General features: G+C 47.5%; 1 protein-coding gene and 1 long non-coding RNA gene across 3 annotated transcripts; one reads left to right on the forward strand and one right to left on the reverse strand.

Moving 5' to 3' along the window:
• The first annotated feature begins 22732 nt into the window (after window positions 1-22732).
• LOC309836415 (liver carboxylesterase-like) lies at window positions 22733-57926 on the forward strand. 2 transcript variants are annotated; one of them, XM_082676420.1, is made up of 14 exons: window positions 22733-22883; window positions 26315-26519; window positions 37026-37170; window positions 39618-39751; window positions 41728-41881; window positions 43349-43453; window positions 45338-45442; window positions 48101-48139; window positions 48465-48605; window positions 50762-50842; window positions 51775-51922; window positions 56152-56283; window positions 57199-57271; window positions 57549-57926. In XM_082676420.1, exons 1-14 carry the CDS (start codon window positions 22832-22834, stop codon window positions 57730-57732), a joined length of 1698 nt encoding a protein of 565 aa, XP_082532546.1. In that variant the 5' UTR covers window positions 22733-22831; the 3' UTR covers window positions 57733-57926. The 2 variants fall into 2 exon arrangements, with proteins under 2 accessions (XP_082532546.1, XP_082532545.1); XM_082676419.1 differs by having other exon boundaries at window positions 22761-22883; window positions 26312-26519.
• Window positions 57927-67506: 9580 nt separating this feature from the next.
• On the reverse strand, window positions 67507-69198 carry LOC309836427. Its single transcript, XR_014298144.1, has 3 exons — window positions 69106-69198; window positions 68456-68527; window positions 67507-67745 (listed from the first exon to the last, which is right to left on the reverse strand). It is a non-coding gene; the product is annotated as an uncharacterized lncRNA (long non-coding RNA).
• Window positions 69199-71529: the final 2331 nt, after the last annotated feature.

Here is a 71529-nt window from a genome sequence, read left to right on the forward strand (position 1 = left end):
CTTAATGTTGATGGCTCTAAAGACATGTTCAGATTAATTAGATCAACAAACTTAAACATTAATACCAGGTATTAATTTAATATTGAATATTTCCCAGTTCACATGAACCTGAAATTTATTTAACTTTTCTTGTATTTAGAATTGTTTGATTTGTAAGCGCTTACTTTTCTTTAAAGCCAATGAAATAGAGCTCCTTTACAAATTAACCTCAGCAATATTATCCAAAGACAAAAACACGTACTGAGACATACACATATATCCAGACAGACAGAGATCTCATAGTTTCCACTTGAGATTTAAAATGTGTCTTTGCCTCTTTTTTTTTTTTTTGGCTTGAAGTTCTACTAATTAACCCAAGGCTGAACTCTCAAGCAAAGTGGGCTGTGTTTGTAACTCAAGGACATGATAAGAGTTAACTTCAAGCTTCCTCCTAGGCATATTTTTGTTCTCTCAGGGTCAGAATTTTGAAGAAAAGTATTTTAACAAGCTAGCCTTTTCTAACTGCATATGCAAAAAGAACTGGCTTTGCAATTTTAAGAAAAGTTTTATTTTAACCAGTTTTCTCCAGAGTCTAAAGAATACTGTGGCCATACTGTCAAAAATGATCTTTCTCGGGCTTCCCTGGTGGCGCAGTGGTTGAGAGTCCACCTGCCGATGAAGGGGACGCGGGTTCGTGCCCCGGTCTGGGAAGATCCCACATGCCGCGGAGTGGCTGGGCCCATGAGCCATGGCCGCTGAGCCTGCGCGTCCGCAGCCTGTGCTCCGCAACGGGAGAGGCCACAACAGTGAGAGGCCCGCGTACCACAAAAAAAAAAAAAAAAAAAAAGGGCACAAAGTCCTGAACATAAGGGAACCTCGGTCCATTTTCCCCATCCTGTGGCAATAAAGATCTAATTGTAGGAGACCCATTTTCAGGCCATTTTTCTTTGTCATTGGATCATAGCTACAGGTCGACCAGTCATTTAAGATTTTCCCTAAAAGTTCCCAGATGAGGGTGGAACCTTAGAGGAAGCGCTTCCCATTTTGTCTAGAGCAGTTGGTAACAGACGTTAGATGTTAGCGCGCTCAAATCAAAACATAAGCCTTCTCCTCGTCAGCTGGAAGTCACACATAAACATAAACCATAAAAGGAAACAGCAAAGGGATGCTCAAAAAGAAAAAAGAGAAACATATGGCAGAGACCTGCCCAAACGTGACTTCCGAGTCCCACTCGACCTGGATGGTTGCCCCAAAGCGGCGCCTTACATCAGAATCTCCCTTTGCAGGGAGAATTCCACATCAGGATTTACCTTTGCAGGAAAATCCCGCAAATTGGAACCGAGTTCCCCTACGTAGGGGGGGGGTACGGTCAAAGGTCCCGGAGTGCACTCCCGGAGACTCACCGTAGGTGCTGACGGGGTGTGTCGCAACCTCCGTATGCCCTCTTTCTGATCTTCCAATATTCAGTGTTTTCTCAGAGTGGAAGTCCAGACCGGCACGGGCAAGAGAAGAGAAGGTGTCCTTAAGGCAAAAGAAGCCTGGCAGCTGCTGGGTCAGCCTCTCCCGCCTTCTCTGCCGCAGCCTCGGAGTTCCGCAGCCGAGTCGGCGGGCCGGGTGTGATGGGGCACAGCCCTGGGGCAGGGAGTCCCTGGCGATCTGGACTCAGGGATATCCTCGAACCCTCCGCTCGCCTGAAGGGCTTGGAGAGAGATCCCCAAGCTTCCGATCAAGCCGAGGGGCACTGCGGAGCCGCCTGCCTGCGAGCAGATCACGGAGGAGCCCCCATTTTGTGGACGAAATCTCGGCTTCTCTGTGCACCGATGCCGAACAGAAATTCGGAGCCAGAGATTTTGGAGGAAGAGAGAGAGGGCGTGATTTTTCTGCCAGGCACAAGGGAAGACACAGCAGGCTAGCGCCTCAAGGACTGTGCCCCCCACCCTCCTTCGGGAATCGGAGAAGATTTTATATGTGGGGCTGCAGTCCGGGGGTATATGATAAGGATCAGAGTAGTGAAGGTCTTGCATTCTTCTTCTTCCCGCATTATTTCAAAACAGTCACAGCTGGCGTCAGGCAGTCGGGTAATTGGGTCCGTTTGTCTCTGCCTTATCCGCCTGCGACTTTTTTTCTGAAATGCAAATCCTACAAGGGGTGATTTACTACATGGGAGTGCAGGATGTAATTCACATAGTGTTAAAGAGTAATAGGTTAGCTTTGTGAAGTACAAATCTAGTTACAGAAACTACAGATGCTAGTAACAGAACAAAAAACAAAAAACTAGGAGTGATTAACTCTTTCAGGCCAGATTATGTTTCTTCTCTAGCCTGTTCACTGTTCCCTTTATTTTCCTTGTTCTCAGGAGAAGGGAAACTTCATTTCTATTTCTGCTGCAACAGAACCTCAAGCCAAGGAGGAAAAAAAGGCAAAGAGGCTTTTTTTTTTTTTTTTTTTTTTGCGATACGCGGGCCTCTCACCGCTGCGGCCTCTCCCGTTGCGGAGCACAGGCTCCGGACGTGCAGGCTCAGCGGCCATGGCTCACGGGCCCAGCCGCTCCACTGCATGTGGGATCTTCCCGGACCGGGGCACGAACCCGTGTCCCCTGCATCAGCAGGCGGACTCGCAACCACTGCGCCACCAGGGAAGCCCTAAAGAGGCATTTTTAACCTCAAGCAGAAACTATGAGCTCTCTGTGTCTGTCTGGATATATGGATGTCTCATTACGTGTCTTTGTCTTTGGATAATATTGCTGAGGTTAATTTGTAAATGAGCTCTATTTAATTGGCTTAAAGTAAGCACTTACAAATCAAACATTTCTAAATACAAGAGAAATTAAGCTAAATAAATTTCAAGTTCACATGATCTGAGGAATATTAAGTATTAAATTAATATCTAGTATTAAAGTCAGCTTAAGTTCATTGTTTAAGTATGTTAATTAGCAAGGCACATCTTTAGAATCATCAACATTAAGTATTGTACTTTTATTGTACTTGGGCTTACTGAGAGTCAATAAGTTCATACTATTGGGATCGCCAAAAAGTGCCTTCGGTTTTTAAGTAAAAATAAGACACATTTTTCATTTTCATCAAGAACTTTATTGAGCAACGTATTCACCCTTTTGTTCCACTACCTTCTGCCATTTTTCAGGCAACTTCATAATTCCATCTTCCTAAAACTTATCTTTTTGAGCAAAGAACTGTTCCAGGTGCCTTTTACAGTCTTCCAGGGAACTGAAATTTTTTCCATTAAGAGAATTTTGTGAAGACCGAAATAAATGGAAATCCGAAGGTGCCATGTCTGGTGCATATGGCGGGTGAATCAGAACTTCCCAGCCAAGCTGCAACAGTTTTTGCCTGGTCATAAAACAACATGCAGTCTTGCATTATCCTGATGGAAGATTTTGCGTTTTCTATTGACTAATTCCAGACGCTTTTCGTTGAGTGCTGCTTTCAGTGGGTGTAAATGGGAGCAGTACTTGTTGGAATTAATCGTTTGGTTTTCTGGAAGGAGCTCATAATAGAGGACTCCCTTTCAATCCCACCATATACGCATCACCTTCTTTGGATGAAGACCGGCCTTTGGTGTGGTTGGTGGTGATTCATTTCACTTGCCCCACAATCTCTTCCGTTCCACATTATTGTACAGTATCTACTTTTTATCACCCGTCACAATTTGTTTTAAAAACGGAACGTTTTCCTTACGTTTAAGTAGAGAATCATGTGCAGAAATACGGTCAAAAAGGTTTTTTTCGCTTAACTTATGTGGAACCCAAACCTCAAAGCAATTAACACAACCAAGATGGTGCAAATGATTTTCAGAGCTTGATTTGGATATTTTGAATACGTCAGCTGTCTCCCACATGGTATAATGTTGATTGTTCTCAATTAATGTCTCGATTTGATCGCTATCAACTTCAGCTGGTCTACCCAACCGTGGAGCATCATCCAGCGAGAAATCTCCCGCACGAAACTTCACAAACCACTTTTGACACGTTCGATCAGTCACAGCACCTTCTCCTTACACTGCACAACTCTGTTTTGCATTTCAGTTGTATTTTTACCGTTCTTGAAATGATAAACCATAATATGCCAAAAATGTTGCTTTTTTTCTTCCATCTTCAATATTAAAATGGCTATACAAAAATTCACCAATTTTGATGTCTTTTTTTAAATGCATGCTGATATGACAGCTGTCACATACAAGCTAACAAAATTGTTTCGAATGAAGTTAAAGAAAACTAAGTGCTACTGGAGACATCTTATGAAAAAAACCGAATGAACCTTTTGGCCAGCCCAGTATATCTTGCAAAATTTGTCAGCAAGAAAATTAACTTGGTATGGGATAAAAGCTTTTGGGTGAACACTTTGGGAATAATTATGTTTTAGAAATGTCTACTTAAAAATAGTTTTTCCAGGTTTCTGGTAACTTGAAATATTAGAGTTTTGCTAAATTAAATTAAATGATAACATTAAATGTCAAAATCATTTTTAAGGTAAAATACTGGAACATTGATTGCTGAACAAATCTAAGTTTACCTACTTTTGTCTTCTTACGAGAGGGAAACTAAAGATGTTTGGGTTTATTAGACATGCATCTTGCACCACATGCAAGAGAAATCATGCTATGAGGAAACTATGTTTTTGGAGGTTATGAAATAAATTCTTAAGTTTGCTAATCAAGGAATGCTGATATCACAGCCAGTTAAATTACTTGTTTCTTCGTTTTGTTAAGGTTTCTAAGAGTTTAAAAATTATTATATATAACTAAAGCTACTAAAATAATAAGGGAAACATTTCAATATGTAAAGATAGTAGGATATATATTGTCAGTGACAGAAGACATGAAGACGGGAAATATATTCATGGGGAAAAAAAAATAATTTTGTCCTAGAGCTGCTTGTTTATAGTTTTAAAAAAGGGGACAAATTAATATGGACACATAAAGTTATGGAAGGTTTACAGATAAAGAACCTTGAAAAAAGGAGGGTTTTTTAATGGTCAGGATTGATTAAGATTAGATTGAATTTAATTAAATAAATGGATTTTGTTATTAACAGTAAGGTGGTACCAAAAAAAAAAAAGAATTTGGTTTTCTCTCTGTTAAAAGAACAAAGTTTTCTTGAAATGCTGCTTTTGATAACAGATTGTGTGAATCTCTTGGCCTTTAAGTGACTTGTATTTGCTTTTGAAATCTTTTATTACTTTGGTTGAGTGAATAAGTATTGTTTCAAAATGACCTATAATTCCGTTCACCAAGTGTTTTGAAACTTTTTGATATTTTTGACAAACTTCCCAAAAGTCAAATTCTAGTTAAGGTTCTTCTGACCTCCAGCTAACTTTGAGGTGCTTCAGAGGGCCCCTGCGGCATCTCAGAAAAAAATATTAAACTAACTAGGATTATTTGGTAGATTAAATTAGAGGAGAAGCATTGTCAAATAAAAGGTAACATTAAGCCTTCTTTTTATTATGTCTATATAAGTATATTGTGGGTGTTACAGAAATTATATGAAATTCCTTAAAATCTTATATGACCTGACATAAAATGTTATCCATCATCAAATTTGAGGCTCACACCAAAGGGACTGAACCTGAGTGTTAGGGAAATGCCCTAATTGACTTTCATGCAAAGGCAACAACAGAATCTATAAAGATTATAGCACATGTAGATAAACTCCATTCTGGTTCTACAAAGAAACTTAACCCCTCATTGCCATCCTGATGTCTTTATAACATGGCAACAGTCTGCTCCTAAATCAGAGAAATTAAGATATGTAAACAATAGCTGTGAGTTAAACAGTCAGGGCTATGGGAAACCCAAGACAGACACTTGGATTGTCCCAGGTCCCTGGCAAACCCCATTTTTTATTTAATGGGTTAAAGCCTTCCCTGACTGCAAGACTGATGCCCTCACAATGAAAAAAGAAATGGTTAGAAAATGTGTTTTCCACTTGGGATATTCTTTCTACAATCATAATTTGGCTATACTTGGTAAAAATGAGAGAAAAGATTGTTTTTAGAGAGAAAAGATTGTTTTTAGAGAGAAAAGATTGTTTCAATAGGTGTTAAATTCTAGTTTTGTTAATTGAGGTCAGTATTTACTGTCTAAAACTCTCTTCCCAAATAGCTCTTTGTTACTATGTTACGTTATTGTAAAGTTTAACTGAGTTATTAAGAAGATATCCTAAGCTTGTTTCTGAAGCTGATCACTGTAATCTATCTTTGGATGAAGATCAGGTGCCCCATGATCTATAACCAAGGGGTTATGCATACTGGAAAAAGCATCATTTAAAGGACTGTCTTCAACCTAGATGAAAGACTTCTTATCAGGTATTCTCAAGTACCCCATGCACAAGGAAACTGAAGGGAAACAACTCTTAAATTCATATTTCCCAATTAAGAAGGGCCTCTGCATTGAACTGTCTACAGAAAAGACTGCTGACCCCAAATGACAACCACACAGGATAAGAAGACAACAGCAGTGGTAGGCAGCTGACCCAAGGATCTGTATCAGCCCTGAAGAACCATCCAACTAATTTAATTGAATTGTTTACCAAATGTTTGTCTTCCTATCAAAATGGAAAGTTATTGTTTTACTTCTGACCATACGTTTAACACCAATGTTCAGGATGGAAAGAAATTTCTCTAGTGAAGTTGCCTAACTATTCATGACATATATCACTGCTTGCTTTGAGTGTACTGCTAAAAGCACGTATGTTTGAATGACAATTTGGTACAATTGATTAAGTGCATAGCCTATAAAGTGTTTCCCTGTCAGCATACCTCACTATATTTGTTTGTCCTATCTGATTAGTTTTCCCCCAACGTGGAGAACTAGGCAAAGGTATAAACGAAGAGTAAGCCTAGCCCTGAGGGACATGAATGGACCTGGAGCAGGCAGGTAAACCACTCCAACAACAATGGAAAAATGCATTGATTATCAGTGCTTTCTATGGAGAGATTTGCAACTAAAAGGGAAAAATGATGGAGGAAATTTTCACATATTGAGGTATGGGAAAGTCATTCTGGCTTATACATTATTTTGAACTTTAGGCTAACCAGAACAGCCTGTTTGTGTCCTATTACATACACTTGTACATCTGCTTTAACCATTGAGAAAAAGTATACATTTAAAAATCAAAGTAGAGTAAATATGGTTCAGGCATTGAATACAGAGCTGGATGGCTGTTACGGATGTGGTTTCAGACATGTTTCTGTACGACTGAGAACCTGGCAGCCGACTGCAACCTTATGCCCTCCAAGGTGTTAATATAACAAAAGGTGACATCAGGCCAGAAAGAAAGAAAAAGCCTCTCTGCTTATCTTGCAGGATTCTAGAGCACCTTTTGGGACAAGCGAATCCTTTAAAATGAAAGTCCAGAACTTTCTCTCTTCTAATCCTCCCCAATTTTAACATTGCCCCTGTTCAGCAGGAAGTAGCCAGATGACTTTTTAGTCCTCACTGCCATAGATATGGAGGGTTATAACTGACAGTGGGGAATATGTAGCTGAATATAGAGTTAAAAATTTAACAACTGACCACCTCCTTTAACTCATGCATTAAATCAAATAATGTACACATGCTGTTTCTGTCTGCTAACTATGCTGATAAGTTCTAGCCTGTTTGGCTAGTTCTTCTTAATTTGAGTCACAGGTGTGTAGGATCAAGCAGAAGAAAAACAGAACATCTTGACCAGAGGCAGACCACTGCAATGGCCATGAATCACAGATATATCGAAAGAAACAGCACCAGCCCAGTGAGGTCTCAGTCACGTAGTCCTGTTACCCCTACCCTCAAAATTCTCCTTAAATAGACCTGCCCTCTTTCAGAGAGTAGGACAGTAGTTTTCAAGAAGTTAGTCTCCTACCCTCCTCATTTGCTGGCAAAATAATATTTCTCAAGGGAATTCCCTGGCAGTCCAGTGGTTAGGACCCTGCACTTTTACTGCAGAGAGTGCAGGTTCAATCCCTGGTCAGGGAACTAAGATCTCACAAGCCATGTGGGGCAACCAAAAAATAAATATAAATAAATAAATAAGTAAATATCTCAAGGACTCCAAAATGACACTGGCCAGCACCAGTGTGCTTGTGGTAGAATGAGCTACCAAAAATGGCTCCTGCCAGCAACTGTGTCCCCAGGGTGAGCTCCAATTGCTTCCCGCCTCTCCAGGAGACTCTTCTAGAACAGCAGAGGTGACTCAGGAGGCCCTGGAAGATCTCAGCCTCACAAGATGGAGAAGCCAGATATCAAATCATGAGGGAAGGCCAGCTGCAGTTGGCAAAACTCATTTGGACTGTGATGTGAGTGAAAAACATATGTTTGTTGAATGAAGGAATAATCAAAGAGCTAAAAGACTGGAATGTTTCTAAGTACCAAGAGCAGAAGAGTACAGGGTTTTCTGTGAAACTTTGGAAAGGATGATGGACTAGTTGACAAGAAATTTTTCTCACTCCAAACAATTGGGTTGGATCAACTGGCACTTTGGTGAAGCTATCCTGAGAAGCCACTATTCTTTTCCATTTTCTCCTGCTGCCCCCACATCTAAAGAGCACAAAGTGTTTCTAAGGCTATAGATAGCCCTGTGGGATGGTATTGTAGTTAATACTGAGTTCTGAAGGCCCTGGTTTTGCTAGTGAAATGATAGGAGCATGATGTGTGTACATTAAAAGAAGTGTTGTTATATTAAAATCTTTTCTTTCTTTCCTTTATTCTCAAAACCTTGTCCTCATTATCATTTGGCATTGGGAACAGGGACCAAAATTTTGGTTACATGCTGAGCAGAGCATTTCTGCCCACTCCAGGCTCCTGCTCCCCTTCTCTGGCCTGACAGGGCCCCTTGGCAATGGAGGAGGACAATCAAAATAGAACATGAGCACTGTGGCCACCAGGTAGCACCAGCACACACTCCTGCTGCCAAGCAAAGGCTCAGGGAAGCCCAGAGGACTAGGGGTCTTTGTTCTCTGGACCCGTCTCAGAGCCTATCTGAACCCTCAACACCTCCCTGACCAGGGGAGTGAAAAGCGGTTCTTGTTTAGATGAAAAGACCCATTGGTTTTTTTTTTTTTTTTTAATTTATTTATTTATTTTTGGGTGTGTTGGGCCTTCGTTTCTGTGTGAGGGCTTTCTCTAGTTGTGGTGAGAGGCAGCTACTCTTCATTGTGGTGCACGGGCCTCTCACTATCGCGGCCTCTCTTGTTGCGGAGCACAGGCTCCAGACACGCAGGCTCAGTAGTTGTGGCTCATGGGCGTAGTTGCTCCGCAGCATGTGGGATCCTCCCAGACCAGGGCTCGAACCCGCGTCACCTGCATTGGCAGGCAGATTCTCAACCACTGCGCCACCAGGGAAGCCCGACCCATTGGGTTTTGTATTGTTATATCTTGGGTGGCATTATTCACTCATTCATTCATTGATCAAAATCATACCCAGCCATTCCAGGAAGGAAGTGGAGAATACAAAGAAGGAATAACCCTGTCCTCGGGAACTCTCGGTCTAATGGAGAAGACAGACAGTGTGCTAATAAGGAAACATTTATTGAGCACCTATTGCATGCTTCTTTAAAGCCCTCTAGTGGCTCCCATTGCCTTCAAGGTAAATCCAAACTCCCCCTCCTCAGCCCACCCTGCCTCTCTGCTCCAGTCATCCTGTACTACCTGCAGGTGTGTCCCCAAGCACACCCAGCCCCCTGGGCCTCATACCTGTGCATTTCTCTGAAACTGACTAATTCCTGTTTGTCCCTCAAGATGTCACCTCTAAAAAAAGCCTTTCTGAACCTATCCTTGTCACTGCACTCACCACAATTTGTCAAACTGATCTTTCAGGGGACCAACAACTTTGGGGCCAGGAGGTCACAACCACTTACTTTTATTTGTATATCCAGTGCCTAGACAAGTATCTGGAACATGGTCAGCCCTCAGTGGGTGGTTGGGTTTACAGATGAATGAGACGAGGCCATTTCATGACCTGGCAGTGAAATCACACACAGAATCCCACCTAGGGAGACAGGGCTCCCCATTACCGATGACACTTGAGCTGAGTCATGAGGGAAATTCCAGGTCATGAGAGTCACAAAAGTGACAGCACAGAAGTATGAAGCAGTACAGGGAATACAAGGATTTGCAGATTTGAAGGGTCTAAGTGAAAGGGCTGCAGAGGGACATAAAATCCAGAAGACAAGGGCCCTCCTATTCTGGATAAGGTGATGGAACTTTTTCCAGAGGGTGGTGGGGAGTCGCTGAAAAGCTCTAAATTGGTGGAGTAATGTGATCAGACTTGGGTGTTATATAGTGTATCAGTGAGCAATTGCTGTGTAACAAACCACCCCCAAACTGAAAACAACAACCATATATTTGGCTCCCGAGTCTGTGGGCTACCAAGCAAGTACTGCTGATCTGGACCAGCCTCTGCTGATCTTGATTGGGCTCACGCAAGTGTCTGCATCTGTGGGTCAGCCAGAGGCTGGCTGGTCTTTGTTGCCTCCAGGTGCTGTCTCATTCTCCAGCAGTCTCAGCTGGACTTGTTCACATGGCGGTCACAGGGGCGCAAGAGAGTAAGTATTTGTATGCAAGGCCTCTTATATCCAGAGCTGAGAGCTGGCACACCATCACGTCTGCTGTGTTTTATTATCAAAGCGAGTCAAGCGGCCGGCCCAGACTCTTCATGAGTGCAGCTGCAAAATCACATGGCAAAGGACACGTACAGAGAGATGTGAAAACAACTGTGGCCATTGAGATGAATCTCTCTGGCTCTGCAGGGTGGAGAACAGCAGCAGGGAGAACTGGTTAGAGTCTTTGATTAGCCCAGGTAAGAGGCAAAAGATAGATACTCTTCAGAGAAATGCTCTGTGAGTGAAGTCTCCTTAGCACTTCCAAGGTGCCAGGTCCTGGATTAGTTCCATCTTGGAGGCTGGGGAGTCCACCTGACAAGAAGGCATTAAATCTCAGTTTGAAGAGGAGGAATAAGATATGGGAAGCTCCCACCCAAGCAGCCGCTGCATGGTTGGGGCTCTAGAGGCTGCAAGAGCCAAGGGATCAGTCCGAATGCTGTCCCTGGAAGTGTCAGCTCAGGCACAGTCACCATTATTTGGGAAAAGTGCTGGGAGTCTGGCCCTGGGGTTGTCGTCCAGCTCCATCCCTGAAGGAAGATGAGAAGCCCAGGTAAAGATTTTTAAACCATGGTCTGTGTAGGAAGGAAGGATTACTTTGCACTTAAGGACTTAGATTCTAGAGCCAAACTGGCAAGGGTCCTATCCCAGCTCTGTCACCAGCTCTGTCATGGGTGTGAGACCTGTGCTGTCACACAGTACCCACTCAGAAGCCTCCAGGCTCCGTGGTAGCTTTAGTACTCTGCTGTTGCCATCTTGAAATTCTTAATAACTTTTAAATTATTGCATGTGCAGTCCAGTTCCTTTAAACTAATCTTCACAAAAGCCTTGCTAGGTAGACATTAATATGCCCATTTTACAGATGAGGTAACTGAGGGAATGGAGGCAGCCAGTATGGACTTTCTAAAGGTAGAACTGGCATGGCCCTGCCAGGGGGTAAACAGCAGTAAGGGAATAATCTGCCCCTAATTTGGTTCTTACTCTGCTCTTACCCTCAGTTCCAGGCCTCTCACAGTGTCATAGGCCCAGGAAGAAGAGAAAACCCAGTGGAGCCTGGGCTGTCAGTGCACTGACAGCCAGAGCACCGGCTCTGGACTCAGGAGTTAGAGATAGAATTCAGAGCATGATTTTCCGGTTGACCTTGGGCATGTACATTTCCCTCTCTGAGTCTCAGTTTCCCCACCTATAAAATGGCACAGATGCATTCTGAGGTCCCTTGCCGCACCCTTGTATTAACCAGGTCTTTTATGTTCTGTATTCTGATGCCTTGACATCTGGGGCCTTGCTGATTCTGGAGGGACTGCCCCTCCCAGAGTTCGCCAATCCCTAATGATAGGAATGAACTTCCCCATCAAGCGTGCCAGAGCCTGTACCCCAACTACCTTCTCTACCAGGCCCTCCACATCTGGCCACTATCATCCTGCCCTAATCACTCCAGGCCAAGTACCTGACAACTGTGGGAACTCCCTAAGCCCCAGAGCCCATTGCAGTTGGCTAGTTTGCCAATCCCAAACCTGCTTATTCTGCTTCACCTCGACCTTGCCCCCAGCAACCAAGATAAAGGTTCTTGCGCCCAATTCCTCGTTCCTTCCTCTGCCTCCTGATGCACCCGGTGCCTCAGCTGTGGCCCACCATGGTGGTGTCACGCCCCCTCCTCTGGGGAGCTGTGAGTAACAAACTATCTTTTCAGTGGCAGTTGGCTCCTGATCCGTGGCCTTACCACACCTCAGACTGTCTATTAATACACTATATCTTAAAACAACCCCTTTATTTATGAATTACTTTATTTTTCTTTCTCCATTCCAGGCACTCTTTAGAAACAGCAACCCATTTCAACCTCGCAGTAGCCCAATGAGGTAGATACACTTGTCACCCCCATTTTAGAAATACAAAACCGAGGCACAGAAAAGGGAAGGTTCTTGCCTCAGGACACACAGCTAGTAAGTGCTGAGCTGGAATGCAAACACACGCACTATGGCTCCAGAGTCGGTATTAATATTCTGGTATGCCACTCTCCATGATTTGGCCTCATGCATACTGATAATCAAGAGGAAAATAGTAGGCACTCTCCAAAGTTCTCAACAGCAAGGCGGGAGGTCAGCTGATGTCCCTCCTGCACATGGCCCGTGCAGCTGTGTCTCATGGTGTTTACCTTCCCCTCTGTCTCCTGCCACCAGATTGGCTGGACTCAAAGCTCCAAGCCCAGAGGGTGAGCCACTGCTAGGGAACTTTGGCCCTGTATGCATCTCTGGCACCTCGTCCCAGACAAAGATTTCAAAATGTCACCCTGCTATTTGCATTTCAGCAGGACTCATGCCAAGCTGTGGAAGTGGAGAGGGAGGTCAGGACCAGAGCAAAGAGCCACAGTACAGAAGAGCAGCTCGCATGCCTACAGGTCTCTAGGAGTTTGGAGAGGCAGTACGGTCCCACCCCTCAGCTCTGCCCCCCTCCAGTCCCGCCCTCTCTAGCTCTGGCTGCAAGCTCCTACTCCCCCGAACCCCCGGCCACCTCTAAGACACACTCTCCCCGCCCCAGAGTTTCCCCTCTTTTATACTGACAGCCAGGACTAAACCCTCCAATTACAGGTGGCCGGAGACTCTTCAAACAATTTGTTTCATAAGTGTTTTTCCCTTCCTGGACTCTAACCTTAGGGTGCTGTGGGCTACCAAGGCAGACACAAGCACACAGAGGCCTTTGGACAAGGGGAGGCTGTGGTCTGGGGTCCTCAGAACAACTTGAAAACTTTCAGAGCAACTCCCAGACCCACAGCTGCCCAGCTGGGGAATTAAGGGCAAATCTTTTCATTTCCCTGGGCTTCTATTTCACAGAGTTCCATGCTCTTATTTTAGAAACATCTTAAATCTCATTCAGTCTCCCTTCTGATGCCTAAATTGACTTCACAGTATTCCTGCCAAGTGACTCAGCCTCCTGTTGCACACCTGCAGGGTCAGGGAACTCATTACCTCTCCAGGCAGGGATCTTTGGACAGAATGTTCTTACAATAAAGGGACTCCATCTCTCCATAGTCTTCGGTTCTGATTATTCATTCATCCATCCCTCCGTCTTTCCTTCCATTTATTCATTATTTCATTTATTCATTCATTCTCCTAACATTTACCAAATGCCTGGCACTCTGCTAAGTGCAATGGATACAAAGATAAATCCAAGACATGTTGCTGTAAACTGGACTGGATCCTGAAATTTTCTAGTTTCCTCAAATATCTGGCTACGACTCTCCAAACTAAAGTTTCAAGTTTTTTCCCACCTTTCTGATTTGGAATCACTAAGCACAAAGACTGTCCTTTAATCTCCTTGGAAGGGAACCCATTATAACAGGTCCTCCTGACTACCCAGATGACAGCCAAATATCAGGGACTTAAACCTTGGGTCCTCATTTCCTTTTTTTTTTTAATTAATTAATTTATTTACTTAGTTTTGGCTGCGTTGGGTCTTTGTTGTTGCACGCAGACTTTCTCTAGTTGCGGCGAGCGGGGGCTACCCTCCGTTGCAGTGCACAGGCTTCTCATTGCAATGGCTTCTCTTGTTGTGGAGCACGGGGTCTACGCACACAGGATTCAGTAGTTGTGACACATGGGCTCAGTAGTTGTGGTACATGGGCTTAGTTGCTCCACGGCATGTGGGATCTTCCTGGACCAGGGCTCAAACCCGTGTCCCCTGCATTGGCAGGCGGATTCTTAAGCACTGTGCCACCAGGGAAGTCTGGCAGGTGGATTCTTAACCACTGTGCCACGAGCGAAGTCCTTTGGGTCCTCATTTGTCAACTTAAAAGGATTCCTCTAGACGCTAGGAACTGCACACCTGCTGGAGACCTCAAAATCAAATTGACTAGGAAAAGAAGTAGCCAACATTGAGGTAGACTACTTCCTACCAAGGCATTGGATCCAGAAAGTTTCATTCCATTTCTCCTTTGCTACTTGACCATTCTTTTCCTAATTCTTACACCATGAAAATATTTTATGATTCTTTTGTCCACCTTTTGTCTTGCTCTGGCCTGGAAAGATAATGCCATTGCTCAAATGCCTCAGGACATTGCAAATAATGGTAATCCAACCACCAAATGACAGTTAGATTTGCCATGATGGTGGTGATTCTGTAGTTTTTCCTGTCACAAACTTACCCTGATTTCCAGTGCCTCAGTTTCCCTGGAACAAACTCAGTCCCCTCTGTACTGTGTCGGACAACGTGACCCTGGGGGTCCATTTCCCTGTCTCTGATTCCCTGCCTGTGATCCCAAACTGTGTACAAAAAGACGGGCACAAGGCAAGGATAACTGGAATAAATATGCCTGTGTGGTCTATCCACCCTCAAATTTTATTGACCTCCATGGCTGATGCCTTTCTAGCCCTGAGACACAGACTCAACTGGGAATTATCAGAAGGCATTCATCATTCAAGATTAGCTTCCTGTGGCAGATTACTACTCTCCCGGGGAGGAGTAAGTGCAAATGAGGCTATGATCTGAAACCTCTCCTCAACTGTTCAAAGTATTGCAGGATCTTCTGCTAACATAATGGTTGCCCAACAAAAATCCTTAGACTCTCTGGACAGGTTGTTTTTTGTTTGTTTGTTTTGTTTTTTTAACATCTTTATTGGAGTATAATTGCTTTACAATGGTGTGTTAGTTTCTGCTGTATAACAAAGTGAATCAGCTATACGTATACGTATATCCCCATATCCCCTCCCTCTTGCGTCTCCCTCCCACCCTCCCTATCCCACCCCTCCATGCAGTCACAAAGCACCGAGCTGATCTCCCTGTGCTGTGCAGCAGCTTCCCACTAGCTAACTGTTTTACATTTGGTAGTGTATGTATTGGACAGGTTGTTTCTGATAATAAAACTGCCAGTGATTATCTTTTAGCTGAACAAGTAGGTGTCTGTGCTGTGGACCACGACACTTGAGGCACCTGGATTAACACTTCTGGGGAAGCTGAACATCAGTTGAGCATGAGATCACTGAGCAAGCCACATGCCTTAAGAAAGTGACCCTTTCAATGGGGTCTTTCCTTGACTTATTTGATTTTGATTGATTTAGGTTCTTGGGGACCACGGCTTTAAAGTACACTCTAGACATTGGGAATTATCCTGCTTCTAATAATCATAGTAATCTCCCTGGTGTGTTGTAGCCCCTCAAAATCTTAGATACATATTCGTAGCTAATCTCCCTAAGACTGGAACATCAGAAAAGGAACAAAGAGAATAACCAACTAAAAAAATGTGAATCGAAAATCATGACCTCTGAATACAACAGAGATTCAGCAAAGAACATCATGACCTGTGAATACACACAGAGGATCAGCAAAAACTTCAGAGTGGCAGCTGGGAGTGGCACCAATGCCTTAAATTTTTATCACGTCTCTCAGTTAAGCTGAGACTCTGACCAAAAGCAGAAAATTGTCAAAAGAGACAACAGTCCCCAAATGGAATCACTTGCACTAAGCACACGTCACCAAACAGGTTTAATATCTGACTTAATTATAGTTCAACTTCTCCCAGGAGTAAAATGTTAAACGGGTCAATCTGGAATTGCCTGGTCAGCACCAGTGAGGTCACTGGTCTGATAGACCCCTGCCATCCCCCCCTTTAAAAATTTGTTTTTATTGTGGTAAAAGTCACATAATATAAAACATACTGTTTTAACCATATTTAACTGTACAGTTCAGTGGCACTAAGTACATTCACATTGCTGTGCAACTCTCACCGTCATCCATCTACTGCATTTTGCACCTTCCTAAACTGAAACTCTGTCCCCATTAAACATTAACTCCCCATTCCCCCTCCCCATGCCCCCAACCCCCTAGCCCCTGGCATCTACAAATGTACTTTCGTACTCCATGAATTTGACTATTCAAGGTACCTTGTATAAGTGGAACCAAACAGTATTTGCCTGCACCTACTGTATATTGGAATGCATTTTTAAGGTTAACAAACAGATTGTACCTTCTTTTTTTTTCCCCTGTGCTAAACAATAGGTTCTCATTAGTTATCTATTTTATACATAGTAGGGTATACATGCCAATCCCAATCTCCCAATTTATCCCACCCCCTTTTCACCCTTGGTGTCCTTTGTTCTCTATATCTGTGTCTCTATTTCTGCTTTGCAAATAGGTTCATCTGTATTATTTTTCTAGATTGCACATATATGCGTTAATATAGGATATTTGTTTTTCTCTTTCTGACTTACTTCACTCTGTATGACAGTCTCTAGGTCCATGCATGTCTCTGCAAATAGCACAATTTCGTTCCTTTTTATGGCTGAGTAATGTTCCATTGTATATATGTACCACATCTTTATCCATTCATCTATTGATGACCATTCCATGAACTGGTTATTGTAAATAGTGCTGCAATGAACCTTGGGGTGCATGTATCTTTTCAAATTATGGTTTTCTCCAAGTATATGCCCAGGAGTGGGATTGCTGGGTCATATGGTAATTCTATTTTAGTTTTTTAAGGAACCTCCATACTGTTCTCCATAGTGGCTGCATCAATTTACATTCCCACCAACAGTGCAAGAGGGTTCCCTTTTCTCCACCCCCTCTCCAGCATTTGCTCTTTGTAGATTTTCTGATGATGCCCATTCTAACTGGTGTGAGGTGATACCTCATTGTAGTTTTGATTTGCATTTCTCTAATAATTAGTGATGTTGAGCATCTTTTCATGTGCCTCTTGGCCATCTGTATGTCTTCTTTGGAGAAATGTCTGTTTAGGTCTTCTGCCCTTTTTTTGATTGGGTCGTTTGTCTTTTTGGTATTGAGCTTCATGAGCTGTTGTTATATTTTGGAGATTAATCCCTTGTCAGTTGCTTCATTTGCAGATATTTTCTCCCATTCTGAGGGTTGTCTTTTTGTCTTGTTTATGGTTTCCTTTGCTGTGCAAAAGCTTTTAAGTTTAATTAGGTCCCATTTGTTTATTTTTGTTTTTATTTCATTACTCTAGGAGATGGGTCAAAAAAGATCTTGCTGTGATTTATGTCAATCCGGAATTGCCTGGTCAGAACCAGTGAGGTCATTGGCCTGATAGACCCCTGCCACCCCTTAGTGTAAGGTGAGCATGCCACAAAAAATGCACTCTTATTTAGTAACTTCCTTGTCCCACCTGCTTCTGCCTGTAAGAGTCTTTCATTTTGTATAGCTCTCTGAGCATCTTTCTTTCTGCTGTATGGGATACTGCCCGATTCATTAATTATTGAATAGAGCCAATAAGATCTTTAAATTTTACTCAGTTGAATTTTTACCTTTTTAACACCTTTAATTCATGACAATTTATAATCTTCCATTTATGGAAATGGGTAAAATTTTTTTGAACAATTGCATTAAAACAAAAAGAATTAATTCATTTAAGAAAACTGCTCATAGGAACTTCCCTGGTGGCGCAGTGGTTAAGAATCCGCCTGCCAATGCAGGGCACATGGGTTCGAGCCCTGGTCCGGGAAGATCCCATATGCTGCGGAGCAACTAAGCCCATGCGCCACAACTACTGAACCTGCACTCTAGAGCTCATGAGCCACAACTACTGAGCCCATGGGCCACAACTACTGAAGCCCGCATGCCTAGAGCCCGTGTTCCGCAACAAGAGAAGCCACCGCAATGAGGAGCCCGCACACCGCAACGAAGAGTAGCCCCCGCTCGCCACAACTAGAGAAAGCCTGCGTGCAGCAACAAAGACCCAGCACAGCCAAAAATAAATTAAAAAAAAAAAAGAAAACTGCTCATAATAGTACAGACGGTATGCTGATATGGCTAAAAATGTGATGTTAGCATGAGAATAACAGATTCCAGAAACACTGTATATGTCTAGGCTGCATTGAAAAATTTCATAGAATTCCAGGTTCATAGAATGTTGATCCAAGGTGGATGGCGCATGAGGGATCACCTCAGCCATCGCCACCCCTGCCTCTCACCACTCCCTTTCCAAAAGGGACGTTCCGAAGTCACCCTGTGGGTTTTCAGACCTCTGGTCCGCCAGTGCAGCGTTCGCCACCATGAAGACTCTGCCTGATTAATCCCATGATTAATGGACAGAGTCCAGTTGAATGGTCCAGTAGAACATGGGCTCAGACTTGTCTAGTGCTTGTTCTAGTATGTGCTTTCCATGTATCTGTTGAGTGAATTGATGGAGATGGCAGGGGTCTGATTTGGAGCTTAGGGGTGTCTTCTTTCCCAAGACCTGCCCAGCTACTTAGGCATTAAGGCCAGTATAGGATTTTCCTCTTCAGACTAGTTCCATATGGGAGTTTCCCAAGTTAAAAGCTGTAATCTCTATCAAATGCCACTGAAACAAGAGCTGTATCACTTACAGCTGGTGCGACCCAGGGAGCGGGCACAGGTTAAGCAAACTGAGGTCTGGCTTGATGCCTTACCCATTTCTGCAGAGTCATCGTGAGCCAGGAGTGGGCATGCAGGCTGCAGACACTTCAAGGTCTGGGCATAGCTGCGCGTGTTTGCGGAACTGTGGGTGTCACAAGAGGGCATGTGATGGAACAGTGGGGCTGGGAGAATAATTCATCCTTACCTTTTATATTTTGCTAAGACAGCATCCGGCAGTCTTCATAGTCTAAGAGCCAGGTCTGTCTCAAGTTGCAAAGGCCAGCTGGCCAGGGCAAAAGGCAGGATGATTTTGCCTTAACAGCTCTGTGTGTGTGTGTGTGTGTATGTGTGTGTGTGTGTGCGCGCTCGCACGCATGCGTGCACGCACGTGTGTGAGTGTATGAGTGCAAAGTGATTAGAAACAGCTTTGTTTTCTGCTTAGGAAGACAGCCTGGGTTGTTCAGTGTGGATAGAGATAGGGGTGTTCTTTATTAGGGTGTTCTTTAGGACCCATGTTTCTTTCCTGGTAAAAGGGAGGAGCCCAGCCCAGGTCAATCTTTGTAGAAGCAGTCACCTCTGGGGCCTGACTCTACTGCTGTCCCAAACTCACCCCTCGCCGGCCTGCCACAGTGGCTAGAATGGGTGCAGATGAGCATCACTCTTAGAACTTGGATCTCCAAAAGCTTCATTTCAGCTACAACCTATGACGTTGGCCAAGAACCCATGAGCTTTTCTAAGATTGTCATGTGCTTTATGGTTGCCCAATTCTTCCTAATGTTAATATTGGTCTGGCCTGGACAAGGTCAGTTTTGACAAATGACAGTTGGGAAACAGTGCAAGCATGGAGAAGGCACAGCTACCTTTTCAGTCTTCTGCCCTAGAGACAACCCCTTCACATCTGCTCCCTCTCCACGGACAAGAACAAAGTTCACATCTCACGACTCCGGTTAACACAATGTTTAGAGTAAGGTCTATAACACTGTGCAGCTTTTGTTCAATTCTCAGCTCTTCCTCTTACTTGCTTTGTGACTGTGGGCCATTTCCTTGTCCTCACTGAGCACTGGGAGATCATAGTATCAATTCAGAGGTTTATTTTGAGAACTAAGTGAGATCCTGCATACAAAGCCCTCAGCACGGTCATTCTCACACTGTGAGCGCTCCGTAAATATTTGTCAAATGAATGTCTGAGTGAATAAAAGTGGAAAATACTAATAAAAACACACGCAATATTATAGCCAGGAAATGGCTGTTGCAACACAAGTTAGAGGTATAACCTTCCAAAATTTTTCCTCCCCAAAGAAAGATATTTTTTATATTATAATGGGATATTGTACATGACTAGATTTTTTATTTATTTTTAAAAATTTTTTTTATAAATTTATTTATTTATTTTTGGCTGCGTTGGGTCTTTGTTGCTGCACTGGGCTTTCTCTAGTTGAGGTGAGCGGGGCCTACTCTTCGTTGCGGTGCGTGGGCTTCTCATTGCGGTGGCTTCTCTTGTTGCGGAGCACGGGCTCTAGGCTCGCAGGCTTCAGTAGTTGTGGCGTGCAGCCTCAGTGGTTGTGGCACACGTGCCCAGTTGTTCTGCGGCATGTGGGATCTTCCCAGACCAGGGCTCGAACCCGTGTCCCCTGCATTGGCAGGCGGACTCCCAGCCGCTGTGCCACCAGGGAAGCCCTAGATTTTTAAAAATATTTATTTATTGAAAGATTATCCACACACCATAAAATTCACCTTTCTGAGGCGTCCACTTCAGTGGTTTTCAGTATATTCACAGGGTTGTGCAACCATCACCACTATGTAATCCCAGAACATTTTCATCACCTCAAAGAGAAGGCTCCATGCATTAGCAGCCGCACGTCATTCCCCCACCCCAGGCCTGCGGCAGCCACTAAACTACTTTCCGCCTCTATGGATTTGCTTAATCTGGACATTTCATACAAATAGAATCATACAATATATGTCCTTTCATGTCTGGCTTCTTACATTAGCGTAATATTTTCAAGGTTCATCCATGTTTAGCATGTACCAGTACTTCATTTCTTTTTATGGCTGAATAATATTCCATTGTAGAGATAGATATTATTTTGTTTGTCCATTCATCAGTTCCTGGATATTTGGGTTCTTTCCACTTCGGGCCGTTGTGACTAATGCAGCTATTTGTGTACAAGTTTTTGTATAGATATGTTTTCAGCTGTTGTGGGTATATACCTAGGAGTGGAATTGCTGGGAAATCTGGTAACTTTGTGTTTGATTTTTTTTCATTTTTAAATTTTTTTGGCCTCATCACGTGGCATGCAGGATCCTCAGGGATCGAACCCGCACCCCCTGCAGCGGAAGCATGGAGTCTTAATCGCTGGACCGCCAGGGAAATCCCTGTGTTTGATTTTTGAGGAATTGCCAAACTGTTTCCTAAAGCAGTCATAATTATATTATAATCTGTTTTTTTCCCCTTCACAATAGATCATGACTGCCTTTCCTTGTCAATAAATAGAGGTGTGTATGACTTCCCTGGTGGCTCAGTGGTTAAGAATCCGCCTGCCAATGCAGGGGACACGGATTCGAGCCTTGGTCAGAGAAGATCCCACATGCCACAGAGCAACTAAGCACATGCGCTACAACTACTGAGCCCGCGTGCCACCACTACTGAAGCCCCCGCACCTAGAGCCCGTGCTCTGCAACAAGAGAAGCCACCCCAGTGAGAAGCTCGCGCACCGCAAAAAAGAGCAGCCCCCGCTCGCCTCAACTAGAGAAAGCCCACGCACAGCAACAAAGACCCAACGCAGCCAAAAATAACTAACTAAATAAATAGAGGTGTGCTTCACTAGTTTGAGTGAAAGCATAGTATTTCCTTAGCCAGCTGTACCAGAATGTATTTAGAGAATGTCCTACTGTTCAACATTTAGTAATTCTATAAAACAGGCTTTGAGCATTTTCCTTGTGTCCCTAGTGAGTAAGTGGCACTTTCACAGGTGTACTCAGAGCACTTTGTATCCCTCTACTTTGGTGCTTTCAGATTGCACTGCAATCTACCTATCACCTCTCCCTGCATCTGTCTTATTTATTACATAGTGAGTTCCTCCAGGAGATGGAACATGTCTTGAATTTATCTTTGTATCCATTGCACTTAGCAGAGTGCCAGGTATTTGGTAAATGTTTGGAGAATGAATGAATAAATGAAATAATGAATAAATGGAAGGAAAGATGGAGGGATGGATGAATGAATAATTAGAACCAAAGACTATAGAGAGATGGAGTCCCTTTATTGTAAGAACATTCTGTCCAAAGATCCCTGCCTGGAGAGGTAATAGTTCCCTGACCCTGCAGGTGTGCAACAGGAGGCTGAGTCACTTGGCAGGAATACTGTGAAGTCAATTTAGGCATCAGAAGGGAGACTGAATGAGATTTAAGATGTTTCTAAAATAAGAGCATGGAACTCTGTGAAATAGAAGCCCAGGGAAATGAAAAGATTTGCCCTTAATTCCCCAGCTGGGCAGCTGTGGGTCTGGGAGTTGCTCTGAAAGTTTTCAAGTTGTTCTGAGGACCCCAGACCACAGCCTCCCCTTGTCCAAAGGCCTCTGTGTGCTTGTGTCTGCCTTGGTAGCCCACAGTACACTAAGGTTAGAGTCCAGGAAGGGAGAAACACTTATGAAACAAATCGTTGAACCGGTAGGTGGCTACCTGTAATTGGAGAGTAAAGTCCGGGCTCTTGATTTAAAAGAAGGTAAATTCTGGGTGGGCGTGGCTTACAGCCCTAAACAGCAGCCCACGGGGAAGGGTGGGAGAGCTTTTCTGTTATTTCCAGATTAGGCTACTGAGCAACTGGGGCGGGAGCCTGTGCAGAGAGCTGGGGGCGGGGACTGGGGGCGGGGACTGGAACAGCCCCTCTGAGCAGGGCCGAGACCTGCGGGCACAGGAGCTGCTGTCCTTCCACGATGTGGCTCTTCGCTCTGGTCTTGTCCTCCCTCACCATTTTCACGGCTTGGGGTGAGTCCTCCTAAATTCAAATAGCGGGGGACCTTTGGAAATCCTTGTGTGGGACAAGGGGAAGGAGTGACAGGGGCGGTTCTGCAGCAGCGCACGCTCTGTGGACTTGGACCGTCTAGCCCAGCTGGTCCCCCGCAGCAGGAGACACAGTGGACGATAAACACCCTAGACTCGGCTGCACGCCGCCACACCGGAGGAGGACAACCAGCTAACCTCCCGGTTGGACAACCAGCTAACCTCAACCTCCAGTTGAGGACTTGGGAGAGTTCCATAGCTTTTCCCCTTGATTACTAATACGGACGTGGCCAAATCCTGGAGCTTAGCTTACCAGAATATTAATACCGCCTCTGGAGGCAGAGTGTGTGGGTTTGCATCCCAGCTCAGCACTTACTAGCACTGTGAGCTTAGGCAAAGGACTTCCTTTTTCTGTGCCTCAGTTTCCCCCTCTATAAAATGGGGGTGAAAGCTGTATCCACATCATTAGGCTCTTGTGAGGTTGAAATGGGCTGTTGTTTCTGAGAGAGTGCCTGGAATGGAGAGAGTGCAAAAAAGGGATAAAGAAGTTGTTTTAAAAGACAGTGTATTGAAAAAAAAAAAAAGTGTATTGGAACTTCCTTGGCGGTCCAGTGGTTAAAGACTCTGCACTTCTACTGCAGGGGGCGCAGGTTTGATCCCTGGCCGGGGAACTAAGATCCCGCATGCCTCTCAGGGCAGCCAGAAAAAAAGAGACAGTGTATTAATAGACAATTTGGGGTATTCTAAGGCCCACAGATCAGGAACCAGCTGTCATTGAAAAGATGGTTTATGACTCAATTTCCCCAGAGGAAGGAGTACGGAACTACCATGGGGGGCCTGGAGGTGAAGCCCTGGGTGGGTCATGAGACACAGGGAAGAAGGAGGAACTGGGGTTGAGGGGCTTTATCTTGGTTGCTGGGGGGAAGGAAGAGGTGAGGCAGGATAAGCAGGTTTGGGATTGGCAAAGTAGCCAATTTCAACAGGTTCTGGGGCTTAGGGACTGCACAGTTGTCAGGTACTTGGCCTGGAGTGATTAGGGCAGGATGATAGTGGCCAGATGTGGAGGGCCTGGTAAAGAAGGTAGTTGGGGTACAGGCTCTGGCACGCTTGAAGGGGAAGTTCATTCCTATCATTAGGGATTGGCGAACTCTGGGAGGGGCAGTCCCTCCAGAATCAGCAAGGCCCCAGATGTCAAGGCATCAGAATACAGAACATAAAAGACCTGGTTAATACAAGGGTGCGGCAAGGGACCTCAGAATGCATCTGTGCCATTTTATAGATGGCGAAACTGAGACTCAGAGAGGGAAATGTACATGCCCAAGGTCAACCGGAAAATCATGCTCTGAATTCTATCTCTAACTCCTGAGTCCAGAGCCAGTGCTCTGGCTGTCAGTGCACTGACAGCCCAGGCTCCACTGGGTTTTCTCTTCTTCCTGGGCCTATGACACTGTGAGAGGCCTGGAACTGAGGGTAAGAGCAGAGTAAGAACCAAATTATGGGTAAACTGCTGTTTACCCCCTGGCAGGGCCATGCCACTTCCATCTTTAGAAAGTCCATACTGGGAACTTCCCTGGTGGCACAGTGGTTAAGAATACGCCTGCCAATGCAGGGGACACGGGTTTGAGCCCTGGTCTGGGAAGATCCCACATGCTGTGGAAATAAGCGCGTGCGCCCCAACTGCTGAGCCTGCACTCTAGAGCCCGCATGCCACAACTACTGAGCCCATACGCTGCAACTACTGAAGCCACGTGCCTTGAGCCCATGCTCTGCAACAAGAGAAGTCACCCAATGAGAAGCCCATGCACTGCAATGAAGAGTAGCCCCCGCTCACCACAACTAGAGAAAGCCCACACACAGAAACCAAGACCCAACACAGCCAAAAATAAATAAAATTTTTTAAAAAAGAAAGTCCATACTGGCTGCCTCCATTTCCTCAGTTACTTCATCTGAAAAATGGGCATGTTGATGTCTACCTAGCAAGGCTTTTGTGAAGATTAGTTTAAAGGAACTGGAATGCCCATGTAGCACATAGTAAGTGCTCAATATACAAACATTACGTATAACACAAGTAACTGCTGCTGTTACCAGTATTGCCTATACCTCTCAGCCAATCGCCCACTTTTTCACCCTTGCCATTTGGACATCTGTCCACTTCATCTCTCTTGAAGGTTATCATCGGATTTGTCCGTAAGACCAAATCTAGGTTATTCTTTTCTATTCTGGCCACATACTTTGAGAGAGAGGTTGACCTTGTGTCTATGTATAAAGGGGAACAATTGGGAGGATGAGAGGCTGGAAATCGTTTCCTGTTAGGATGCTTAAACAAACTGAAGCTGTTGAGGACGGACAAGAGAAGACTTGAGGGATGGGTATGAACATGGGTCACTAAGGCTGCCTGTCACATGAAGGTGCAGGATGTCCCAGAGCAGGTAGGACCAGGACTGATGTGGCAGCTTCAGGGAGACGCATTTCAGCTCAGTGAGAAAGAACTGTCTGCTCCACGAGAAGGGGACAGATGGACTCTGGGCCCATCTCGCTCCCTCTGGATGACCGTGCTCAGAGCCAGCAGAAGGGGCCTCTTCAAGCTGATTGTGTCACTCTCTTTTACTCCAGGACGGTTCACTGCTGCTCATTTACCCACTAAACAAAGCCCGAATCACTGGCCTGGCGTTTGAGACCCTTCCAGACATGAATCTGTCTCATCCAGGATTATGTTCCTCCCCCATTACTCTTCCTGACCCAAATGGGCCAATCGCTCTTCCTCAAGCAGGTCTTGCACTTTGCTGTCACAGAGCCTCACCTCTGCACAATCTCATCTCTGTTTATACCTTTAAGCACCCTCTTCCACCTCCCCTTGTCACTCCTTCCACTACTGCAAGTCCCAGCTCCAAGGTCACTGCCTCCATGAAGCCACCAGTCAGAAGGCCTCGCTCCCTCTTCTGTCTCCTATGGCACCTTACTTGGTACGTCTCTCAGGACACGGACCACTTTCTTCCCAGCAGTAGGGTCAGGTATGTATGTGGCTCATCCTCCACATAAGGCCAGATTTCTGAGAAGAGCAACCTGCTCTTGTTCATCCTCTCATCCAGCGTGCAGCTCGGCACCAGCATCCAGTGATTGTTTCTAGATGCTCCTAAGTGTGGAAACTGAATGCCCTCTTCATTCCCAGTGGCTCTTCTTTTTGCATTTATGTCTTATTTGATGCTGTTATACCTCCAATTCCAATTCGCTCCTTCAGATAGCGCTGTGAGTTAGGAAGGACAGTTAGCTTCACTCTCTCTTACATAAGAAGAAACTGAGGCTTAGAGAGTTGAGGGGACATTCAAGATCACGTGGCAAAAGTAACAAAATTCACCCAGAATCCAGTTCACACCTTCACCACTGACATGTTCTCATTTCCTCTCAATGTCCAGCAGGGCAACCACCCTCACCGCCTGTTGTGGACACCGCGCAGGGCAGAGTCCTGGGGAAATACGTCAGCTTAGAAGGTTTTGCACAGCCTGTGGCTGTTTTCCTGGGAGTCCCTTTTGCCAGGCCCCCTCTTGGATCCTTGAGGTTTGCTCCACCGCAGCCTGCAGAACCATGGATCTTCGTGAAGAATACCACCTCTTACCCTCCCATGTAAGTCAAGGTGTGACTTTGGCATCTTCCAGTGGGGATGTTAGCCTCAAAGGGACACAGGAAGGAGCCAAGGCAATCCTCTGAGTGGCTCATACTTTGTTCTGGAATCCTAAGATATTGTAGATCCTTACAAACATTTCAGAACCCTCACAGCATTCTAGAGCCCTTTATTCAACTAATATTTATTGAGCAACTTTGCCAAGCATTTTCTAGTTTCCTGGGATCCATTAGTGAACAGAACAAAGATCCCACCCTCATGGAGCTTGCATTCTAGCAGGGGCAGATAGATAGTAAACAATATGCAAATTAGTAAATAGACTATACAGTATGTTAGAATATGATAAGTGCTGTGGAAAAAAATAGAAAGTTGAGCAGGTGAGGGGTTTCAAAAGTAATGATTCTGTTAACCTAAAACAATAAAACAACCAGATATTTTACCAGCAAAACCAGAGATTTATTTGGGAGCAGCAAAGAATCACAATTGGGGACATGCAACTATGGCAAACCACATGCAAGTCTGGTAAAAGGAAAGGAAACTCTTTTATAGAGGCAAAGGGGAAGTTAGAAGGCACTGTTATAAACAAAAGTCCATTGGAGGAAACTGGGAGTTTGTTATGTAGTGGCTTTTAATTGGCTGAGTAATGATAGTCTCTGATTGGCTGAGCTGTTGCCAGGCAAGGAGGAAATCTTTCTTGTGGTAAAGTCGTGTCATTTCTGGTCAGAGGTGCACAGTATGTCTCTTCCTAGGGGGATCTGTATTGAGGTGGAGTGATATCTTCCTGAGATCTCCCCCTCCTCACCTCCAGATTCCATTTTAGTGTGGGTTCTCTTTATTAATTTTCACAGTTCTATTCATTTTCCTTCTTGAACTTTACCATAGTGGGAAGTGAGGTGGGCCAGGAGATGTGTGGATGGGTAGTGCTTTGGGGTGTTGACTGGGCAAGTTCTCAACTCCCAAATGTGTCTGGCTACCTAGTCACAAGCAGAACGATGGTTGATGTGTTCTAGTTAGCTGGTCAAGTTGGGCAAGAAGACTCACAACTGTCCCCCAAGGCACCTTAGATGTCTACAAGCACTGATTCAGACCATATTTATCTCAGCAAGAGATTTCTAATAATTTCCAGGGTCCTGCCTCTTGCTGAATTTTCTTTTCTTCTCTTCTCTCCTTACTCCCTTCCTTCCTTACTTCTTCCATTCTTTTAAAATAATATTCATTCTTTTTATTTCCTGATTGCAATTAATATGTTTTATTTATTTTTATTGCAAGTATACATTTAATTTCCTGATTGCAAGTAATAAGTAATACATACTTATTACATAAAAGTGAGAAAATATAGGTAAGTAAAGGTAAGAAAATGAAAAGCATACACCACAGAGCAAGAACTGTTGTTCATATTTTAGATTCTATTTTTCCAGTCTTTTATCTGTTGCATAATTTCTCCCTTAAAATGTAATCACATAATTTTCTGTACCCAATTCTAATGTGTGTGTTTTTTTTTCCCCCGCACCAAAAAGCAATTCTCACACACCATATGTGTGTCCAACAATTTAGCTAATTCTAACACTCTCTTCCTAGAGATAGCATCAGATTCCACAGATTAAGGGCTCAGCTCCACAATAACTCCCTCTGCTTCGATGCCAGTTCCAAGTCCAAGTCGTCACCTATGCTTCTGACCAACTGGCTATAAATTAGAGGTTCCTGTGACCCCATCCTTAAGTTCTATTAATTTGCCGTAGCAGCTCACAGAACTCAGGAAATTAGTTTTCTCACTAGATTACCAGTTTATTATGAAGGATATTAAAGGATACAAGCCACTAGCCAGATGAAGATATCCATAAGGTGAGGTCCCTAACAAAGGAGCATCCATCCATCCTTCTGGAGTTTGGGACCCAGCACGGTGGCACTTAGAAGAGTTCTGGTTCACCAACCAGGACGCCCTCTGAACCCTGTCCTTTTGGGTTTTATGGAGCCCTCATTACATGGGCAGGATGATTGAAAGCATTGGTCACTGGTGATTGATTCCTCTCCAGCCCATCTCCCCTTTCCAGAGGTCAGGGGGCTGTGGCGCAGAGTTCCAACCCTCTAATCACATGATTGTTCCTCTGGCAACCAGTTCCTGCTCTTAGATGAGGTCCAAAAGTGACCTCATTAACCCAACAGTATACACCACTCAGGAGATTTCAAGGGTTTTAAGAGCTCTTCAGGGCTTCCCTGGTGGCGCAGTGGTTGCGAGTCCGCCTGCCGATGCAGGGGACGTGGGTTCGTGCCCCGGTCCGGGAAGATCCCACATGCCACAGAGCGGCTGGGCCTGTGAGCCATGGCCGCTGAGCCTGCGCGTCCGGAGCCTGTGCTCTGCAACGGGAGAGGCCACAACAGTGAGAAGCCTGCCTATGGCAATAAAAAAAAAAAAAAAAGCTCTTCAGCAGAAACTGGACAAAGATCAAATACATATTTCTTCTTATATCACAATATCATATTACACGATACAGATACTTTATTTTACTTTATTTATTTATTTTAATTTATTTATTTTTGGCTGCGCTGGGTCTTCATTGCTGCATGCGTGCTTTCTGTAGTTGCGGCCAGCGGGGGCTACTCTTCGTTGTGGTGCGCGGGCTTCTCATTGCGGTGGCTTCTCCTGTTATGGAGCACAGGCTCTAGGCACGCGGGCTTCAGTAGTTGTGGCGCATGGGCTCAGTAGTTGTGGCTCACAGGCTTAGGTGCTCCACGACATGTGGGATCTTCCCGGACCAGGACTGGAACCCATGTCCCCTGCACTGGCAGGTGGATTCTTCACCACTGCGCCACCAGGGAAACCCCCAGACAGATACTTTAGATGCCTGTTTTGCTCATGAACGTATATCATGAACATCATTCTATGTCATTAAATATCACACCCCGACATATAATAGCTGCATTACGTTGCATATTGAATCATAATTTATTTACTGCACCTTTTATTTGGGATTATTAATTGTTCTTGATGATTTTGATAATATAAGTAGCACTATGATGAATATCCTGTAGCTAAATCTTCATGCATGTTCATAAATATTTTTGGATAAGTTCTAAGAAATAACATTTCCGAGTAAGAGTATTTTTAAAATTTCCCTTCAGAAATACTCCAACTGCACCCCTTTATTTAATATATGAAAACCTCCATTAACTGAATTTTAAACAATGTTTTGGGTTATCAAAAATGATTTGGGGCTATTGAATAGGCAAAATAACGATAATTTTTATTATCTTCGTCATTATATGTATGATTATTCTCTTTATTCTACATTTATCTGAATACTAGTGACATTGACTTATTTTTCTCTTTTTAAACTTTTGATTGTCTTCTTTTATGAATATTACGCCCCTTGCTTTGGTGATCTGGTGAAAGTTCCCCCGGGATGGAAATCAAGAGTTTATCTTTGGAGCTCTGACTCTGCCAATTGACAGCTGTGTCATCCAAGCACCTCAGTGCTTCAGTTACCTCGTCGAAATACTGGAGGCAGTCATGCTGTTTTGTGGGGACACTGAGATCTGGAAATGTGGCTTATAAGGTCCTTGGAAACATAAGCACTACATAGTATGGTTCTTTCTGGCTGTGTGACCTTGGGCAAATTCTCTAACATCTCTCAGTTTCTCAACTGTAAAATGTGGATAATAATAGAACCTAAATCATGGGGCTGATGTGAAGATTAAATGAGTTAATACATAAGGAGTATTTAAAACAACAGTTGGTGAGAGAGCACTGGAATCACAACTAACTGCTGAACAATCATTGACAGGAAGACACTGGAACTCACCAAAAAGATACCCCACATCCAAAGACAAAGGAGAAGCCACAATGAGACTGTAGGAGGGGTACAATCACAATAAAATCAAATCCCATAACAGTTGGGTGGGTGACTCACAAACTGGAGAACACTTATACCACAGAAGTCCACTCACTGGAGGGAAGGTTCTGAGCCCACGTCAGGCTTCCCAACCTGGGAGCCTGGCAATAGGAGGAGGAATTCCCAGAGAATTAGACTTTGAAGGCTAGCGGGATTTGATTTCAGGACTTTGACAGGACTGGGGGAAACAGAGACTCCACTCTTGGAGGGCACACACAAAGTAGTGTGCGTATGAGAACCCAGGGGGAAGGAACAGTGACCCCATAGGAAACTGAACCAGACCTACCTGCTAGTGTTGGAGGGTCTCCTGCAGAGGTGGGGGGTGGCTGTGGCTCACTGCAGGGACAAGGACACTGGCAGCAGAAGTTCTGGGAAGGACTCTTTGGTGTGAGCCCTCCCAGAGTCCACCATTAGCCTCACCAAATAGCCTGCAGGGTCCAGTGCTGGGTTGCCTCAGGCCAAACAACCAACAGGGAGGGAACTCAACCCCACCCATCAGCAGACAAGCAGATTAAAGTTTTACTGAGGTCTGTCCACCAGAGCAACACCCAGCTCTACCACCACCAGTCCCTCCCATCAGGAAGCTTGTACAAGACTCTCAGATAGCCTCATCCAACAGAGGGCAGACAGCAGAAACAAAAAGAACGACAGTCCTGCAGCCTATGGATCGAAAACCACATTCACAGAAAGAGAGACAAAATGAAAAGGCAGGGGAATATGTTCCAGATGAAGGAACAAGATAAAACACCAGAAAAACAACTAAATGAAGTGCAGATAGGCAATCTTCCAGAAAAAGAATTCAGAATAATGATAGTGAAGATGATCCAGGACCTAAGAAAAAGAATGGAGGCAAAGATGGAGAAGATGCAAGAAATGTTTAACAAAGACCTAGAAGAATTAAAGAAAAAAACAGAGATGAACAATACAATGACTGAAATGAAAAATACACTGGAAGGAATCAATAGCAGAATAACTGAGGCAGAAGAACAGATAAGTGACCTGGAAGACAGAATGGTGGAATTCACTGCCACGGAACAGAATAAAGAAAATAGAATGAAAAGAAATGAAGACCGCCTAAGAGATCTCTGGGACAACATTAAATGCACCAACATTCGCATTATAGGAGTCCCAGAAGGAGAAGAGAGAGAAAAAGGACGCCAGAAAATATTTGAAGAGATTATAGTTGAAAACTTCTCTAACATGGGAGAGGAAATAGCCACCCAAGTCCAGGAAACGCAGAGAGTCCCAGACAGGATAAACCCAAGGAGAAACACGCTGAGACACATAGTAATCAAATGGACAAATATTAAAGACAAAGAAAAACTATTAAAAGCAACAAGGGAAAAATGACAAATAACATACAATGGAACTCCCATAAGGTTAAGAGCTGATTTCTCAGCAGAAACTCTACAAGCCAGAAGGGAGTGACACAATATTTTTAAAGTGATGAAAGGGAAGAACCTCCAACCAAGGTTACTCTACCCGGCAAGGATCTCATTCAGATTCGATGGAGAAATCAAAAGCTTTACAGACAAGCAAAAGCTAAGAGAATTCAGCACCACCAAACCAGCTCTGCAACAAGTGCTAAAGGAACTTCTCTAAGTGGGAAACACAAGAGAAGAAAAGGACCTACAAAAAGAAACCCATAACAATTAAGAAAATGGTAATAGGAACATACATATTGATAATTACCTTAAATGTGAATGGATTAAATGCTCCAGCCAAAAGACACAGGCTCACTGAATGGATACAAAAACAAGACCTGTATATATTGCTGTCTACAGGAGACCCACTTCAGACCTACGGACACATACAGACTGAAAGTGAAGGGATGGAAAAAGATATTCCATGCAAATGGAAAGCAAAAGAAAGCTGGAGTAGCAATACTCATATCAGATAAAATAGACTTTAAAATAAAGAATGTTACAAGAGAGAAGGAAGGACACTACATAATGATCAAGGGATGAATCTAAGAAGAAGATATAACAATTATAAATATATATGCACCCAACATAGGAGGACCTCAATACGTAAGGCAAATGCTAACAGCTATAAAAGAGGAAATCGACAGTAACACAATAATAGTGGGGGACTTTAACACCTCACTTACACCAATGGACAGATCATCCAAACAGAAAATTAATAAGGAAACAGAAGCTTTAAATGACACAATAGACCAGATAGATTTAATTGATATTTATAGGATATTCCATCCAAAAATGGCAGACTTACACTTTCTTCTCAAGTGCACATGGAACATTCTCCAGGATAGATCACATCTTGTGTCACAAATCAAGCCTCAGTAAATTTAAGAAAATTGAAATCATATCAAGCATCTTTTCTGACCACAACACTATGAGATTAGAAATCAATTACAGGGAAAAAAACGTAAAAAACACAAACACTTGGAGGATAAACAATACATTACTAAATAACCAAGAGATCACTGAAGAAATCAAAGAGGAAATCAAAAAATACCTAGACACAAATGACAATGAAAACATGACGATCCAAAACACATGGGATGCTACAAAAGGAGTTCTAAGAGGGAGGCTTGTAGCAATACAATGCTACCTCAAGAAACAAGAAAAATCTCAAACAATCTAAACTTTCACCTAAAGGAACTAGAGAAAGAAGAACAAACAAAACCCAGAGTTAATAGAAGTAAAGAATTCATAAAGACCAGAGCAGAAGTAAATGAAATAGAAACAAAACAGTAGCAAAGATCAATAAAACTAAAAGATGCTTCTTTGAGAAGATAAACAAAATTGATAAACCTTTAGCCAGACTCACCAAGAAAAAGAGGGAAAGGACTCAAATCAATAAAATTAGATTAAAAAGGAGAAGTTACAACAGAAACCGCAGAAATGCAAACCATCATAAGAGACTACTACAAGCAACTCTATGCCAATAAAATGGACAACCTGGAAGAAAGGGACAAATTCTTAGAAAGGTATAACGTTCCAAGACTGAACCAGGAAGAAACAGAAAATATGAATAGACCAATCACAAGTAATGAAATTGAAACTGTAATTAAAAATCTTCCAACAAACAAAAGCCCAGGACCAGATGGCTTCACAGGTGAATCCTATGAAACATTTACAGAATAGCTAACACCCATCCTTCTCAAACTCTTCCAAAAAATTGCAAAGGAAGAAACACTCCCAAACTCATTCTACGAGGCCACCATCACCCTGATACCAAAACCAAATAAAGATACTACAAAAAAAGAAAATTACAGACCAATATCACTGATGAATATAACCGCAAAAATCCTCAACAAAATACTAGCAATCAGAATCCAACAACACATTAAAAGGGTCATACAGCATGACCAACTGGGATGTATCCCAGGGACACAAGGATTCTTCAGTATATGCAAATCAATCAATGTGATACACCATATTAACAAACTGAAGGATAAAAACCATATGATCATCTCAATAGATGTAGAAAAAGCTTTTGGCAAAATTCAACACTGATTTATGATAAAAACTCTCCAGAAAGTGGGCATAGAGGGAACCTACCTCAACATAATAAAGGCCATATACGACAAACCCACAGCAAACATCATTCTCAATGGTGAAAAACTGAAAGGATTTCCTCTAAGAACAGGAACAAGACAAGGATGTCCACTCTCACCACTATTATTCCACAAAGTTTTGGAAGTCCTAGCCACAGAAATCAGAGAAGAAAAAGAAATGAAAGGAATACAAATTGGAAAAGAAGAAGTAAAACTGTCACTGTTTGCAGATGACGTGATACTATACAGAGATAATCCTAAAGATGCCACCAGAAAACTACTGGAGCTAATCAATGATTTTGGTAAAGTTGCAGGATCCAAAATTAATGCACAGAAATCTCTTGCATTCCTATACACTAACAGTGAAAGATCAGAAAGAGAAATTAAGGAAACAATCCCATTCACCATTGCAACAAAAAGAATAAAATACCTAGAAATAAACCACGTAAGGAGGTAAAAGCCCTGTACTCAGAAAACTATAAGACACTGATGAAAGAACTCAAAGATGACACAATCAGATGGAGAGATATACCATGTTTTTGGATTGGAAGAATCGATATTGTGAAAATGACTCTACTACCCAAAGCAACCTACAGATTCAACGCAATCCCTATCAAATTACCAATGGCATTTTTTATAGAACTAGAACAAAAAAATCTTAAAATGTGTATGGAGGCACAAAAGACCCCGAATAGCCAAAGCAATCTTGAGGGGTAAAAAACGGAACTGGAGGAATCAGACTCCCTGACTTCAGACTATACTACAAAGCTACAGTAATCAAGACAATATGGTACTGGCACAAAAACAGAAATATAGATCAATGGAACAGGATAGAAAGCCCAGAGATAAACCCACGCAGTTATGGTCAACTAATCTCTGACAAAGGAGGCAAGGATATACAATGGAGAAAAGACAATCTCTTCAATAAGTGGTGCTGGGAAAACTGGGCAGCTACATGTAAAAGAATGAAATTAGAACACTCCCTAACACCATACACAAAAATAAACTCAAAATGGATTAAAGACCTAAATGTAAGAGCGGACACTATAAAATTCTTAGAGGAAAACATAGGAAGAACAGTCTTTGACAAAAATCACAGCAAGATCTTTTTTGACCCACCTCCTAGAGTAATGGAAATAAAAACAAAAATAAACAAATGGGACCTAATTAAACTTAAAAGCTTTTGCACAGCAAAGGAAGCCATAAGCAAGACGAAAAGACAAACCTCATAATGGGAGAAAATATTTGCAAATGAAGCAACTGACAAAGGATTAATCTCCAAAATTTACAAGCAGCTCATGCAGCTCAATATCAAAAAACAAACAACCCAATCCAAAAATGGGCAGAAGACCTAAATAGACATTTCTCCAAAGAAGGTATACAGATTGCCAACGAACACATGAAAGGATGCTCAACGTCACTAATCATTAGAGAAATGCAAATCAAAACTACAGTGAGATATCATCTCACACCAGCCAGAATGGCCATCATCAAAAAATCTACAAACAATAAATGCTGGAGAGGGTGTGGAGAAAAGGGAACCCTCTTACACTGTTGGTGGGAAAGTAAATTGATACAGCCACTATGGAGAACAGCATGGAGGTTCCTTATAAAACTAAGAATAGAATTACTATATGACCCAGCAATCCCACTACTGGGCATATACCTTGAGAAAACCATAAGTCAATAAGACATATGCACCCCAATGTTCATTGCAGCACTATTTACAATAGCCAGCTCATGGAAGCAACCTAAATGCCCATCAACAGACAAATGGATAAAGAAGATGTGGTACATGTATACAATGGAATATTACTCAGCCATAAAAAGGAATGAAATTGGGTCATTTGTAGAGACGTGGATGAATCTAGAGACTGTCATACAGAGTGAAGTAAGTCAGAAAGAGAAAAACAAATATCGTATATTAACACATATATGTGGAATCTAGAAAAATGGTACAGATGAACCGGTTTGCAGGGCAGAAATAGAGACAAAGATATGGAGAACAAACGTATGGACACCAAGTGGGGAGTGGTGGTGGTGGTGTGATGAATTGGGAGATTGGGATTGACATATATACACTAATATGTATAAAATAGATAACTAATTAGAACCTGCTCTATAAAAATATAAATAAAATAAAATTTAAATGATAAAAAAAAAATCTCCTATTAGGGCAACCAATAGTTCTTGCCTGTGATGGGTTGATGATAGAATTTTAGTATGTCAGTGCTGCAGGACCCTTATGGAAATCACTCCCCTCATTTACATAGAGGAGCAGACTAGGGCCCAGAGCAGGCAAAGAATTCACCTAAGGAAACCCAGCAAATTAGGCTGAGTCATGGGCTTCCCTGGTGGCACAGTGTTTGAGAGTCCGCCTGTCGACGCAGGGGACACGGGTTCGTGCCCTGGTCCGGGAAGATCCCACATGCCGCGGAGTGGCTGGGCCCGTGAGCCATGGCCGCTGAGCCTGCGCATCCGGAGCCTGTGCTCCGCAACGGGAGAGGCCACAACAGTGAGAGGCCTGCGTACTGCAAAAAAAAAAAAAAAAAAAAAAAAAAAATTTAGGCTGAGGCAGGATTAGAGCGTAGTTCCCCTAAAGCTGCCCCACAAATATTTGACCTCTGACCTGTTGTAGGCCGTAAATAACTGCCGTTTGGGTGATTTCTCCTGGTTTATGGAAGTCTCCCGTGGACTAGAACATGTTTCCCTGTTGGCAGAATATGGTCACCCTATAGCGGGCATCATACAGCGCCCAGCGGAGAGCTGGTCTGGACCCAGGGCAAGCAGGAAATGGTCCTTTCCCAGGCCCAGCAGCGTATAGGCAGCCTCCTTCCTTGACTCAGGGCATCCCAAAGGCCCCAGGAAGGGAAGAGGGTCAGGCCTTACCATACCTGGTCCTAGGAGACCTTGGTGAGCCTGAGAAGCCCCCATCAGATGCCTCCTACCTAACCCAGTGTCTTGAGTCTGGTGAGAACAACTCTATTTACTGCCCTAAACCTGCCAGTCCAAGACCTGGCCTGACCGCAGGAGACATCTCCTTGGTCAGCTCTGATTGAACTTCAAGAATTCATTTCTCTCCTTGCCTCTCCCAGGTGCTCCCAAGACCAAGTGGCGGGGCAAGCGGTCTCAGAGCTCTTTACCAACAGAAAGGAGAACATTAATCTCAGGTTTTCCGAAGACTGTCTTTACCTAAATATTTACACTCCTGCTGACTTGAGGAAGAGAAGCAGGCTGCCGGTAAGCAGTGGGAACAAATGGTCAAGGCTGGTGTAGACTGGAGGGGATGAAGGCAGTGTTGGGTTGGGGCGTCTTGGACCAAGGCTGTTCCAGGGGCCCCAGGCTGTTCCCCAGGGGCCCCAGGGCTTTCTTTACCACCACAGCCAAACCTGACATCGAGGAACACAGGTTTTCCACACCTCAGTTTCCCTTAGTGACAGACATAGGGCCTCTGGGGGAGTTTGCTGTACATCTGTAATGAACATTTTAATTTTTCTAAGGTCTCTCATGCTAATAGATGGACAAGAAGGATTACTCTTAATTGTTAGATTAGGAATCTGATACCCAGGGTGGCTAAGACATAATTTCCAATAAAGTCAGAGCTGGAAGGAATCTTGGAGATAAGCCAACAACCCAACCGTTCTGTTACAGATAGAGAAACTGAAGCCCAGTGAGGGGAAGGCGAGGTCGCAGAGTAGGGTTGCAGGACTAGAGCACAGGTCTCCTGATCTCGAGTCACGCTCTTTGACACACACACACACACACACACACACACACACACACACTAGCAAGTGGAGCCTGTGGGTGGCCTTTCCTCAGCACACAGAGACCTTCTCTGACAAACTCTCAGTGTCTCAGTGTCACAGGTGGAGGGTGCAGAGCCTGGAGCAACAGAGAAGCACTTTCCTTTGCCTTTGCCAACTATCAAGATTTTATTGTAGATAATTTTACTTCCTAATTTACTTTGACACAAGCTGATGACCCAGTGAGTCAGCATTTGCAGAATAAATGGAAGCCCAGAGATGGGGCAGCTTTCCAGACTCAGGCTGGAGGGTGGGGCTGGTCTGCTGGGAAAGGAGGGGTCAGTGGGGTAGAGACAGGCGGGGTGTGAGCACCCAGCCATCTCCCAGGAACACCCCTGGCATGGTGCCCAGATGTGGAGGAGGGCATCTGTGAACTTGTGACTAGAAGGTGGCCCTGCATATGCTGGGCTCAAAGAGGTGGGGACAATTGTTCATTCATTCATGCATTCATTCATTCCCCTAGTACATACTCAGCGCCCCCATATGCATAGCTAGAATTGGGGGTTAAGAGAAAGGAGGAACATAAAACCATGACCACACAGCCCCTGCCTTCGAGGATCTTAGCATCTGGGTTGCGCAGAGCTGGACTAGCTTCTTCAGCAAATCACTGCTGGCCAGCCCTTGGCTCAGCCTGGACTCAGAGGTGACTGCACACTCAGTCCCTCTGCCCGGAGGTAGGCAGGGATCAGAGATGTAGGAGGAACAGGGGCTCCAGGAACCTGAAGCTGGAGAACCTCTACTATGGACACAGGCTCTGGAACTGCAGGGTCTGGGTGTAAATCCTGGTTCTGCCTTTTACTAGCTGAGAGACCTGGCTCTGTTTCCTCAAATCAGGGATAATCACACACAAGTGTTCAATGATGAATATCAAGATTTATGTCAGTGTCTGACACAGCATACGAGGCAAGTCTTGTTGATGCATTAGTTAGAGTTGAAGGGAAGAAATTCCTCCTGCCCCAACAGCCAGCCTACTGCACCATGGCCATTGGCTGCCGTGTGCTGGGCAGCTCGACGTGTGGACTCTGGAGCCAGACTGCCTGGGTTCAAGTGCTGCCTCCACCACCTATGAGCTGCGTGACCTCAGGGTGGTTAAGTGCCTCAGTTTTCCTGTCTGTGAAATGGGACGATAGTAGTCCCTATCTTGTGGATGGTTTATTTTTAAATGCTTAGAGCAGTACTTGACACATAGTTCATGTATGAGTTCTTTGATTTTTTTTATTAACAAAATCATTATACTATTATTTTAGCCATTCTCACTTTCTTGCTATGTGAACATTTTAAATTCAGGGCCATGAATTATGAATTGTCATGTCCACTCTCATCCTTAATTCTTACCACAGTCCCTGGCACCTAGTAGGTTTTCAAATCATATTCATCAGATGATTGAAGACTTCTTAGAGGAGGTGGCTTTTAGGCTGGGCTTTGGAGGATGGGTGAGATTTGGGGAGCAGAGGAGGCAGTGGAAAGGCCTATTAAGAAGAGGTACCACCCAGGGCGTGTGCTTCTTGACATGGTCATCATTCACGTGAGAAGTTTATTTCACCACACAAAAGGTAACTAAGGTGAAGCTGAAATAAGCTGCTAACCAAGGGCTGTTGCATGTGGAGTGTGCTGAGCTGCGTGAGGGGTCCGGGAGTGAGGACTGTGGGAGTGTTGGGGAGAAGATGGCGCTCTTAGCCTTGGCTCTTCCCATGATGATGTTCTCAGCATGAAGAGCACTGGCAGGAGGTGGCACTGAGGCAGGGGAGACAGGCAGGGGCAGCCAGGGTGCACTGAGTTGGGCCACAGCTGGGAGAACGGATAGATGACCAAACCAGACAGCCTCTTGAGGTCTTTCCCAGCTCTGCTTCCTATGCCCTGTATGGTTGCTTCCTCCCCATCCAGGTGATGGTGTGGATCCACGGAGGAGGTCTGATGTTGGGCGGGGCATCAACCTATGATGGGCTGGCCCTCTCTGCCCATGAAAACGTGGTGGTGGTGGCCGTTCAGTACCGCCTGGGCATCTGGGGATTCTTCAGGTAAGACACTGGACTCTCCTCACGGCACATTGACCCTCAGTGTGGGAGTGCTAGGACCCCACTCTGGTCATGCAAGCCCTCAAAGGGATCTTTGCTAGTTTCCCTACTAAGACATGCAAGTCCCCTCATAATTGGGCTCTACCTACCTTCTCCTTCCCCAGCCACCCTGGTCCACTTACTTGCATGTAAAATGCCTAATCTGCCTGACAAACTCCTATCATTCCTACAAAACCCAACCCAAATGTTACCTCGTCTGAAATGCTCATCTCTTTTTCACCTGTGCTGCCCAGCATGTTGCATACCTGTAAGGTGACAGTTAACATGCAGCGCAGCAGTTAGAGGCTTATACATCTTACCTCATGGGGAAGGAAAGAAGGAGCAGACTCACGTGGGAGCTCCGTAAAGTCTTGTAGGTGGAGGAACGGGTGGCTGGAACTTGGAGGCTGTAACGAGCACCTGACTCCAGTGGACACGTCTACTGAGAGGAGTGTAGGGCCCACTCACCCCATTTCCTTCATGGAGTTTGGCACATGCGTGAGCGAAGGCTCGAGTCTCCTCCATGGAGTGTCCGTGGGGACAGGAACCAGACTTCCTGCAGGCACAGTTACTGAGCCTTTTCTGAATGCACCAGCCCCAGGACCTCTTACCCTCAGATGGCTGGTGGGTGGGCTGGACGAGGGGTGATCATCTCACTGGAAAGACCTATGGGCTGGAGGAGGGCTGTCCCAGGCGAGTCGCGTCCCGGGATGTGTCACCTTCACTGAGACTCCTCATGTCCTTCCCCCGCAGCCCACGGCTGCTCCCAGTTACAGTATAACTGCGTACACTCCCCCCTCCCTCTCCCCCAGGCTCTCCTCTACCACGTCAGTCAGGGTTTCACCCCGACCAGACACCACACTGCTCTGGTCCAGGTCACCAGCGGCCCAGCCTTGGCAGCAACCGCACGTCACCCCTCAAACCTTTTTGAAAAATTTCCTGCTCTTGGCTCCTGGCCACCTCCTCCCTCATGGCAGCTCCTTCTCGGCCCCTCCCGGACCCTCCCCTCCCCATCTCAGCCTCTGTGTGCATCTTCTTCTCTGTCCCACTGGTTCCCTGAGTGACCTCAGGGGGCACTTCCAGGCTCCCTATTTTTAGCCCATTTCTCCTTTGAAACCCACAGGTACATCATTAACTACCTCCTGCCATCCCCACGGGACACCTGAGGGCACCTCTCCCTTCCTCGAACAAACTTAACCCTTGACTCCCGATGCCCCTGCCCCAAACCCTCCTCCTTTCTCCACAGGGCCTCCTGCTCAGCTGCAGGCAGCTCCACCCTTCCAGTTACTCAGGATAAAAGCCTGGGGGCACTTGGATTCTTTTCTTTTTCTCACACCCCACATCCAGTCACCAGCAAATCCTCTTGGCTCCACTTTTACAATATGTTCAGAATCCAGCCACTTCTCACCTCCTCCCTTGTAGTCACCCTGTTCAAAGCACTCTGTGTCTCTCCCCTGGATTGTTGTAATAACACCTACTTTTATAACCCTGCTATTTTACACCGTGTCTGATCCACACAGTAGCCAAAGTGATCATTTAAGACATAAATGGAATCATGTCATCCCTGCAATGGCTTCCTAACTTACTCAAGATGACATTGACATCCTTACCGAGGCCCTCAGGGCCCTCTGTAGCTGTAGGTCCTAGATTCACACTTTCGTTCACTGGATGCCGGGGCCTTTGCATGTGCTGTTTCTTCTGCCTGGAATTCCCTTTGGAATTGTAGAATAGTAGATGCTCAATAAATAGATGTGGGATGGATGTATAGAGCGCTACAGCGGAACAATGCTGCAGGATGGGAGGCAGGTGAAGACCCCAGTGTCAGGGCTCTGGAAGCCCAGTCTCTTGCAGAAGGCTTACCCAGACCCCCAGCCCCATCTGTGGTCCTGAGAGCCCTGCTGTGATATGTCTGCTCTCAACCCCACCCTGTTCTCTTACAGCACAGGGGATGAACACAGCCGGGGGAACTGGGGTCACTTGGACCAGTTGGCCGCACTGCACTGGGTCCAGGAGAACATTGCCAACTTCGGAGGGGATCCAGGCTCTGTGACCATCTTTGGAGAGTCAGCAGGAGGGGAAAGTGTCTCTATTCTTGTAAGTGTTCCTGGCCCTGATGTGGCTACTGATGGGACCCCTTGCAGACCAGCCAGTCTAGTCATGGGACCTGGTTCAAGGCTGACCCTACTCTGTGCAGCATCAGATGGTGGAAAGTTACGGCCAAACTCTCCTTGGACCACAGGAAGCTCAGAGCTCAGCTTAGCATCCTGGGGCCATATCTCCAGCCACGGCTGCAACGGAGACATTCCTCCTGTCCTGTGTTGGTTGAGCTCTTACTCTCCTTCCTAATCATTTTACTATTAGTACTCACCTCACTCCTCTTGGGAAGTAGGGGTGGGTGTAAATTCTGGATAAGAAGAGGCAACCATGAAGTTAGGTGCAATGTCATTATTTGGCTTGAAGGCAGATCTACAATTCAAGGGGACACGAACACTAAGAACAGGTCAGAGGCCTCCTCTGGGGAGGTCTGATGGCTTGTTCATCTCACGAAGGAGGGCAGCAGCCTCTGGGGCTGAGGATGGAGCTGGGCTGGGGGAGGAGAGGTAGAGAGAGGAAGGAGGATGCAAGGGGGGATGGGACCCGGGAAATGGAACACAGACACGACCTGGGAGCCTGATGTGGGAATGGCAGTTGGGAGACACCGAGGGAAGCAAAGGTGGAAAACCAGATTAGAAGGCGCTGGGAGCTGTTAGAAACCCTCCAGCTGCCTCACAGTTGAGCAGAAGGTTAACACTATTACTGTATTTTTAAAACATATGTTGGATTCATAGTTGAATCTTCAGAGGAAAATGTTTTTATTTTATAAAATGGAGAAAAAAGAAAAGCATAGATAACTCTCCCAAAATAAAAATTCATCCACAGTCCCATTAGCCAGGGATTGTCACCATGGACAGTTTTATTTTTCTAGTCTTTTTTCCATGAATCTATCTATCTATCTATCTATCATCTATCATTTATCTACCTATCTATCTGTCTCTGAATTTTTAAACAAAAAAACTTCCTTAATATTATAACTCAAATATTTCCCTCACCATTAGTTATTCTTTCATATTTTTTGTGTGTATAGTCGAGTATAGTATTTCATTGTAAGAATGAAAAATACCTTATTTACCCAATGTCATATATTAGAACCTTGTGTTATTTCCAATTTTTACTGTTATAAATAACATGAACATTTTAGAGATTTTTGTGTGCCTCCATGATCATTTTCCTTAAAATAAATCCTAAGTAATGCAAATGGGGAATCAGAACTGTGCTTTAAAGTGCTGCTAGGAATTGCTGAGCTGCCTTTCAGATACTTTGATTGTTATAATCAGTGTGTGCCACACACTTCCTGTTTTGTCTTTCACTCTGCTCCTGGCTCCTTCCAGCTGAGGTTTTCTTGCAGAAGCCAGGCCCCATGGTCTCCAGGGGAACAGCCCAGGACAGGGCTGTGGATGGGGGTAGCTGTTGAAGACCCCTCCCCGTGAGCATAAACTCCCTTTCTCGCCACCCTCCTCCCAGGTGTTATCTCCCCTGGCCAAGAATCTCTTCCACCGGGCCATCTCTGAGAGTGGTGTGGCCCTCACTTCTGTCCTGGTCAAGAAGGACATGAAGGCTGCAGCTAAGGTAGGTCTCACACTGGACTGTCCCCACACCCTTTGCTCTGCTCTCCTGGAGTTGTCAGGGGTCTTTCTTGCTGTGGGAGCCAGTTGACATCCTCAGAGAATCACAGAAGTGAGGGTGGCTGATCAGGGAGGGCAAGGACACACCTCATCCCACCTCCACCTTCTACTGCTGAGCAAACTGGGGCAGAGAGCAGAAGCACTTGCCAGGGTCAGCAAGTGATCAGAGCAGAGCCGGACTCAGACTCATGACTCTGGACTGCCAGCCCCATGCATTTTCCACTGAACACGCTTCCCAAAGTGTTCCAGGTGGGGTGCTGGCCTGGACAGTGGTCAGTGAACTGTCATCCTATCTTGCCTCGCTCAGGGTCTGAAATCTGATGAACTCATTGGCACCATGTGCGCCTGGAGTGGATTCTCCTTGGGGGCTTGTGACTGGGGTGGGTTCCTGAAGAATTCATTCATTGATTCATTCATTCACTCAACAAATAGTTTTGATATAATCTGACATATCGCAACCTCATGAAGCTTCTGTTACAATTGAGGAGACAGATTAATAATTATATAATTGCACAACTTACAAAATGTCAACTGTGACTAGAGCAATAGAGGAGAGATACCTGATGTCATAACAGAATCCAAAAGGAGCGCTTAGTCCAGTGGATAGGGGGAGGTTATCAGGAAAGGCTTCATGAAAAAAAGTGATCAACGAGTTGAGATGAGAAGGATGAGCAGTAAATTACTTGGTAAGAAAAGAATATCCAGGAAGAGGGAACAGCCTGTGCAAATGTCCTGTGGCAGGAGCAGGTATCTCAACTGAGAGAGAGCGAGAAAGGCTGCTGTGGCCAGAGCAGAAAGAGCAGACGGAACCTGGAGTGAAGTGAGGATGGAGCCATCGGCAGGGCCATGCTGCAGAGGACCTGGTGAGGACTTTGTCTTTATTTGGAGAGTGTCAGGAAGCCAAGGAAGGGTGAGCAACAGGGAGGCTCTGCTGAGGAGTGTGCGCTGGAGTCACTGATGTGGAGCGATTTCGTCGGGCTGTGAGAGCTGGTGGACGGGTGGGGGCAGCAGCCAGACTTAAAGGGACTGACTGGTAAGCAGGAGGGGAGGAGATAAGACACCAAGAACTTAAAAAATTGTTGAGACTGTTTTTCAGAATTCTTTGCCTATTAACAGCAGAAGCCCATTGGTCAGGCTTAAGTCAAGAAGGGGGAGTTTATTTAAAGGAAACAAAGGTGGCAGAAATGGTGCTGGATTTTGCTGTCACACAGGACCAGAAATTGGCAGAATGAAGAATCCAAGACTCATATTCTTGTGCGCTCTCTCTCTCTCTCTCTCTCTCTCTCTCTCTCTCTCTCTCTCTCTCTCTCTCTCTCTCTCCCCGCTCTACTTCTTCATGTGCCTTTTTATTTAATTTTTCACCAAATACATACTGAGCATTGATTGTATGTCAGACACCGGACCAGGCTCTGGGCAGCCCATGTACACTCTTCATGGTCCCGCCATCATGGAGCCTGATTTCTCTCCTTCTGCATCTTCCCCTCTGGCTGCACTTTGCAAGTGTCTAGCCTGAGGCCAAAAGGCTATTAATTGGGTGAGCCGAGATTTGAAATTAGTGGGATTCTGTATTCCATGCTCTCAAGCCCCACTCCATGCTGCCTCTCTTTAGATGTTCAGCTTTGAGATCATTATGTCCACTTGAACAGAGATAAGGCAGCAGAGGCTGAGGAGTATAATTGGCTCGTCTGGGATCCAGGACATACTGGTCTAGAGTATCTTCGCTACCATGTGTTGACTTTAGAAATTGAGGTTGGAACAGAACACCTCTTTATTGATGGAGGGAAGAGACAGGGCTCTTGAATTCTGCTGTCACCTGTGATCTCTGCAGAAAATTGCTGTCTTTGCTGGGTGCAAAAGCACCACCTCAGCTGTCCTTGTTCACTGCCTGCGCCAGAAGACAGAGGACGAGCTCTTGGAGATAACGCTGAAGATGGTGAGTACATCCTGTCTCATAGCCACACAAGCTCCCCGTCCTATAAACATGGCCCCAGGCTTCATCATTTCAGCTGTCCCCTTGCCCTGGAAAAACTACCTGGGACAGTTTCTCACCTCTCAAGAGCAGTGTCAGACTGGATCTGAATGGGGAATTTCCTTCTTTCTTTTTTATTATGGAATAACTCAGATGTTAGCAAAGACAAAAAATAACATAATGAACAACTGTGTAATAACTCCTCATATCTATCAAAACTTACTTTTTCCAATCTTGTTTTTCTGATAGATTTTTTTATATGTGACTATTTTCTTTATTGTAAATATATATATGTCACATACAATTTACCATTTTAATCATTTTAAGTGTACAATTCAATGGCATTAATTACACTCATAGTATTGTGCAACCATCACCGCTATTTCCAAAACTTTTCATCATCCCAAACAAAAAATCCCTACCTCTTTAAACAGTTACTCTGCCTTCTCCCCTTCCCCCCAGTCTCTGGAAACCTCTAATCTACTTTCTGTCTATGAATTTGCCCATCCTAGATTCAGTCATGTAAGTGGAATCTGATAGATTTTTAAGAAATTAAACATTACACATTCTCAGAGGTGATTACCATCCTGAATTTTGGGAATGGGGTTATTCAGAACAAAGCTCTTCAGAAAGGTTGTCACAATTGTCTTGGTTAATTTAGAAACCACCTCAATTATCATCCAGTGGTGGCCCAATTTTCTAGATTTTCTGCACGTCTGCCTCAGTAGTGATTCTCACATAATCGTATATCTCCCCATTCATCCATCCAACCATCCATCCACCTATTCATCCATCCATTCATTCATCATCTTATTATACATCTGTCCATCCACCAGTGAATCCAATTCATCAGTATCTTTTCATCAATCTAATATCAACTCATCTATAACATTCATTCATCTGTTATCAATCATTCATATATCTGTATTTCATCATCCATCTCTCTAAAATCAGTGATCCATCCATCACCTAATCTGCTAGCTATCATCCATCTATCCACTTATCCCCCCAATTCAATACTCCAAGTATTGACTAATTCCATCCACCCATCCATCTGTCTTTGCTAAGTGTATGGGGGGAGGTAACAGCGTGGGTGATGCAGACGTAACTGGATATAGTCCCTGCTCATAAGGAACTATTCAAGGAGAAACACGCCCATATACTTAGTGGATTAAGTGTGGTGGGAATACAGAGAGGGGATGCATTCATTATAGTAAGCAGGGATGCTTCACAGAGAAGGTGACATTTCAGGATTGGTGGATGGCTATGGTAGTGGGTCATCACAGGAAGCTACAGCACAACAGATACCCAGAGATCACCACTTATAAGATCCGCTTGTAAGGGGAGAGTCTGGACCCTGGACCCCTGAGGATGCTCCTGGACCCCCAGCGGCCAGCCTCCAGCACTGGACTCTGCTCTGTTTCCATGGGTTAAGTCCAATGTAGCCTTGGATCCTGGTTTCTCAGGCTCAAATAAGGTGACCAATGTGCTCAAAGATAAAAACACAACTGTTTTCTGATGCCTGGAAAGAGGTAAATTTATTTCAGCAATTCTCCGTGTGGCACAAGAGATCCGCTTATAAGGGGAGAGTCGGTGACTTTGGGAGAATCCAGAGAACCTAAGAGCCCATGTTATCCTTCTGAGATCTTCTGAGATCATGTGGAAGTGTTTCCATGATTATCCTCTCTCCCCAATAACACACGTGGGTGTGCACGTGCGCACACACACACCTGGATTGCGGGGCTACAACCCGTAACGGAGGGACCCTTACTGGGACTTCCTGCATACTGGTCAGGCCTGTTAGCTGCAGTGTCACAATAAAATCAGCACAATCCTGGTGAACTCACAACAAAGAGAAGCGTGGAGTGGGGTGAATTTCGGTGAGCTTGTATGAGTCAGGATTTTCTAATGCAGGAGGAGAAAACTCATCTCGAAGTGACTTGAGAAGAGAAAGGGATATGTTGTAACAGAATCTTCAGGTAACTAACTGAAAAGTCCAGGAGTTGATGGCTTCAGGCATGTCCGGATCCAGATGCACATATGATATCATCAAGACTCTGTCTCTATCCCTCAGCTTTTTACCTCTCTGCGTTGGCTTCACTCTCAGGCGGATTTGTCCCCTGGGGAGGTTAGACAACAGCAGTATCCTAGACTTACATCCTATCTGCTTAGAAACCCTCTTTCCCAATAATTCCAGCAACAGTTTTGGGTAAACTCTATTGAACTGACATGGGCACATGTCCATCCCTGAAGTAATCCCTGTCTTCAGGGAGATGGTGCACCTCAGTTCACATATAGATGCCTGGAATCGTGGAGTGAGACTGGGGAAGAGGGAGTCCCCCAAAGGAAAATTGGGGTGTTTTCGCCTAGAAGAACAAGAAGAGGAAATGGGTGCAGGGCAGGGCAGGCACAAGCAGCAGTCCTCTCCAGAGCTCCCCTCCCCCGTCCCATACCTGCACCCTGTGCTCATGCCCAGGGGAGCTGGTGCCCTGCCCACTTCCTTTCAGCCCAGCCAGGGTGGCACCAGGAGGGAGGACTTGATACCTTTGACGCACAGCTCACAGGATCAGCTTTGCTCTCAGGAAGCCTTCTCACCCACAGCCTCTGCCTTTGTCTTCACAGAAATTTTTCGCTCTTGATTTACACGGAGACCCCAGAGAGGTAAGATGCGTACAAGAACTGACTATAGATGGAGAGATGCATATAGATACACACACCCTTCAAATTAAATACACATTACGTTATATAGTTTATACCAACTTGAGTGAAGATCTGCCCGCATCACCTAACCACTGCTGGCCCTGGTCAGAGTTCTGCCCCCTGGGGTCCACAGACTTAGCCCCCTTTGTTAGGACCCTGAGTGTGTGGCCACCGCCCATGGGCACGCAGGTCTGCGATGCCGGCTGTGAGCTCAGGCAGGTGGAGAGGGGGACGCGGGTGTGACCTCGAAGGGGAAGCACAGACGTGACGCTGCCCTCTTCCCCAGAGCTTTCCTTTCCTGCCCACCGTGCTTGACGGAGTGCTGCTGCCAAAGATGCCCGAAGAGATTCTGGCTGAAAAGAACTTCCACCCCGTTCCCTACGTCGTGGGAATCAACAAGCAGGAGTGTGGCTGGATTCTGCCGACGGTGAGAAAGTGCAGGCCTCTTAGACTCGCCTCTCCTGCCCGTCGCATCACCCCTCCCATCTCTGGTCACAGGATCCCTCCTTCTACGCACGCACCTCTGGGACCTTCATACACCTTGATGTTTCCGTGGAAACCTTCTCCACGATGGCCCAGCTGTCACCTGGGTGGTGCGGCCCTGGGGACCCACATCCCCACACACTCTCTGCTTGTCCTCCCATCCAAGAATCCTGAAATGTCAGTGCCAGGAGGGCTGGGAGAGATAATCATTGGGCAGATGAGAAACCCAAGGCCTGGAAAGGGGAAGGAGTTTGGGAGTTAAGGAGAGTGAGGCCTGGGACCTGCAGCCTCTCCCCTGGGCTTGGTGCTTTCATAGTTTCCCCATAAATTCCACCCACCCACACCTCACACTCTCATTCATCTAACTGGAAACATTCAAAGGAGCCTGCTTCCGCCTGAGTTAAAATTGACTTCTAAAAGTTAGGAAGTACTTTCCCTTCTGCCAAAGATAAACAAAGCCGGACACCAGTTGAAGTGGTAACAGATTTGACTCAGATACACCCTTGCTGTAGGAAAACGATCAATTGTGAACTGAACCCAAGGCCGGGGGCTCGGGGAGGATTATCCGTGTAACTGGGCCACCTAGATTTGTTGGCTGGCATTTATCTGGAGAAGAAACAAACTTCTCTCTTTATGACAGGAGGCCGTGGTGTAAGTAGAAGCAAGGCTCCTGCTGAAATTAGGCCTTTATCTTTCCACAGGGACTGGAAGAGAGAGCAAGAATTACCCCCTGAATGTTTGCTTTTCATAGAGATGGCTCTCAGGTCCTGAGGAAACAGTTTTGTGTGGTAGATTTACATCTCAAAGGGCAGAGAAAGGATTTATAATAACAAGGTTTTAAAGTAACTGTTCTACGAATGGGTTCAGGGACCTACCTGCCTATCACCAGGTTTTGGCTAGAGCAAACGGTAAATTTTCCTGGCAGCACAGAGCTTGTTAAGGGGGCCTGGGGTCATCCTGGGGACATGGCCTTAAGCTGCTTGTGGCTGTGCTAGAGTTTGGTGAAGTCACTTAGTGCAGAGTTTTGATGCAGTTGTTATGTGCAGAGTTCTGCAGGTCTTCAGAATGATTTCAGAGGTTATACCAAAGGACCAAAACCATAATGGCAGAATCTGGGGCTTTCTCAGTTATCTGACACAGGCGGGGTATTTGTGAGGTCTGTGTCATCTGCCCCAGAGCCCTCTACTTCAACACTTGGCTGGCTGAAACCTTCCCTCTCTGTCTTGATGACCACTGTGGAGACTCTAGCCTAAATATACATATATATATATATATATATATATATATATATATGCACACATATATATGCACGCATATACACACACACACACATATATATATATACACACACACACATATACATATATATACACATACACACACACAAAGACTGGGACAGCTTCCCTTATCAATTACTTTATCTTCTTTGCATTCCTTGATTTCTAGATATAAAATTCCATTTGATTCATTGATTTTGCCCAACTTATCAAAGACCCATGCCCTACAGAGTAAAGTAAGTCAGAAAGAGAATAACAAATACCGTATGCTAACACATATATATGGAATCTAAAAAACAAACAGAAAAATGGTCATGAAGAACCTAGGGGCAAGATGGGAATAAAGACGCAGACGTAGAGAATGGACTTGAGGAGATGGGGAGGGGGAAGGGTAAGCTGTGACAAAGCGAGAGAGTGGCATGGACATATATACACTACCAAACGTAAGGTAGATAGCTAGTGGGAAGCAGCCACGTAGCACAGGGAGATCAGCTCGGTGCTTTGTGACCACCTAGAGGGGTGGGATAGGGAGGGTGGGCGGGAGGGAGATGCAAGAGGGAAGAGATATGGGAACATATGTATATGTATAACTGATTCACTTTGTTATAAAGCAGAAACTAACACACCATTGTAAAGCAATTATACTCCAATAAAGATGTTAAATAAATAAACAATAAAAGACTCAAAAAGAAAAAAAAAATAGACCCATGCCCATCAAGATATGACAGTGACCTTCAGCCTGCATTGGTTTGGTTTGTTGGTAACTTTGGTTTTTCCTGTCATTACCTGATGATTCACAATTGCTTAACCTTTGTTTTAACAGTTCATGGGCTACTCATTCTCTGAAGGCAAGCTGGACCAGAAGACGGCCACGTCACTCGTGTGGAAGTCCTACCCCATCCTTGTAAGAGTCTAGGAATCACAGGAACTGGCTGAGCCCTAAAGAGGGGAAGAGGCTTGTTCCCAATTGCAGAGCAACTAATGGCAGAATGAAGACTGGGGCTGGGGGGGTTCTGCCCCACTTTTTCTGCTTTTCTTATCACTACCCAGGGTTGGGGGAGGGGGAAAGTTTGCACTGAGCTCAAAAAGTTCACCATTAACACAAGAAGAGAAACTGTGTCACTCACCAGGGGTGGTGAAGTCAAAAATCCAGAAATAGGGGCTTCCCTGGTGGCGCAGTGGTTGAGAGTCCGCCTGCCGATGCAGGGGACACGGGTTCGTGCCCCGGTCCGGGAAGATCCCACATGCCATGGAGCGGCTGGGCCCGTGAGCCATGGCCGCTGAGCCTGCGCGTCCAGAGCCTGTGCTCCGCAACGGGAGAGGCCACAGCAGTGGGAGGCCCGCGTACCGCAAAAAAAAAAAAAAAAAAAAAATCCAGAAGTAGCAAAATTTAAACCACCAAATGAATGAAGAGTATTTAGTAAGAATTTATGGTACATAAAAAATAGTTCACGCCCTGGGGGCTTCCAACTTCAAAGGCTGGTAGGAAGCTGGAGGCGGGGTGTGAAGTTACAGGATGGCTTATAAAGTGAAAATGAGGAAGTTGTTAACATTTTCAGTGTTTGCTTATTACAATAGAGGTTTTCAGGTGGCCAGGGATTGGTTAAAAGTGATTATCTCATATTATTTTAGGGAGATGACTTAGTTTATTTTTTGATTGTCAGAGGGATTTACAAAAAATAACCTAAGTTAGGTTTTGCTTATGTGCATGAAATAAGCTAGAGTTAGTTTTGCTTACATGGCTTAAATGGTTTTGTCTGCACAGATAATGCGTAAGTCTGGTCTCCATTTTATATTTAACTTTAACAGTGGTCACTTTCACTGGATCTATTTCAGAGCATCCCTGAGGAACTGGCCACGGTGGCTGCTGACAAGTATTTAGGAGGGACGGACGACCCTGCCATAAAGAAAGACCTGTTCCTGGACCTGATTGCAGATGGGATGTTCGGTGTCCCATCTGTGAATGTGGCCCGTCGCCACAGAGGTGAGTCCCAGACACTGGACGGGAGAGGGACACTGACCTCTCCAGCTTCACTGACTGTCCTGCCCAGCCCTCAGCACAAACACATGTGGACATTGCTGAGGGTCGTACATCCAAGGCTGATTGCCTTTGGCCTGGGGTGGGGCACTGTCCTGTTTTGGTTTCCACCAGAAGCAGACTCCGAGAAAAGGATCCAAATGCAAAGAGTTTATTTGGGGGGTGATCCCAGAAAACACCAGTAGAAGAGTGGAGAAGTGACATGAATGGAGAGGAAGCCAGTCCACCCTGCACTGTCAAGAAAGCATCCACTGTGGACACCCGGACCTGGGGAACTCTGGGAAACCAGCAGAACACATGTCTCAGGGTTATCCCTAGTGAGTGGCAAGAGAGCTGGGGTATTTATCCTCCAACTTTGACGAGTCATTGGTTGAAGGCTGTTCCCAAGGGCAGTTAATTCCCTGGTGCTTTGACCTGTTGCACACGTGGGCAGAGTGGTCTCTGGCTGCCAAAGACCTCAGGCAAAGAGCTGTGGATGCAGGAGGTGGAAATCAGGCTGGCGTGCCCGGAAGCAGGGGATATGGGGAGGCACCGACAGCATCTGCCACAGGGCTCCTCACCTGAATTGCGGTGGTCTGTGGGGCTAGAGGGGAAATCTTGGAAGATAGGTCTTGGAAGGTTTCCAAGGTCAGAGCTAGCTGCAAACTAGTTTGTTAACCAGTGGAGCTGGGGGTAGAGGGAGGCCAAGCATAGGATCAGGAGTGTTGTCTGGGACCAAGAAAGCTGAAAGGAGTGATTATTGGAAGAGTGGGGCCACGCGGTCTAGAGAATGTCAATGTCTGTGGCTGGCTGTTGTTTCTCCCAGTGTGTGCTGTGTCCACCACAGGACCTTCCAACATTGACCCAAGACTGTGTGTAGGGTGTGAGGTCAGGGATGGATGAGCTCACCTGGAGAGGAGGTGTCCCTTTTGGGTACCTTTTGAGTTACTCACAGTACCCTTCATTTCTTGGAGACCTCACTCACCTAGTCTGCAAGCCAGGAGATGGTTCTGGGGTCCAGACCTCCCTGCCTAACGGTGCTAGAAGGGTTTTAAACTTTGAGACTTTATAAGCATGATAAAACGTAGCTGTGGCTGACTTACTCTATCCCCGAGCACTCAGTACAGTACTTTGGAGGTTCTAGTTACCATTTCTTCCTCCCTAGGGTCCTGATGACCAGCCAGGGACTGCCTGGGGTCAAATCTGTTCTTTCATAAATTTGGTCTTGCCTCTTGCTACGTGTCTTGATTTGTAGTATCCCCTTCAGCATCCATGCTGCTCCCAGCCATACTGGACTTGAGTTTTTTATCTGACATCCCGTGACTTTGAATTCAGGGTCTTATTGCCAGCACTTCCCAGAGTTTATCAATGTTATTTTTTCATTGTCGTATTTCTCTCAATCTCTTTTTGATAAAGTAGTTTTCTGAGTATAAAATTAATCTTACCATTGTAGAAAGTTTTGAAAATATGGGAACATATTAAAGAAGCAACTATATATTACTCATAATTCCTTCACCTAGAAGTATCAGCTATAAAGTTTTGGTTTTTTGTTTTTTTTTGCGGTACGCGGGCCTCTCACTCTTGTGGCCTCTCCCCTTATGGAGCACAGGCTCCGGACGCGCAGGCTTAGCAGCCACGGGCCCAGCCACTCCTTGGCATGTGGGATCTTCCTGGACCGGGGCACAAACCTGTGTCCCCTGCATCGGCAGGCGGACTCTCAACCACTGCGCCACCAGGGAAGCCCCATCTATAAAGTTTTGACATTTTTTTTTCTATTAGCCTTTCCATGTCTTACACATAATTTTAAAATTAATTTTATGTTCATAGACAACTATATTGTAGGCATTTCCTCAATGTCAATATAAATTCATGGAAAATAGCAATTATTTCATGGTATGATGGATTAAAATTTACTTTAGTATTCCTGTCCTATTGGGTATTTAGCCTGGCTGCTCATTTTGATGCTACAGAAAACATCATACTCAGCCTTATGTGCATAAATCTTTAACCAAGTCTCAAATAATTTTCTTAGAGTTGGTTTCTAGAAGTGAAATTATTAAGCTGGGCTGTAGTAGAATTTTAAAGTTCTTGATACATTTTGTGAAATTGCTTTCTAGTGTATGAGAGTGTGGATTTCTTAGCTCTCTCACTTGGGATAGTCAGATTAAAAGAATAAAAATAATGCTGCCAATTTTATATAAGTCTTACCTCACAAAAAAAGAACATCACACTGTTTTAATTTGCATATTTTTGTTACTAGCTCTCTCCTTCCCCCTGCTTTTGTTGTTGCTCCTAATTGTTATTATTGAAATCTCTGCCCTACTTTCCTTTGAAGACGTGTGTTGTGATTGCAGGAATTTTTTTTAAATATTTATTTATTTGGCTAAGCCGGGTCTTAGTTGTGGCGCACAGGATCTTCAGTTATGGCATGCGGGATCTTTAGTTGTGGCATGCGGGATCTTTAGTTGCGGCATGCGGGATCTAGTTCCCCGATCAGGGATTGAACCCGGGCCGCCTGCACTGGGAGCATGGAGTCTTAACCACCGGACCACCGGAAAAGTACCCCCGTAGGAATTTTTTTTATAAATCTCAGTGGTTTAAGGCAAAACACTGAAAAAAAAAAACAGAAGAAGAAGAGGAATGAAAAGAATATCTTTTGGGCAGCATGCTGCCATAATTAAGTTCTCTCATTCACACTAGGTCTTTCTTTGTATGGTTGGGTTCTCAGTTCCGTTCTAACACTTCTGAGTAGCAGAGGCAAGGGTAAACACCCTCCTTTCAGTGAGTTCTGCTTGACCCTGAAGCAGCTGTTTAGCAATTGGATTATGGAACCACAGACGGATTGCTTCTTCCAAACAATGCCTCTTGCTAAACCAAGAGTGCAGTGAGAGGGGGGAAGGGAGGCAATTAAATAAATTATTGTACATCCTCCTGTCAGGATGGCATATATTGTTACACTATGTAGTTGACAAACATTTAATGATATGAAGAAATTATTATAGTCATTACAAAACTACACATCCAATAGTATCCTTATTTTATATACATAAGTGAGATAAGTGCTAAAATATTAACAGAGGTTTCTCTGAGCAGTGGGATTATATGTGATCATTTTGTTCTTATTCCTTTTTTCTGCATTTTCCAAATGTGATTCTGTCCCCAGTAAGGGAAAACGTGTGATATTTCCCCGCCAGCCTGACTTGGGACCTGACCCTTCCCGGGTAGAGTCAGTCGCTCTGGGCATAATGATCAATGCAGAGCACAGAGCTCCCCGGGCGGGTGGCCTGTGAGTTAGCCCTGAAGGAGCAAGATGGGCGACGCTGCTGAAGCATCAGCAGGAAAACTGACATCTTCCTGGGGCTTAGAGGGGGGGTGGTGAGCGTAAGGGCAGGGGAGAGGAGGAGGGAGGAACTGTACCCTTCCTCGGCCCCTTCTTCCTTCTGCCACCACCTTAACACTCCCCGGGCCAAGCAGGAAGCAAGACCTGTGAGATGACAGAGAAAAAGGAAATGCTGAATTGTGGTTTCCCGAGACACAAGGAATAGACTCTCCCCTTTCTGCATAGGTTTGTATTTAAATATCTGCACTTTCAGACCAGCAACGTGGATTTACTTCACTTTTCTTGGAATACGTGTGAAAAATACCAGAAACGCTCAAAAATGGGCATAATAGAAGAAACTGTCAGGCTGCAGGTATTCTCCAAGGGAATGAAGACTAACCTGTTAGCAATGAAATGTCGTGGTATTTCTGTGTACATAAACTATGTATCTAGATGTTCTGCTCTGTGAATGCATCAATAGGCAAAGAGGTTTATATATATTGACCCAATGCCTCTATAATGATAGTTATTTTGAATCAATTTCCCCAAAGTTTCAACATTCATTCATTCAATAGCTGGCTCAAATCCAGTTCCACCTCCACCACCAGTACACCCTTAAGCAAGTCATAGAACTTTTCCCAAACTGTTTTTCTGTTATGCTGATAACCAGGGGCTTCCTGCAGGGACACACAGGGTCTGGCACACAGTTGCTTCTCACAACGGGCAGCTGCTGTTAATATTGTTGTTCACTCAGGACCAGGCATGCCCCCAATTTCCTGATTGCTCACAGCGCCCCTCCCACCCACCTCTGGAGCCCTTGATACCATCCAGGTGTGCGTCTGCTGAAGTGAACTGTGCACGAATCCATGTCTTCCAGATGCCGGAGCCCCCACTTACATGTATGAGTTCCAGTATCGCCCAAGCTTCTCATCAGCCATGAAACCCAAGACGGTGATGGGGGACCATGGGGATGAGCTCTTCTCAGTCTTCGGGGCTCCATTTTTGAAAGGTGATGGCCCTTTGGTGACTACAGACTTGGAGTTAGGGGATCTGGGTTCAAGTCTTGGTTTGGTGGCCTTGGGCAAGTTCCTCTTTCTCTCCAGGTCTTAGTTTCCTGAATTCACCATAACAGGGTTGAAGGACAAAGGGTCCTAACCTTTCTCTTGCTCTAATGTGCATGGTGGAGAATGTGTATCCTTGCGCCCTCCTCCATGGTCACTCTAAGAATCCAGACCTGGGCATCAGTAAGACAGGAGGTGGGTCACCTGCAGGGCCCTGCTCAGGGCTAGAATGCCACCACTCACTTCGCACTCACAAGAGCATATCAGAAGGTACGTGAGAGTAAGGTTAGAATTGCTCTTAACCTTGAATCAGGACTAATATGTGTCTGTCTATCCAATCATCTATCTATCTAAAACTCATATCTTTAAAAATTAAATATGTTTAGGATTATATTTTAAAGAATACCTCTCACAGATGTCTTTAATGTCTTAACCCTCAGCAGTTACCGACAACTTGTGTGTGACACAACCCAGGGCTGTACATGGCAGTGCCTCTGGGCACTTTCTGGTTGGGTGACTCTTTGGGGGCCTTGCAGCTTGGTTATTTTTCAGATTCTATGAAAATGTGTGTGGGTGTAGGAGATTGAAAAAAGACCCAGAGGAGAGTATCCTGGGAGGTGGGGTTACTGTAGCAGAAACCCTGGGGTGTGGCCCTGTGACCCAGCCCTTCACTGAGCCTGACCTAGGTCAGTAACTGTCAAGCTTAAAGTGCACTTGAATTACCCAAGATCTTCTTAAAATGTGGTTTTACTCAGTAGGTCTGGAGTAAGGGCCCCGTTTCTGAATTTCTAACAAGTTCTCAAGGGCTGCTACTGCCCCTGAACCACACTTTGAGTAGCAATGGCTTTGTCTCCTCCCCACAGATGGTGCCTCAGAAGAGGAGACCAATCTCAGCAAGATGGTGATGAAATTTTGGGCCAACTTTGCTCGGAACGGGTGAGCTGGTGGCACAGACGGGGCAGGGTTGGGAAGGGGCAGGGCGTGTCTGCTGGGTGGGAGGAGCTTCAACGTGTGCTGGGTAAACTCCCCGCCCTGTGGCCCCTGACGTGAGAGCTCCCTCAGTGGACAGGCTGCCCAGGAGATGGTCAGCCTCCTGTCTCTGGAGGCGTATGAGCCTTTGGCAGAGATGAAGCCAAGGGGTCCCTGACAATCTCTGAGGGTTGTTGGGGCCACACAGTAGCTTTGGGGAATTTCTATGTGACTCTGTTCCCAGGAATCCCAACGGGGAGGGGCTTCCCCCTTGGCCAGTATATGACCAGAAAGAAGGGTACCTTCAGATTGGCGTCACCACCCAGGCAGCCGAGAAGCTGAAAGACAAGGAAGTGGCTTTCTGGAACGAGCTCCTGTCCAAGGAGGCGGCAAAGAAGCCACCCCAGTTAAAACATGCTGAGCTGTGAACGGGAGGCTCAGCTGGCCTTGGGGGCTTGTGGGACCCCAGACAGGGGTATTCTATAGAAGGTGTTTGTGGGCCTAAGAGGCATCTTATTGTGGAGGCTGGGGAATTATCTGATGGGAGTAGCAGAGGTCAGGGAGGGGGAATTTCTGTTTCTGTGGCCTCAATTTTGGAAATAAATGTTCTTTTGGAGACCAAGTCAGTGTCTTTGTCTTGGGCTGGAATTAAGTCATCCTCATTAGCGAGAGAAGGATGAGAGAGGGCACCACTGGCAGGAAGGTGACTCGGGCAGCTCTGGCTTGGCCTCTGGACACGAAGAGTCCAGTAGGCTGGGCCCTGGGAGGGGCTGAGGGGGACACTGCATCTGCTCCATGTCTCTGGGCCGTCAACAACTCCAGTAAGTGGATGTGAGGGAACCAGAGGGCAGTGTCCCTCTCCTCCATGTGGAGCCGCCTGTAGACGTGGAGGGGGCACAGACCGAGGATGTACCTGGAGTGGGAAGGAGGGGGACTTGCCATGGTGACACTGTGGCACTGTTGTGTGGCCCTTACTGACCCTCCCACAGGTCTACAATTCTTTCTTCAACTTACACAGTATCCTCCCAGGCCCCTCCCTGAGGCTGTCTCTTCCAGCAATTCCTCTGAACCCTTTCTGCAGCCTGGACCACATCAGGTCCAAGCAGTGACCACCTTGAAGTGAGTCCCTGAAGTGTCACGTGAAAACTGACTCTTTCAGAATCCCTGGGGTGACTTCTGGCTCCTGGGATATAGAAAGCTCTAAGGAATGCCACTCCCACCTTAACAGAAAGAAAAAAGTGGATTATCCTCAAAATCATGACTTTCTCTGACTCATTCAAAGAGGTTGCAAGGCAAACAATTACCCTGAAATCTCGGGGAAGACAGGCATTTTGAAGGAGAGATGGGAAGTGAACACTGGCTTACCGTCTGGAGACAGGTGGAAGATGGAGTCACCATATGTGTGAGTACAATTACTCTTAAAATTCGAATCGAGGGCTAAAGGCCAAACATAGGTGAGTATGAGAGTATGAAATCCTAAAAACCACACACCCACAGGGAATTTACACTTGTTACAGGCCCTTCTCCATGGACCTCTATCAGGGACCCGTGAGAAATACTGGGAACAGGTAGTAAGACGAGAGAAAACCTGCCTCAAGGGTGCAGGCTTCAAGCTCTGCTCAGACACTTCTCCATGAAAAAATAAAATCCCCAAACCACTGAAGAAAGGTCAGCAAACCCACTTCCCTTGGGGCCCTGGGAAAGACCTATTGTGGCTGAGGAAAAGGAAAATTTTAGAACTTTATATACATATAGGAAATCCTGGGCTTCTCTGGTGGCGCAGTGGTTAAGAATTCGCCTGCCAATGCAGGCGAAATGGGTTCGAGCCCTGGTCCAGGAAGATCCCACATGCTGTGGAGCAACTAAGCCCGTGCACCACAACTGAGCCCACACACCGCAAGTACGGAAGGCCAAGTGCCTAGAGGCCACGCTCCGCAACTAGGGAAGCCACCACAGTGAGAAGCCCGTGCACCACACCGAAGAGTAGCCCCCGCTCGCCGCAACTAAAGAAAGCCCACGTGCAGCAAGGAAGACCCACTGCAGTCAAAAATAAATAAAAATAAATAAATTTATTTTAAAAAGAAACAATTTTAAGTAAAATCCTAGTGCAGGTGACAGCAGATGGTAGGCATCCTCCTTCAACTTTTTGAAGGACAGGGACAGGCTTGCTCCTGGCTTTATAGCTCAAGTGCCAACTCCTCTTTTCTGGGAAAGATGATAATCCTTTCTGCGAATTGGCACATGCTCACACGATTGATGAGGACGAAACAGGACACACAGCTGTGCACAGCACCCCTGTCTTATTGGTTTGTAAGTAGGAAAATATCACCTGAAATATGACTAATAATAATAAAGTAATAGCTAATACTTTGGTTTCTTACTGTGTGCCAGGCTTAAACCTAATATTGTTGTATCTATTACATTCTTAAATCCTATTGAATTCTGACATGCTAATTTGTTGCATAGATAAATTTTTAAATAATCAGGCACTATTATTTTATACTTTTGCAGCAGAGGAGAATGACCAGAGAGGTTATATCAGCTGGCAGTAATAAACACATGTGGGACTGGCCCTCCTGCAGGCTGACTGCAGCCGCCAACGCAAACGGACACCATGTCATCCCGTGAAAGGTGAGAAACCTGAACACCTGGCAAGAGGCAGCAGTGGGAAAGCCCTGAGATGGCAGTCACAACCCTCTGCACAGCTCTGTGACGTCTCTGGGCTTCAGCCTCCCATCTCTGCAGCCAGGAGCACAGCTAGACTCTCTCCGAAGACCTTTGCAGCCTTGAAAAAGGAGCCGTTGGATTCAGCCTCCAGTGATGTCAAAACCGGCACCATGTGGGCTGGAGGTGAAACAGCTGTAGGGTAGGTTTACTCCTCTGAGTATAGGCTATGTGCCCTTGGGTGAGTTGCTTAACCCCTCTGGAATTGGCACAATCGCTCCAGACCTTGCAGGCTCACGGCATGGTACTGAGGGTTGGCTTTCTCTTGTCCCTAGAGGCCCTGCTAACTGTCTCTCCAAGGCTCTGTGCCCTATCCTGGGCACAGATGGGCCGGGCAACCTAAACCTAGTGTCTGAGAGCAATTATCTCAGGACAGAGGACACCATCGTAAACTCAGGGTCTCGGCCTGAGGTCAGCTGGGGCCAGGCCTGCTATTGAGAAGGATGGAGTCTGTCCAAATGCTGTGGCGGTGACTCGTTCCACGGGGCTTGTTGGAGGACATCCCCACGCCCTCTGGCACTGGATAAGCAAGGTTCCTATCCATCTCTGCCCTCACCATGAGCTTGCTTGCAAACCAGGGAGCCTTTCTCCAGGAGCTTGTCGGGAGCTCAAGGATTCTCTGTGCACAGATGTCAGTGTGGAGAGAGCGATCGTACGGGACACCGTGGGGGAAGCCCGAGCTGGGAGCCAGGCCACTATCTCGCTTATTCCCCCTCATTGACATTAATCTTTTGTATCGAAAGGAGGAAATGAAATCTCAGAGAGTATCAGTGACTTGCCAGGTCAGGAAGTGGCACGGTGGCTGTGAACCTGAGTGCCTGACGCCGACGCCCACGCACGCAGCACGGGCGGCTCCCGAAATGCCCTGTGCACTCGGGGCACCTGTGGCCCATCTTGGTCCTGACTTCTGAGCCACGTGTCTCCTCTTTCTCTCGGAGTGCCCATCAAATAGGAGTTCCCTCCCCAGACCGCCAGGGGGCCCCACACCTGAAATATACTACCCGTTCCCTCAGCACACACTTGTTGCTAATAAACCCCACCAGGCCCCCCCCCCCCGCCACGCACTGCAGCACCACCATCACTCTGCAGAGGAACACGTGAAGCCCTTCTTCTGAAACCAGGTCTCAGGGAAACAGCCGGGAAATTCCCACCAAATCCAAATCACTTTCTTTCGGGGTGTCAGGGAGCCACGGGCTGGTTTTTGAGGGAAGGGAAGATGTCAGCCTGACCTAGGGAGGTACTTGCGAAGATTCAGAGCCAAGCCCCTGCAGGGAGCTGTCACGGGTGGCGAGTGTCCTGTCCGTAGCCCTGGGCAAGCCAAGACAGGTTCCCTGTGGGGAGGCAGGGGGCAGAGCTGCTCCAGGCGTGTGTGGTCCACACAGTGGGGCATCTGTGAAGTGTTCCCAGGACTCGGGCACACTTTCAACGTACGTGCAGCATATGAGAGCGTCCAGTTTCCAGAATTGCTCCTCCACGTGTGAAGGTGGTTTTACGTGTTGAAGGGAAAACTGGGTGTCACATATCGTGTCCTTTGACGTGTTTTCTTCGCGATCCGTTTTCCTGACCAGGGTGAAAACTGTGGCAGAAAATACAAAGAGGTCTTTCCAGGGTGTTTTAGACGCAAGCCCCGTGCAGAAGTCACACGAGAGGGGTGTGGGATTCCATCCCCTCTGGGTACTTTTCTAGGCTCTCATCACCGAGCGCTGAGTTTGGCAGGGGCCCCCAGAGAAGGAAAATGAGAAATGGGCAACTTTCTCTGCAATCCGTACTCCTAAGGGGAATAGAGGGAGTGTGTCCTCTGTGTGTCCAATGCCCTATGTCATCTGGCGAGGGTATCCTTTGGAGCTGAGAAACGGAAGCTCAAATTAACCTAAGCGGCTGAGACGCTCAGTGTGTGTGTTTTGGGGGTGTGGGGTGTGTGGGGGGGTGCTCTTTGGTCCAGAGCCGAGGTCTCTGCACGTCCAGTCCAGTTCCCCACGCCAGCCCTGATGGGCACGGAGTCTCTTTGTCCAAGACACACCAAGGAAGACAGAGCCAGAATAAAGTCAACAGCTTTTATTACAAGTCACAGATTTCATAGAAAAAGGAATGTAGCGTCAGGTCCGGTTGTATGAAAAACGGTAAAATGCAGGTTTGTCCTGGTTGCTCTGTGGACACCCGGGGCAGGCTCTCCGCGACATCAGGCACAGCAGCTGCACTTGTCCGAGGCCCCTTTGCAGACGCAGCCCTGGGCACACTTGGCGCAGCCCTGGGCACACTTGGCGCAGCCCACGGGGCAGCAGGAGCAGCAGCCTGGGGAGGCAAGGGCAGCGTGCGGTCGGACCACGCGTTGTCCGGAACCACCCTTCCCAGCAGCAGGCCTGGCCCCAGCCGCCCTCGGGCCCAGACCCTGAGTTTACGATGGTGTCCTCTGTCCTGAGGTAATTGCTCTCAGACACTAGGTTCAGGTTGCCCGGCCCATCTGTGCCCAGGACAGGGCACAGCGCCTTGGAGAGACAGTGAGCAGGGCCTCTGGGGACAGGAGAAAGCCAGCCCCCAGCACCACCAGTGATGGGAGCCAAGTCCTCGGGATCAAAGTGGAGGCAAAGCCCGCACAGAGCAGCTCCCGCTCGGGATAGGGAAGCTCTGGGCTGCTTCGACAGGGAGGGGCTGCACCAGGTCCGAGAAGCCACGCACGGCCACTGGTTCCTGTCCCTAAAGTGCTTCAGTCCCTGAGAGGATTCGGAAGCGGGACTCAGGAGGCAGGAGGACTAGTTCTAGTGACAGGTCTGAGGTTGTTTGTCGGTGGCCCGTCTGGGCCTCAGTCTCCCTGTTCTCTAGTGCGCGCCTGGGTCTCGGTCATGCCGAAGGTGATTCCAGCTCTGACTGTGAATCCCTTCCTGGTGAGGGGGGTGCCGGGAAGTCTGGTCACTGTCCTGCTCCTGCCTGCCTGCTGAGCTCTGGGCCCCCTCCTCGCACTCAGCCCAGACCCCGCATTCCCAGAGAAGGCCCCGCACACTCACTCTTCTTGCAGGAGGCGCATCTGCAGGCTTTGCAGGTGCAGGTGCAGGATCCAGCGCAGCCGCAGGAGCCGCCTGCCGGGAAGGGAAAGGAGGCCAGCAGTGAGCAGGGACGGGGATGCAGGAGCCACAGCAGACGGTCAGCAATGCCTCCCTGAGCCCTCCTCCTCTGTCAGGACCCAGCCCTGGGAGCTCGTGTCCACTCGGGCGGATAGAGAAGCCCCAGCTCCTCTCTTCTGGTCCAAGGAGAGTAAGTCCCCTCCTGATGGGACTCCACAGGGAAGGTCCCGGGCTCCAGACGCAGCCCAGGCCGACTGGGGCCGGGGGCCGGGGCCCATGGCCTGAACCCTAAAGAGGCAGCGTCCCCTCCTCCCATCAAATCGTGGCAGGTCCGAGACCGCCTCCAAACGCTGGGTCCCGGTCTAGCAATCCCCTGACCTGCCGGGTGACCTCAAGAAGGACAGCCTGGAGCCTCCGTGCCCTCAGTGTCAACGGAGAGGCAAAGGGAGACTGACGTGCCCTCAGGAGCCTGGCTACCAAGAAAGCCCTGGACCCGTGACAGGAGTCCTCCTGAGCTCAAACTCAAAGCCCTCCCTTCTCGTCCTGTGCCCGGGAAGGGGGCATCCTAAGGCTCAAAGGCAGGGCTCCCTTACCAGTGGGGCAGGAGCACTTGGGGTCCATCTGGAGGAGGAGTGAGGCCCGAGGTCCAAAGCAAGGGGCGAAGCCGCTTCACGGGTCCGGTGGGGGCCGTGTGGGAGCGAGGAGCCCGGGGGCTCAGTTATAGGCCGAGGAGGCGGCCCGGGCGCAGAGGCCCCGCCCCCGCCTTGCACCCGCCCCGCGGCTCCGCGCCCGCGCCGCCCGCGCCGCCCGTGCCGCCCGCAGCGCCCTGGGCCGGGCTGTGAGCAACAGGCGGGGCCGAGCGCACGATTCCACGTCGGTGCCGGCTGGAGCGGAGGAACCGGGTGCCGTGCGGTAAGCGGTGTCCCAGCCCCCTGGCCGCCCCTTCCCAATGTGCCCGACGGGAGCAGCCACCGTGTTGGCGGCTTGTGCAGGAATCCGGCTCCCGCGTCCTCCGGTCTTCCCCGCCCCAGGCCCCAGGCCCCGCGCCGCCGGCCTCCGGGTCGCCGTTTCCTGCAGCCTGAGAACAGCCCCCGCCTCCCGCTCGTGTCCCTGGCTTGGCTGGAGCCGGGGAGCGGTGTCAGAGAGCGCAGGCGGATGTGACCCTCACCACCGTTTGGCCGACCCCATGTGTCCCCGGGCGTTGCCAGCCCCGGTCCCCACCACGGTCCTTTGGAAGCGTTTTTCCGGTACCGCCTCCTGTAACCGCAGCGCGGTGAACATTGCCTTCAGCCGCGAGGCGTCACTTGTGTTTTCCTTTCCTGGAGGGATCCTGGCTCATTTGTCCGGGGGCTTCTTTGCCTGAACTTTCCAGGGGCGCTCCTCACTGTAGCCGGTCCACCTCCACGCCAGGGTGGAGGTTCCCTCATCATGAGATGCTTCCCCAGGGGCGGCATCATTGTAGGTGATAGGCAGACCCGGCGGTAAATAACAAAGCGAGACAAGTGGATAGAGTTCCCTTTGAGTAGTCCTGACAGTTACTCACCATGGAGTCCATGCCAAGCCTTGTTAGTCACTTTTGCTCTTTGAGTTGTCACACCAACCGGGAAGGGAGACAGCAGTCAGGAGCCCGCTTCCCAAAGTCCAAAGTCCCTACAGTACAGGGAGGCTACTGAGGCAGGCACACAGGGCTGGGGAGTGGTGCCCTGCTTCTGTGTTTTTGTCGCTTCGCAGCTGAAAGAGGGAGTCAGTGAGCAAGCTCCCCTTTGGCCCAGAGCTGTGTCCTCGGCCCGTCTCTACCATGTCCAGCTCAATCCTGGGGGCGACCAAGGTGACACAGTAGGAATGTATTTATGATTTTGTGGCTACCTTCTGACTCTCTCCTTCAGTAGCGTTCGAGAGGTTTCTTTTGGTATAACGTATTTCAGAAAATCACTGAAAAGAAAATGGTAAGGAAATCCTGATGCAGGTGACAGCAGAAGTGGCAGGACCCTTCTGTGTCTGTGAGGAGGACACCGACTGTGCTCCTCACGGCTTTCTATCTGTAGTGTCGACGGCTCTTTGCGTGAAGGCAGGATAACCCTCTCGGGGGTACTGGTCCCACGCTCACAGGGTCGATGGGGACGGCCCAGAGCACAGAGCGAAACACACCGTCCTTGCTTGCGTGTCTGGAAGGAGAACAGTGTCTCCTAGGCTGATGATAACAAATAAATCAATAGATAAATAAATGAATGGGTGATGTGATCGATTGCTCACTGAGTGCCCAGTATATTCTGACCTTCTTGGCATGTATTCAGTTCTTTAATCCCGAGAGCCAGACACTATTATTTTCCCTTTAGAGCAGAGCAGACGGAGCCACAGAGAGGTTATGTCCCATGGCTGTACGTGGCACAGATGGGACTGGCCCTCCTGCAGGCTGACTGCAGGCTGACTGCAGCCCCGCGCCCAACCGGACACCATGTCATCCCACGAAGGGTGAGAACACTGAACACCTGGCACAGAGGCAGCAGTGGGAGAGCCCTGAGCCGGCAGCCAGAACCCTCCGCACAGCTCTGTGACCTCTGTGGGCTTCGGCCTCCCACCTCTGCAGCCAGGAGCACAGCTGGACTGTCTCCGAAGACCCTGCAGCCCTGAAAAAGGAGAGGCCGGACTCAGCCTCCAGTGATGTCATAACCGGCACCGTGTGGCCGGGAGGTGAGACAGCTGCAGTGTAGGTTTAGTCCTCTGAGTATAGGCTGTGTGCCCTTGGGTAAGTTGCTTAACCTCTCTGGAACTGGCACCATCACTCCAGACCATGCAGGTTCACCGAGTCTGTCCAAACGCTGTGGCGGTGACTCGTTCCACGGGGCTTGTTGGAGGACATCCCCACGCCCTCTGGCCCTGGATAAGCAAGGTTCCTATCCATCTCTGCCCTCACCATGAGCTTGCTTGCAAACCAGGGAGCCTTTCTCCAGGAGCTTGTCGGGAGCTCAAGGATTCTCTGTGCACAGATGTCAGTGTGGAGAGAGCGATCGTACGGGACACCGTGGGGGAAGCCCGAGCTGGGAGCCAGGCCACTATCTCGCTCATTCCCCCTCTTTGACATTAATCTTTTGTATCGAAAGGAGGAAATGAAATCTCAGAGAGTATCAGTGACTTGCCAGGTCAGGAAGTGGCACGGTGGCTGTGAACCTGAGTGCCTGACGCCGACGCCCACGCACGCAGCACGGGCCGGCTCCCGAAATGCCCTGTGCACTCGGGGCACCTGTGGCCCATCTTGGTCCTGACTTCTGAGCCACGTGTCTCCTCTTTCTCTCGGAGTGCCCATCAAATAGGAGTTCCCTCCCCAGACCGCCAGGGGGCCCAACACCTGAAATAGACTACCCGTTCCCTCAGCACACACTTGTTGCTAATAAACCCCACCAGGCCCCCCCCCCCCCCCCGCCACGCACTGCAGCACCACCATCACTCTGCAGAGGAACACGTGAAGCCCTTCTTCTGAAACCAGGTCTCAGGGAAACAGCCGGGAAATTCCCACCAAATCCAAATCACTTTCTTTCGGGGTGTCAGGGAGCCACGGGCTGGTTTTTGAGGGAAGGGAAGATGTCAGCCTGACCTAGGGAGGTACTTGCGAAGATTCAGAGCCAAGCCCCTGCAGGGAGCTGTCACGGGTGGCGAGTGTCCTGTCCGTAGCCCTGGGCAAGCCAAGACTGAGGTTCCCTGTGGGGAGGCAGGGGGCAGAGCTGCTCCAGGCGTGTGTGGTCCACACAGTGGGGCATCTGTGAAGTGTTCCCAGGACTCGGGCACACTTTCAACGTACGTGCAGCATATGAGAGCGTCCAGTTTCCAGAATTGCTCCTCCACGTGTGAAGGTGGTTTTACGTGTTGAAGGGAAAACTGGGTGTCACATATCGTGTCCTTTGACGTGTTTTCTTCGCGATCCGTTTTCCTGACCAGGGTGAAAACTGTGGCAGAAAATACAAAGAGGTCTTTCCAGGGTGTTTTAGACGCAAGCCCCGTGCAGAAGTCACACGAGAGGGGTGTGGGATTCCATCCCCTCTGGGTACTTTTCTAGGCTCTCATCACCGAGCGCTGAGTTTGGCAGGGGCCCCCAGAGAAGGAAAATGAGAAATGGGCAACTTTCTCTGCAATCCGTACTCCTAAGGGGAATAGAGGGAGTGTGTCCTCTGTGTGTCCAATGCCCTATGTCATCTGGCGAGGGTATCCTTTGGAGCTGAGAAACGGAAGCTCAAATTAACCTAAGCGGCTGAGACGCTCAGTGTGTGTGTTTTGGGGGTGTGGGGTGTGTGTGGGGGGTGCTCTTTGGTCCAGAGCCGAGGTCTCTGCACGTCCAGTCCAGTTCCCCACGCCAGCCCTGATGGGCACGGAGTCTCTTTGTCCAAGACACACCAAGGAAGACAGAGCCAGAATAAAGTCAACAGCTTTTATTACAAGTCACAGATTTCATAGAAAAAGGAATGTAGCGTCAGGTCCGGTTGTATGAAAAACGGTAAAATGCAGGTTTGTCCTGGTTGCTCTGTGGACACCCGGGGCAGGCTCTCCGCGACATCAGGCACAGCAGCTGCACTTGTCCGAGGCCCCTTTGCAGACGCAGCCCTGGGCACACTTGGCGCAGCCCTGGGCACACTTGGCGCAGCCCACGGGGCAGCAGGAGCAGCAGCCTGGGGAGGCAAGGGCAGCGTGCGGTCGGACCACGCGTTGTCCGGAACCACCCTTCCCAGCAGCAGGCCTGGCCCCAGCCGCCCTCGGGCCCAGACCCTGAGTTTACGATGGTGTCCTCTGTCCTGAGGTAATTGCTCTCAGACACTAGGTTCAGGTTGCCCGGCCCATCTGTGCCCAGGACAGGGCACAGCGCCTTGGAGAGACAGTGAGCAGGGCCTCTGGGGACAGGAGAAAGCCAGCCCCCAGCACCACCAGTGATGGGAGCCAAGTCCTCGGGATCAAAGTGGAGGCAAAGCCCGCACAGAGCAGCTCCCGCTCGGGATAGGGAAGCTCTGGGCTGCTTCGACAGGGAGGGGCTGCACCAGGTCCGAGAAGCCACGCACGGCCACTGGTTCCTGTCCCTAAAGTGCTTCAGTCCCTGAGAGGATTCGGAAGCGGGACTCAGGAGGCAGGAGGACTAGTTCTAGTGACAGGTCTGAGGTTGTTTGTCGGTGGCCCGTCTGGGCCTCAGTCTCCCTGTTCTCTAGTGCGCGCCTGGGTCTCGGTCATGCCGAAGGTGATTCCAGCTCTGACTGTGAATCCCTTCCTGGTGAGGGGGGTGCCGGGAAGTCTGGTCACTGTCCTGCTCCTGCCTGCCTGCTGAGCTCTGGGCCCCCTCCTCGCACTCAGCCCAGACCCCGCATTCCCAGAGAAGGCCCCGCACACTCACTCTTCTTGCAGGAGGCGCATCTGCAGGCTTTGCAGGTGCAGGTGCAGGATCCAGCGCAGCCGCAGGAGCCGCCTGCCGGGAAGGGAAAGGAGGCCAGCAGTGAGCAGGGACGGGGATGCAGGAGCCACAGCAGACGGTCAGCAATGCCTCCCTGAGCCCTCCTCCTCTGTCAGGACCCAGCCCTGGGAGCTCGTGTCCACTCGGGCGGATAGAGAAGCCCCAGCTCCTCTCTTCTGGTCCAAGGAGAGTAAGTCCCCTCCTGATGGGACTCCACAGGGAAGGTCCCGGGCTCCAGACGCAGCCCAGGCCGACTGGGGCCGGGGGCCGGGGCCCATGGCCTGAACCCTAAAGAGGCAGCGTCCCCTCCTCCCATCAAATCGTGGCAGGTCCGAGACCGCCTCCAAACGCTGGGTCCCGGTCTAGCAATCCCCTGACCTGCCGGGTGACCTCAAGAAGGACAGCCTGGAGCCTCCGTGCCCTCAGTGTCAACGGAGAGGCAAAGGGAGACTGACGTGCCCTCAGGAGCCTGGCTACCAAGAAAGCCCTGGACCCGTGACAGGAGTCCTCCTGAGCTCAAACTCAAAGCCCTCCCTTCTCGTCCTGTGCCCGGGAAGGGGGCATCCTAAGGCTCAAAGGCAGGGCTCCCTTACCAGTGGGGCAGGAGCACTTGGGGTCCATCTGGAGGAGGAGTGAGGCCCGAGGTCCAAAGCAAGGGGCGAAGCCGCTTCACGGGTCCGGTGGGGGCCGTGTGGGAGCGAGGAGCCCGGGGGCTCAGTTATAGGCCGAGGAGGCGGCCCGGGCGCAGAGGCCCCGCCCCCGCCTTGCACCCGCCCCGCGGCTCCGCGCCCGCGCCGCCCGTGCCGCCCGCAGCGCCCTGGGCCGGGCTGTGAGCAACAGGCGGGGCCGAGCGCACGATTCCACGTCGGTGCCGGCTGGAGCGGAGGAACCGGGTGCCGTGCGGTAAGCGGTGTCCCAGCCCCCTGGCCGCCCCTTCCCAATGTGCCCGACGGGAGCAGCCACCGTGTTGGCGGCTTGTGCAGGAATCCGGCTCCCGCGTCCTCCGGTCTTCCCCGCCCCAGGCCCCAGGCCCCGCGCCGCCGGCCTCCGGGTCGCCGTTTCCTGCAGCCTGAGAACAGCCCCCGCCTCCCGCTCGTGTCCCTGGCTTGGCTGGAGCCGGGGAGCGGTGTCAGAGAGCGCAGGCGGATGTGACCCTCACCACCGTTTGGCCGACCCCATGTGTCCCCGGGCGTTGCCAGCCCCGGTCCCCACCACGGTCCTTTGGAAGCGTTTTTCCGGTACCGCCTCCTGTAACCGCAGCGCGGTGAACATTGCCTTCAGCCGCGAGGCGTCACTTGTGTTTTCCTTTCCTGGAGGGATCCTGGCTCATTTGTCCGGGGGCTTCTTTGCCTGAACTTTCCAGGGGCGCTCCTCACTGTAGCCGGTCCACCCCCACGCCAGGGTGGAGGTTCCCTCATCATGGGATGCTTCCCCAGGGGCGGCATCATTGTAGGTGATAGGCAGACCCGGCGGTAAATAACAAAGCGAGACAAGTGGATAGAGTTCCCTTTGAGTAGTCCTGACAGTTACTCACCATGGAGTCCATGCCAAGCCTTGTTAGTCACTTTTGCTCTTTGAGTTGTCACACCAACCGGGAAGGGAGACAGCAGTCAGGAGCCCGCTTCCCAAAGTCCAAAGTCCCTACAGTACAGGGAGGCTACTGAGGCAGGCACACAGGGCTGGGGAGTGGTGCCCTGCTTCTGTGTTTTTGTCGCTTCGCAGCTGAAAGAGGGAGTCAGTGAGCAAGCTCCCCTTTGGCCCAGAGCTGTGTCCTCGGCCCGTCTCTACCATGTCCAGCTCAATCCTGGGGGCGACCAAGGTGACACAGTAGGAATGTATTTATGATTTTGTGGCTACCTTCTGACTCTCTCCTTCAGTAGCGTTCGAGAGGTTTCTTTTGGTATAACGTATTTCAGAAAATCACTGAAAAGAAAATGGTAAGGAAATCCTGATGCAGGTGACAGCAGAAGTGGCAGGACCCTTCTGTGTCTGTGAGGAGGACACCGACTGTGCTCCTCACGGCTTTCTATCTGTAGTGTCGACGGCTCTTTGCGTGAAGGCAGGATAACCCTCTCGGGGGTACTGGTCCCACGCTCACAGGGTCGATGGGGACGGCCCAGAGCACAGAGCGAAACACACCGTCCTTGCTTGCGTGTCTGGAAGGAGAACAGTGTCTCCTAGGCTGATGATAACAAATAAATCAATAGATAAATAAATGAATGGGTGATGTGATCGATTGCTCACTGAGTGCCCAGTATATTCTGACCTTCTTGGCATGTATTCAGTTCTTTAATCCCGAGAGCCAGACACTATTATTTTCCCTTTAGAGCAGAGCAGACGGAGCCACAGAGAGGTTATGTCCCATGGCTGTACGTGGCACAGATGGGACTGGCCCTCCTGCAGGCTGACTGCAGGCTGACTGCAGCCCCGCGCCCAACCGGACACCATGTCATCCCACGAAGGGTGAGAACACTGAACACCTGGCACAGAGGCAGCAGTGGGAGAGCCCTGAGCCGGCAGCCAGAACCCTCCGCACAGCTCTGTGACCTCTGTGGGCTTCGGCCTCCCACCTCTGCAGCCAGGAGCACAGCTGGACTGTCTCCGAAGACCCTGCAGCCCTGAAAAAGGAGAGGCCGGACTCAGCCTCCAGTGATGTCATAACCGGCACCGTGTGGCCGGGAGGTGAGACAGCTGCAGTGTAGGTTTAGTCCTCTGAGTATAGGCTGTGTGCCCTTGGGTAAGTTGCTTAACCTCTCTGGAACTGGCACCATCACTCCAGACCATGCAGGTTCACCGAGTCTGTCCAAACGCTGTGGCGGTGACTCGTTCCACGGGGCTTGTTGGAGGACATCCCCACGCCCTCTGGCCCTGGATAAGCAAGGTTCCTATCCATCTCTGCCCTCACCATGAGCTTGCTTGCAAACCAGGGAGCCTTTCTCCAGGAGCTTGTCGGGAGCTCAAGGATTCTCTGTGCACAGATGTCAGTGTGGAGAGAGCGATCGTACGGGACACCGTGG

Source organism: Grampus griseus (genome assembly GCF_964374135.1).
Source record: "Grampus griseus genome assembly, chromosome: 19".
Classification (NCBI taxonomy): domain Eukaryota; kingdom Metazoa; phylum Chordata; class Mammalia; order Artiodactyla; family Delphinidae; genus Grampus; species Grampus griseus.

Bases quoted from the DNA above. Each gene is read 5' to 3' on its own strand.
- LOC309836415 (XM_082676419.1), top strand. From the start codon at position 22,832: ATGTGGCTCTTCGCTCTGGTCTTGTCCTCCCTCACCATTTTCACGGCT. The intron at 43,454-45,337 runs GTAGGTCTCACA...TGATCTCTGCAG, and splicing joins ACATGAAGGCTGCAGCTAAG to AAAATTGCTGTCTTTGCTGG. The intron at 51,923-56,151 runs GTGAGTCCCAGA...CATGTCTTCCAG, and splicing joins TGTGGCCCGTCGCCACAGAG to ATGCCGGAGCCCCCACTTAC.